At 40.5% G+C, this 71602-nt stretch overlaps 4 protein-coding genes across 7 annotated transcripts in view; 3 read left to right on the forward strand and 1 right to left on the reverse strand.

Annotated features, from left to right (window-relative positions):
- Positions 1–34606: 34606 nt before the first annotated feature.
- On the forward strand, positions 34607–42091 carry krr1 (KRR1, small subunit processome component homolog). Its single transcript, XM_022748987.1, has 10 exons — positions 34607–34686; positions 35198–35373; positions 35919–36053; positions 36277–36402; positions 36850–36933; positions 38080–38136; positions 39541–39711; positions 39999–40076; positions 41623–41719; positions 41814–42091. The coding sequence occupies exons 1-10, from the start codon at positions 34611–34613 to the stop codon at positions 41957–41959; spliced, it is 1146 nt and encodes a 381-aa protein (XP_022604708.1). The 5' UTR covers positions 34607–34610; the 3' UTR covers positions 41960–42091.
- Positions 42092–42517: 426 nt separating this feature from the next.
- glipr1 (GLI pathogenesis related 1) lies at positions 42518–46527 on the reverse strand. Of its 3 annotated transcripts, XM_022748989.1 has the most exons (6): positions 46259–46526; positions 45064–45312; positions 44795–44907; positions 43951–44036; positions 43608–43634; positions 42518–43496 (listed from the first exon to the last, which is right to left on the reverse strand). In XM_022748989.1, exons 1-6 carry the CDS (start codon positions 46427–46429, stop codon positions 43336–43338), a joined length of 807 nt encoding a protein of 268 aa, XP_022604710.1. In that variant the 5' UTR covers positions 46430–46526; the 3' UTR covers positions 42518–43335. The 3 variants fall into 3 exon arrangements, with proteins under 3 accessions (XP_022604710.1, XP_022604712.1, XP_022604711.1); XM_022748991.1 differs by lacking the exon at positions 45064–45312 and having other exon boundaries at positions 46259–46527; XM_022748990.1 differs by lacking the exon at positions 43608–43634 and having other exon boundaries at positions 46259–46527.
- Positions 46528–48623: 2096 nt separating this feature from the next.
- Positions 48624–58786, forward strand: LOC111224492 (acidic leucine-rich nuclear phosphoprotein 32 family member A-like). Of its 2 annotated transcripts, none has more exons than XM_022748993.1 (6): positions 48624–49135; positions 50854–51068; positions 51270–51339; positions 51480–51570; positions 52979–53088; positions 54505–58786. In XM_022748993.1, the coding sequence occupies exons 1-6, from the start codon at positions 48994–48996 to the stop codon at positions 54888–54890; spliced, it is 1014 nt and encodes a 337-aa protein (XP_022604714.1). In that variant the 5' UTR covers positions 48624–48993; the 3' UTR covers positions 54891–58786. The 2 variants fall into 2 exon arrangements, with proteins under 2 accessions (XP_022604714.1, XP_022604713.1); XM_022748992.1 differs by having other exon boundaries at positions 48628–49135; positions 50851–51068.
- A 9903-nt stretch (positions 58787–68689) lies between these two features.
- kcnc2 (potassium voltage-gated channel subfamily C member 2) overlaps positions 68690–71602 on the forward strand; it is an 88882-nt gene continuing 85969 nt past the window's right edge. The window contains exon 1 of the mRNA XM_022749169.1: positions 68690–69519. Coding sequence (XP_022604890.1) covers positions 68965–69519 — 555 coding nt within the window. The 5' untranslated portion in view covers positions 68690–68964. The remainder of the gene's footprint in view (positions 69520–71602) is intronic.

The following is a 71602-nucleotide window of genomic DNA, read 5'->3' on the forward strand; positions in this document are numbered from 1 at the left end:
CTACATAGCCAATGTTAGCATTAACAGCTGTTTCCTCACCAGTGAGGAAATGTGAGTTCAGCATCAAACTTCATTCCTTTCCTCAGCAACAGCTGTCTCCAGAGGTGGAAAGCAACGCCAATGTTCACTCTTGTCTCTACCACGTCTTTTCTTCTACTGAAGTTAGCATGCTACAGAGCTAGCCTCAGCCCATCTCTAGGGTTGCCACCTTCTATGTGAAGAAGTAAGGGACCCCTCGTAGACAGACACTCTTTCATGTGCTAATAATCCAAAATAACTACAATATCAAGGGTAACAAAAAAATGGAGCCTAATGTTGATTTTCAATTAGTATCAGAGAGGAAAGTAAGTCTGGGATAGAGAGATGCAGCAAAGGGCCACGGGTCAGATCTGAACCCAGGCCACTGTGGTTGGGACTAAGCCTGTATGGTATGCGTTCTACCAGGTGAGCCATGGGGGCACCATACTACTGTCTTTATCTGTAGAAGGCAGCCATACATGTATTTTCTCACAGCACACAGAGCTCGTCAGTCTATTGCTCACTGATAAACTTCTCCAATCCACTTGTAGTTGATAACTGGTTTCGTTTTACATTATTCGCAGCACTTTGAGAACGTAGTTTATAAATGAAATGATGTATATGAAAATATGGGACAAATTTTATTTTCAAATGTGGGATGATTCCGTATTATATAGGACAGGTGGCAAACCTACTTGTCACTTTCCGATAGGATCTCACTGCAGCCTCCAATCTGCCCTGAAGACGTAGCTGCTCAGAGGACGTATTATAACCTTGTCTTACAAAGATGATGGCCAAAGCTCTTGCCAAGTGACAATCACCACCAACTGCTCACAGCAAGAAAACTTAAAAATGACCCCTTTAAGAGGTCACAAGCTAAAAGGGTAGATATACAGATCCTTATCTATATCTGCCCAACAACAAGTATGCCCCAAACTCCATCCTCACCCTGTTTGTTACAAATGTTATCCTCCCACAAATGTTATCCTCTAGACCCAAACCTGTTCAGCATCGGATTTACCAGTAAAACATGTTTGGTCCAGTGTCCGGTTTTGGTGCGTGTGTATACTGGTCAAGACACTTTAACATTGCATTTGTTTGTATTGTTAAATGTAAAACAAATTGTTTTATTATAAATTATAACATCAGTTTAACAACTTCAGTGAAAAGTTAAAAAATGTGCATGAATTTCAAAATCTTAGTATTTGGTTTGTCGGCCTGTTACTTTAATGTCAGCAACACAGCTGGCACTGACTCCACCAGTATAAAACCTGATGACCTTTATTAACCCAGGATGATCTGACAATGCTGCAGAGAAAGCTTCTTGTGATGTCACAGACTGCTTGACTCTCTCAGTCTTTAAGAACCCCCATAAATGTTCATTGGGGCTGAGGTCAGGTGACTGCGGGGGACTCCTCGGTCGTCTTTGGTCTTCAACTAGTTCTTAAAAAGCTTTGAGGTGTGTTTGGGTCATTGTCCTGCTGCAGTGTGAATCCTTCTCCACAAAGATGCAAACCAGAGCGTGTAGCATGTCTCTGGAGAGTGTAGTGGTACTTCTCCTTGATCGGGGTGTAGTCAGTATCATGCAGGTGTCCAACTCCACCCCAGACTTGAATATTCCCACCACCATGTTTCACTGTTGGTTAGATACACTACAGTTTTTCTCACTCTCCTGTTCCTCTCCTTACATACACCCATCTGTTACTACCATGAATCTCAAACTTGGGATTCGTCAGTAAATGTTGGTATTTGTTAGCCCACCACAAACATTTGACCTTGTTTCCTCCCCTGAGAAGTGGTTTACAGTCTGCTCCCCGTCCTCTGAGACCACGACAACGCAGCCTTCTTTTGCTAATTGGAGTCTTGCGTTCTTTATTTAGTGAATTCTACGTCTGTGATGAAGTTGCTTTTCTATCTCTCAGGGAACTGTGCTTAATTTATTGATCTTCTGATGGCATGGTCACTTTTGCTCTGCCTGATCATGCTTTAGATACTACTGATTCAGTTTCTGCAAAGTGTATTACTGCCCCCTTAGAAACCTTTATTCCAGCCACGATCTGACGCTGAGAAAGCCCCTCTTTGCTTAGAGTAAGTGTTTGACTTCTTCACATCTTGTTACAGAGTATTCAAGTGAGTTTTAACACTATTAATGGTTCATTTAGTGTCCACTAGTTAGTTTGGCAACGTATAAAAGACGAGTAGGCAGGAGACAGTGAAAGCTTTAGTTAATGTCAGAGTTTAGGTGCAGGTATATGGACACCAGTAAAAACTGGACTTGTTTTGAAAAATACCAGATGAGCAAGAAGTAGTTGCAGACAAAAAGATCACTTAGAGCTTAATGATAGTTGTCATATGTGTGACTAAAACACATTTTTTAAGGGAAAATTTTTATGCATAATAAGTGTCTCTGAGTGTCTGGTGCGCACCAGAAAGTTTCGCGTACGCACGCGAAGGTTTCGTGTGCTCATCTTAACACAGCCATAGGCAGCTTGTTTGTGTTGATGTACTTACTGACTTCTGGATACATATTCGCTCATTGTGCTGGCACAGAGGGCTATGCGTGTAAAAAATTAAAATAATATTCTAGAGGTCAGGACACGATGCGGTAGTTTCTAGTTCCATGAACTTGACGCATTTGTCTCTACGGTTTTCAGGAGCTTAGCATAATTGCAGATGCGCCACCTCCACCTGTAGACACCGACGGGCGGTGGCACAGTGGACCATCAGCTCCTCAGAGAAAGTAAAAACTTCATGGAGAGTAGCAATGGCAGGCAGCCATTCGGAGGAGGCTATCGGTAGTGTGAGGAGGTTCCCTGGTTCACAAGACCTCATGACCAGTCTTATAATACATCCATGGTTACATGCCCACACAAAACACGGCGCTCCATGCCAGCGCAATGAGCGCATATGTATCAAGCTGTGTTAAGATGGTGGTGTGTAAATGCGAAGTGTGTATATGCATGTTCACTGTGTATGTGGTCAATTTGATATGTATGTGCATAGTTTCATGGTGATTCACCCTAATTGGCCTCCCATAAATAACCCTGCTTTCTTGTGAGCACGCAAAAGTTTCTGTTGCACAACAGCCCCCCCCTCCCCCCCAGGGGCTCCGTAGATTAGAACTAATTGTTTGTTTTTGGCTTCTTACACCACACATAGCTCTGAAGAAATAGATGAACGGAGCTGATGAGTACTGAACTCTTTCAACATTATCTATAAGGATGTTTTCAGCAGTACTTTTTAGTTTTTTTTTTTTTTACCATTAATATTTATTATCATTAAAAACTATTTTAGGGTCCTAAAGGCAGACAATGGAGAGCAACTGCAGACATATTTGTTTTTTAATATTTCAACACACAGACATCAATTAAACCCTGCTCAAGGAGCCAGGGACTTTTTTCCCCCCTTCATTTCACTTGTCAGGTAGAGCTTTGTCTCAGGTTGGGACAGCACCAGCAGGAGGGATGTGTGTGCAGCCTCAGACACTCAACAGTCACTGTGTCAGTCATTGTGCTGGTTACAGGTTTGTCTGTGGCACCAACTCTCCAAGCTGAGTTACAGAGAAGGGGAAAACCAACTCTCCCTCCACTCTATGTCCCTTCTGTCACTGAGCCATCTCTCTTCCTGTCTCCTCTCTCTAGGGCCTCTCTCTCTCTCTCTCTCTTCTCCTCCCTTTCTTCCGCTCTTTTCTCCCTCTCCTCTCTCTCCCGGAGCTCCCTGAGGAATGTGAGCCACTCGCACTCGCACTTACTCTTAGCTGGAGACTTAACTACTTGCTCTGAATGAGAGTCCACTGCTGCAGGAGTTTGATATTTCATGGGTTATGAATGGTCTCTGCCCCATCACATCATCCATGGCATCAAACCACTTCCAGTTTACAGCAGTGCGTCCGCCTCATAGTCTGCCATTGCGCAGTCTGTATGTCTAGTAAGCTCATTGTGCACACACATATTTCTTGCATACACAAAATCCACATACTATGTAATTGGAATGCTTTAGATACAAATTTTTCAGCTACATTTACTTGTAATTGATCAAATTTCAAAATTTTAAATTTCATGGGAAACTCTTGGGAGTGTTCCTGAGATATCGCATTCATGCGAAGGGGACGTATCTCTACCTACAATCTGTACATACGGACAGAGCACCTGAAAACATGATGTCTCCAGCCACAACTGTCACCAGCGGCTTAATAAACAAACAAACAAATAAAAAAAAAGGACATCAGGATAGAGGGTCTACCACAGGACTAATCTTCAAACACCGAACCAACAACTGATTAAAACCAACTATCTAGCAGATAAATAACAGTAATTTAACACAACTGAGTCAAAACGATGTGCATGCGAATCAAGTTCATCTGGCTGCTACGTACAAACGAAGTTGCATCCTTTCGAAGGTTGTGTCACGGCAGCGTGGAAAGGCATTTTGACCAAGCGGCAACCTCCGAGGCTGAAAAATGAAGCCAACACCTACGTACCAAAAAAAACTGCACTTCTTCGAATCGCCATTTTAGGCCGGCTCCAAAAGTGAGTCAATCCCCATAGATTCATGTTAAAATGTCAAACTTTACAGCAGAAACAAAAATGTTTACAGCCTGGTACAAAAAAACAGTTTTGGTCTCTCTCTAAATTCCTCCATCATGACAACTGTACAGGTGTTGAATCTTTACATAACTCACTCTTTTAAATTTTATTAAGGCTGAAAGTTCTGCATAATTTAGGGGGTGCCACTTTGAGTGACAATTGTTTTAACGTTAGTTGCCACAAGCCAGGCACCTTTTTAAATGTTGGCATGTTTAAATGGCAGTGTGGATCCTTCGCAGCAACTATCCTAAGGTTGATTGTGCTGGTGATAAATCACTATTCAAAAGAGAAGATGGCAGGCTCCACAAATAGAACAGCATCCTTGGATAAATAACAAATCCTCCATTGACCAGACTGTTTCATTGCAGTTTGGCCTTTGCAGTCCATGATGACTGTGAAGGCCACGCTTACATTAGACCACAGACTCGAAAAGAACTGAGACACAGTTTACCTCCATTTTCATGTACAATCTAAATGGCACATTCTACACCAGAGAGGTTAGGAACTGAAATGAATGAGGTCAGATATATTTTGCAAAGCCTGCATTACTGGTGGTAAGTTCAAAACGACAGGTATATCATCCACTATGCTGCTTTTCTCTAGCTAGCCTTGCTAGATTGTCAATTATAACTGTGAGAAGTGTCCTTCTTTTTTACTTGAAATAAACAAATCAAATATTTTGGAAGACTTACACTCAGCACAAATATCTTGAATTAAGCTAACTTACGAGGCTACATAGAAATGGACCTTGATAATAAAATGCTTTTTAAAAGCTTTTAACAAAAACAGAGCAGCCCGGTTCTGGAAGCCTGCAGGCACTCGGTGAATCGCCTTTTCCTGAAGGGGAGCGTGTCTACGTTCCCACAGCTCTATGTTCCCACAGCTCTATATTCCCCTTTTATACCCTTTCAGAACGCTTTGCATCCACGTTCCACGGCGTCTTCACATTTATCCACCTCAGCGATCGTTTTTGCAAAGCATCGTTTTCAGTTACGGAATTCACCGTTCTGATGTGGATAAACTAACCGGATAAATATTACCCAGGTTAGTGTGGACATGGGCTTATGGGAACATATAAGACTGTGGGAAAATAGTGCCTAACTTTCAAAACATTCTTAGAAATGTGGGAACATAGGGCTGACCCCTCCTGAAGCTGCTAGCTGTCTCAGGTAACCGCAAAGCATCGCCTCCCTCGATGGTCGCGGATTGTCATCACTAATGGTAGATGAGCTCTCCACGTAAGCTGAGCTGTCCAAGTCAGCTGTTGCGACAGTTGGCGAAGAAATGTCGTCACTAGCTGAGCTGTCCTCCTTACTAGAAGCTGCCTTAGCAGAGCAGTTGGTAACGGATGTGACGAAACATGTTCTAAACTCTCTTTTTTAACTCGCGCTTAGCTGTCCTCCGTGCTTCTACATTTTTCGAATGCTTCAGCTACCAGTTGAAAACGTCACTATGTTAATGTCAACACGTTGATTGGCATCACCTTTGAGCCAGTTGGACTGTGTGTGAAAAACTACAGCGGCACCAGCGTACAGGTTAATGTAAAGAGTTTAACTAGATATTTTGCATGTGCCCTCACTGCCCCTGCTTGTTTTCTACACAACACGTGCATTGGTGCTTCAGAGATCTGTCAGGAACACTCAAATGGATGCCCAAGACAGGCAGATGAAAATGAGTGACTGCAAATGTCATGAGGCCATGCCATGAAATGATCCTACCCATCCTTAAATTGTAAATATTGTAAATAGGTACCAATAAGATACTGCTGTCGTAAGTGTTTTTAAATGTGTTTTAAAATGTCTATCCTGCCAATAAATAAGTGTTTTCCACAATTGACTGTTCCTTCCCTTTAATTATGATTATTACTTATTAGTATTATTTACTACAATGACATCAACAACATGCCAGGCAGAAATTTAATACAATTGAATACATTTAATACAATATTCAACACAAATTACAAATTCAATAAAATATTCAAATGTTCAAAATGTTCCCTTTTGATTCAAGAAAAAACACTTAGATACAAGGTAGTGCAAAAAATATAGTGCAATGAACATAGTGCAAATAACTTGACACCCCAGGCAGAAATTTGATACTACATATATTAATAAAATATTCAAAATATTCCCTTTTATATATTATAAGTAACAAAAGATTCAACAATAACAGCAATGCTAACAAGAAGAACAGCTGTTTATGCTAACGTTAGCCATGTAGCAATAGCAAAATTTACTTTAAACAAAGCAGCAACTCCCACTGCGAGGCACAGTGTTGCGCCACTTCACACTTAAAAAGAACTAGTTCAAAGTTGAGTTCATATAGATGGAAATGAACAAGACATTCATAGTTAATTTTTTGAAATTTTGAACTAGTTCACGTTCATTTGTTCCATTCTTTTTTTTGTTTTGTTTTTTTTCACTCCCAAGCTAAATGAATTATTGTATACAACTGAAGAATCACAGACAGGAGTCACATTTAAAATCCGTAAATGATTATAATCCGTCTGAGTCTTCACTTGTTTGTTCATAAAACTGCTAAAACAAAGTGGCTTCAGCAGTAGCAGATGCATCTGTACCATCTGTACCGCTAACACCAGCCATGCTGGGCTGTGTTTACGGAGGCGTCACGCGGCGTGCCATAAAACTGTCATAAAACATGAGCAGCATTCAGTCTCGCTAGAGTGAACGCTGCTCACGTTCACGTTCATCATTTGCAAACTGATTCGTTCAGTTCAGTGTTCACAATAAATATGAACGTGTTCATTGAACAGCATTCATTGAGCGCATTCATGCACAACATTGTGAATCACTAGGGTTGCCACCTTTTATGTAAAAAAAAAAAAATAAGGGACACATTTAAAATGACAACACACATTCTTTTATGTGCTTATAACCCAAAATTACAGAAATATCAAGGGTAACAAAATTTTTTGCCAAATGCTGATTTACAATTAGTATTAGAGAAGAGAGGCAGGAAGAGAAAATGACATGCAGCAAAGGGCCAGGGGTTGGACACGAACTCACACCGCTGCGGTTTGGATTATGCCTTAATGACATGCGCTCTACCAGGTAAACCACCAGAGCTGCTGTCTTCTGCATTTTTTCACAGCACACAGATCTTGTCAGTCTATTGCTAATTGATAAACTTCTCTAATCCACTTGTAAGCTACAACTGGTTTGGTTTTAATGAAATTTCATTATTCACAGCACTTTGAGGACATAACATGAACAAAAAGACGGCACCAAAAAAAAAAAGCATTATATTTTTTTACACCAAAGTTTATCTGCAGGGGATTATGAATTTCTGTTCCATATTTCATTGCAATCCGTCCAACAGATATTTTACTGTTGATGAAAGTGGTGGACCGACCTACAGACTGATGCACTGAGTTACACAGCCATCACCGGAACCACGCCAGTCGTTAAAGATTAAAAAGTATCAATGGTTCTTAAAAATCATATTCTTATGTGAGTTTTTATTTAGTAAATATTTATTCAACTAATCTATTATATTCTTGAACATGAGTAAACTTAACTATGTCAAATTGAATTCAACAGTTGCAACTCTGTCAGTAAATCATAAAATTAAAAAGTAATAAATGTGGACAGTATTTAGTAATGAATTACTGTGCATGAGCAATTATCTCATGAATTGACATGTATTTCTATTTCTTTACGGAGGCGTACCTATATGTATTTTTTTGTGTGTGTGTGTGTGTGTCTGTATATGTATTTTTGTGTGTGTGTGTATGGATTTATTTATGTTTGTAGATTTATAGATATATATGTAGATAGATATACGGTATATAGATAGATATGTAGATAGATAGATATGATGTGTGTGTTTGTGTGTATACGCAAACGCATGTTACGCCCATGAAGTTGCTTACTCCAAGGGTGACACATTTTTAAAAAAAAAAATGAGTGCCTGTGAGGACAAATAACAAAGGCACTGTGGGTGAGCTGGTCTTCAGTTGCTTTATGTGAACTGCCAATTAAATCAATACAATCATCACAATAATCACAATATCAAAATTGCTCTATTTCAAAAATGCAATAAAACTATTCACATATTTACAATGTTAATTCTATATAATTTTACTATTTATAATTATAATCTTTCCCTATATAAACAATTATCTTATTCCCCTTTATATATTAAATCACAAAACAATGATATTTACAAAGCATCTATGAAAAAATCTCCCTTTTCCTATTTCTGCAGCACCGCAGCCTGAGTGCTTTCTGGTTGCATAGCAACGGTAAAGTGCGCTGTGCTGTTAATCAACTGCGGCTCGAGCTGTAGCTGTTATATAACGTTATATACCATTTACTAACTGCCCAGTCAGAAAATAACAAATTAACAAAACTATTGGGACCTAATTACAAAATATACAAAATATAAACCACAAAACACTGTAACATTAACTTTCACACACACACACACATCTACCACCAGAGGAGAGCAAACTTCATCTCTCACTCGCTTCCGTTAGCTTAACACGAAGCTAACACCGATAGTTACACATTTATCATATAAGCAAAATTATCAAAAGTACATAACAATATACAAAACAGAAAGCACACAATATTTACAAAATGTTTGACTCTTTTACACTTAATTTACCCACCTGTGAGGACAAACAATAAAGGCACTGTGGGTGAGCTGGTCTTCAGTTGCTTTACTTAAAAACATTAACTGCCAACTGAAGATTGCAGCTCGCCCACAGCTCACACAGCCTCACAGGTGGTCTCGTGCCTGGAATGCAAATGTTTAAAATTTTAACGGGGGGAGGGGTCTGTAAAAATATAAAACATATACATATAAACAACATACATTAATGAATGGGCAGTTAAATTAATAAATAATATTAAATAACTATCCTTTGTGCAACACATACATATATAAATACATTTTTGATGGGGCTTAGATTGGTCTTTCGTCAGACACGTGTTGCAGGAGGTTATCTGTGCTCACACCTTTTTTTTTCTCGTCCTTGGCTTGATTTTCATCGGCTCTAACTTCCTTGTTTCGGAGCTTGTGGTTGAGTTTCCTAATTGTTCTTCTCAGGGCAGACCTTTCTTCACAGGCCTTGTCTTTCTCTGTTTTGATGGCTCTGTGTCTGCCCTCCACACCTTCCAAATTCTGCAGCTCTTTCCAGAGCTGCAGAATTTGGTTGCGGAGAACAGAGATCTCATGGCTAACGCTGTCTTTAGCTAATTTAATTTCATCATATAGACTACTTAAATCCTTTTGTCGTCTAAGCTTATTCTGAAGCTGCTGGATTTCCCGCGTGAGGGTGGCCTTCTCGTAGTTATTGGCCTCCATCTGAGCTCTCATGTCATAGTATTTGTTGAGCCAAGGTTTCAAGTTTTCATATTTTTCCTTTAGTTCTTGGACTTTGCACTGCAGATTGTAATTTAATTCCATCTTTGCCCATTTCTCAGCCTTCATTGTTTTATATTGGGCCCTCATCCTGTCTTCATCTTTTAGTTTTTGGGTCAGTTCCTGAACCTGCCGTTGAAGACTAACGGTGCTCCTAGCTAAGGCGTGGTTCTGCTCCTGCTTTGTTCTGTGTTTCTCTTCCAGGTGATCTTGCCTGGAGATTTTCTGCAGGAGGTCCTGAACCTTCTGTTGCAGCACATTATTTTGCTGGCTCAGGGTTTTGTTATCAGCTTTCACTGTGTTATATTCATCCTCCAGTGTCTTCTGATCCTTAAGTTTCTTATTTATCGCCACAATTTCCTGTTGGAGAATCCAATTGTTTTCGATCAGGTTTTCCTGCTCTTCTTGTGCAGCCCTCCACTTTTCCTCCAAAGCTATTTGAGTCTGGAGTTGGTTACGATACGTGCTCACTTCCTTTTGAAGGTATCTGTTAAACTCACTGGCTGCTTTTCTTTCAGCTTTCAGCTTTTTGTATTGAACTTGCAAGTCTTGGCTATTTGCAAGTTTACTTTTGAGCTCATCTATCTGGACATTTAAGATGCCATTTTGTTGTTTAATGGCTTCTGTTTCTCCACTCTCCTCGCAAAACTTGTACAGAAGACCTGTGTGTCCTTCCTCCCTCTTCTGGAGGAGGGCGTCGTCTCCCTCAAACTCCCGCGGAATCGCATGTTTACGTCGAAACATTTTGTGTTTATTTATTGTTTATGTCTGTATATCACTGTAAACAAAATAGTCTACATAGCAAACTGTGCTATTAGTATTAAGGAGATAATACACTGCAGTGAATCGTGCTCTCAACCTAAAATGTGTAGAACAGAAATTAACTGTGTATTTATATAAACTGAAATGTGTCACCTGTGACATCGTGTTCTGTTGTTGGAAGGACGGGAGGTGAGATCATACATTTTTGCTGCGTCCATATATTGAAGCTCAGAACGTGATGTCATACTGACATCACACACCGGCCACTATCGACTCCAAAGGTCTTTTAAAGTACAATTCCACTTATTTTACTCGAGGTAACAGTTATATGTTTTCTGTTTGGTAAAAAAAAAAACTGTGATGATGTCATAGTTACTAACTTGGGGCATAGAAAACAGGCAGTTTTTTTTTTCTTTTTTTCCTGTCTTTATTATGAACATCATACCACAGCGTGAACACAGTTTTATTCCCCTCTATACTGTGCACTGTTCATGGAGAAAATGATGATTAAAAAGTTGACAAACACACAAAATAAAGTTTTCATCTGTAGCTCCTTAAAAGTAAATGTGAATATTCCTCTAGTGTAAACGGTTCATCAGTTATGCTGGGAATCAGAATAACTTGAATTGACTCGGCCGTCCTGTGTGTCCACAGAGCAATCAGCATAGTTTTGGTAACATGAGGAACCCAGTGACATTTCAACAATTTCCCTCTCACAGTGAAGGCCTACAACTGTCATTAAATTACAACATATTCATTCAGGCGCATGCATAACATATTAGTGTGATCCTGCTGTGACAATACAAAATGAAGCACAGTGTGGTTAGAGGTTCTGCTGTGGCAGGCGACTGAATGAATGAAAGAAGTGAGAGACACTGATATGTTACTGAGACTGAATGTGTTACATTGTGTTTGAGTGTCTACCAGTAAACTTCACAGATAACATTTTTCAGATGGCATGCAGTGACATTCAACTCACTCTTCTGAAGTCTTTGCTCTCATGGAGCTTCTTGAGATTCTCTGTAAACAGTGATGGACCTCAGAATTAGATTTTTAGGTTTTTCCTCCAACTCCTCTAAACTTCCTCATTTTAAGAGCAGAGTAAAATAAACAGAGCTGTTAAAAGATGAAACTCTCATACGTACTCCTGCCTGTACCAGAGATGAGAAACAACATCGGCTGTGTGGCATTTAACATTTTATATGTTTTAAAGTACTGTTTATTTGTGTCTAGTGATAATAAAAGTTGTGGGCATCGTTTATCTTTTATTACACTTAATAAGACGCTTAAAGCAGTCTTTGTATCTGCACATGCTTCCATGTTTTTACGGGGCATTTACCCCAAACGTGTCTCTTAAACTATGTATTTTCATAATAACTAGCCTAAAGTAAATGTAAACATAGTAAAAAGCAGTCAATGACTTATTCATTTTATCCTTTCTCCACTTTGATTTGATCCAAAGAGGAGACTTGGATCTGAGCGATAAGCCTGGTTGGTCTGTTATTGCTCATGTTTTTCATTGTATGCTAAATTATTTAAATCAGGATACATTTTAAAGGCATTTTGGCTCAATGTTTTCCATCTAGAATAAATAAGATAATATATTGAGCCTTGCACACTGTAATGCAATATACAATAATAACAGGATTATTTCAGTTAACACCACAACAGTGTAGGTTTAATTCCTGCTGTTTTATTTATGCTGAAAAATGCACCTGTAGGCATCGGACGTCCACAGAAAAGGCCGGAGTAGGAGATGATAATATTAAAGCTGAATGAGAGGGAGAGCCTGTTGTGTTAGAGTTTAAGCATGTGGCCCCTGGACCTCTTGAGTCTGAGTGTCAAAAATGTTGATGACTGATCAGCCACATTAATGGACAGGAAGGATCACAGTGACATGCAGAGATGCGGCGTGTAGTGTTACAAAGAGTCATAGACGTGTCAGCCGGTGACTGTCAGCCAGTCGATCACAGGTACACAGAAGGCAAAGGGAGAAAATAAATTACACGCCAAGCTATAAATCATGAAAATTGAATGAAGTGTGAATCGTCAGCAGACGTCAGTGAATTTGCCAACATGTCAGCGGCCCGTTGTTGTCAGTGTGACTTGTAGACAGAGGCCTCCTGACGGGATGCAGCCTTGGTGTCGAGGACAGGAGGCTCCAACTGCACTCACCTGCATATAACCAGGAGCTCACCTGTTCACAGCAGAGCACCACCGACAAACAGTTCAGTGCTCAGGGATTCAGTTAGAACTCAAACAGGTCCAGTGAGAGAAAAGATCTATGACATCATCATAACGCCTAACTTGTGTTATGATTCAGTGCCATATGTATACTACAAGTAGCCTTGTAGCTGTATCAACATCTGTATGTAGTCAACAACTGACTGTCAAATCAAATGAAGTAGACTTCAATAATGTTGACAAACAACATTATAGCAATGTTTGTAAACAACAAACAATATCATTTTTTTCAGTTTTCAACATTGAACTGGAGGGATTATAAATAATTAGTACTTTAAAAAGAAATAAAGGTTCTTTTCTCATTTAAAGTAATGAGGGCTGCATTTAAAAAATAATCATAAATCTTACATCTTAAAATAAACAGTAAATAAAAGTGTAGCTTCAGTTTCCCCATATCAATGACATCATATCCTCTTTGTGTGCGTCAGTGTTGTTTGTCTGACAGAAGCATCAAAATCAACTTTCATCCAGTTTTAAGTCACATTTTTAAGATATACTTTTTACACTTTGGTCTTTTTCAACGATATATTTGAACCATATGAAGGATCGTGGTCATCGGATGTCTGGATCTGAAGTTATCAGAGATAAGAGTTGAGAAAATGTGAGACAGCTCAGCTCCTAGCTCCCAGCTGCTCTGAGATGTCCTGTGTCCACCGAACTGTGTCGGTGAATCACTGATTTTTAAAGTGAAATTGCTTTATATTGTGTTTTTACTGGTTTTGATCCCCTGATCCGTTTGTTGTGGACAAAAAACTTCCCTGGAGTTCATTTGGCTGCTGTTAAAAACCTCCTGTGGGGACTTAGCTGTAACTTCTACAAAACATTTTCATCTCGCTCGTGCTAGTAATTTTCTCTTTTAAAATCAACTTCCTGGATTTTACGACACTTATTTCTGGCACTGGTAAGTCTTTTCAAAACGTGACTGACACCTATTGAAATGTATTGGTCACTGTTCACAAATTGTAACTCCTTATACAACAAATTATTTCACATTTATAACAATCAAATCAAGTAAAACACTGACTTTCCAAGTGAAACTGCTTTATTCAGTGTTTTTACTGGTTATAATCACCTGGCCTTTTTTTTTTTTTGAATAGGAGGAGATCTCTGGATAATTCAGCTCCTGGTAAAAAAAACCTCCTGAACAACTATCACCTGGAGAAGTTGCAGCAATTGTCATGATCCCCCTCCCTTGGGTTATCTAGCACCCAAACTCCTCCAGCCTCCCTTTCTTTTTCAGGAGGGCCTGACACAGGTTCAACCAGGACCAGTTCCATCTGCACCTGACTCCAGCCTCTAGTTCAGCCACAGTAAGGGCATCCTCCTCCTCAAATTCCCTCATGCTCTCATTCTGAAAACAAATAGAAGCAGGTGAGTGGTAAAGTTACCTGGATTGGTCAAATGCTAACGTATCTAAAGGTGAAGCAAGATTAAACGAGCACATTTCATACACAATTTACTGTAATATTAGGCCTATAAGGCATTAAGGGTATTAAAAGGCATTCAAAGAGAAATGACTCATGAGGCGTTATATTGGCACAATTTCTCTACTTGTTGCCGTACTGGTGTTTCAGATTACTGGTGTATGTTAACATTAGACCTACACTTTGCTACGATTTACCGCCATCTCCGCTCGAGCTGAGTCTTCATTATATACTGCGCAATAAACGGCATGCTTTACTGGTTGAACAGTTCTCAAATCGACAGAGTAGTAATGTTATGTGAGAAGCAATACCAAGAGCATTTAACACGGACGCAGTTAACTTATCTACAATCTTCATCGCCAACAGCAGCCTCACACAGGGCAGTAATGTTAGGCCATCACCAGTAAAACCAACACCTGTTAAGCTGAAACACCCCTTCCCAACATTTTTTTTTTTTTGCAGATCAACACGATTCATGTGGGTGACCTATTTTGATGTAAAAACGCTGAATTTCGCCAAAAGGTTACAAGTGTGCACCTATGGCATTTAACAATCTCAACACATTTTAACGATTGAACATCAGCACCTCCCTCTCATATCCCACTCCCACACTTTCTCTTGTTCAGTGAGAGACGAGCTCTGACTTGTCCTGTCAGGATTTTTTAAATTTTTGGGCTGCAATGGTGTCAGAATGAATGAACGTGGTGAGCTGCTGTCGAAGGCCGAGGCTGCCGACACGTTTGCTTAAGTTTATAATCAGCTTGTCGACAAGAAAGCATACATCTCTCTCACCCTGTGCCTGCTGCTGCTCTGTTGGGAAATGTGCAGTCTTTCTGCAGCTCCTGCTTGAGCACCTCAGGTTTCCTCTGGAGGGAGCGGACATCTGTCATCAGGTCAAGAACTCAATTGTCTTTGCCTGTAGCTTTAAATTCAGTTCATTCAGGTGTGAAGTGGTATCAACCATATAAACCCACAAATATCCATCTTCTTCTCATTTTCTAAAAGGAGTGACTCTCAGCGTAGGAGAAGAGGTCTCTTGCTGTGCTTTTTGGGTGGAGAGCTTGGGTTCCCCTCATGATTTTACAGTTTTGGTTCAGAGAAACGTCTTTGCAGTTCACCAGTCATTGAGTCGAGCACTCGATGGAATACATGTCTTTGAAAGCTCTCACTGTCATCTTTGTCAACTCCAAACACTCAGTGCTTGAAACATTCAGTGAGAGCTCTGGTAGACATGAGATTTCCCTGCTCAGCAAAACAAAACCATTAAACCTCATCCTCATAAGGGACTGTGTTAGGGTATTTGCTTAAATCATACCTCACTCATCCGTGTGTCCATTTGTGAACATCAGTGTCATTTTATATAAAATGCAGTTATCTTTACCTGTTTTCATTACCTTGCTGTGCCTAAATGTTTTCTGACCAGGTGAAGAGGAGTTGGAGCTGCCAGGTCTTGACCTTGGACCTACCTAGCAATTGTATGTGAGACAAAGCTAATGCTAAGCAGCTAGCTGTCATTCCAACAGTAGAGCAGTTAACTAACTAGTGATGTAATAACTTGCTGCTATCTATTGTTCCTATCTAAAGGTTACTGTCGAAACCTGAAGAAATGAAATGTTAAAACTTATTTTCATAACAGAGTTAAAACTTATCTATAAATTAAGGAGGAATAAAAGACTTAAAACGCACATACAAACTAAGAGAAAGTAAAAGTTATCTACCAACTAAAATATATATATTTTTGTTTTTAAAAAAGGAAGGTTATCAACCAACTAATAATAAATGAAAAAGTTTAAAATTATTTTTTTTAAAGAAGAAATCTTATCAACCAGCTAATAACAAATAAGCTAATAAGAACTAATCTACAAAATGAGAAGAAATGAAATGTTAAAACCTATCTACATAACAAAAAGAGGTACAATATTTCTACCAACTAAGAGGAAATGAATGTTATCTACCAATTTTTTTAAAAAGGAAACTTAATTAATAAGAAATGAAAGAGTTAAAACTTATCTACATATCTAAAACTTACCTTTCTACAAACTAAAAGGAAATGAAATGTTAAAACTGATCTACATTAGGGTTAAAACTTATCTATAAATGAATGAGGAATAATGTAACACTTATCAGAGAAAGTGAAAGTTATCTACCAACTACAAGATTAAGATTTTTAAAAAAAATAAATAAAAAAAAGGAAATTTATCAACTAATAAGAAATGAAAGAGTTAAAACTTCTACAGAATATGAGAAGATGGAGTTAAAAACTATCTACAAACTAAAAAAGGTTAAAACGTATCTACATAACAACAAATTAAAACTAAGAAGAAAGAAGGAAATGAAAGTTATCTACCAACTAAAGGATTTTTTATATAAAAAAAGGAAACTAATCAACAACTAATAACAAATGAAAGAGTTCAAACTTAATTACAAACTGAAGAAACTAAAAAAAACAACTTAAACTTATCACAAACTAAAAAAGGTTTAAACTTATACACAATATGAAACTATGAAAAGTTCAAACTTAAACTAAGAGAAAATAGAAGATTTTTTTTTTCTTTTTAAGAAGAAGAAGAAGGAAACTTATCTACAAGCTAAAAAAGAGGTAAAACTTATCTACAAAATATATACAGTGTGTGTGTGTGTGTGTGTGTGTGTGTTACTGTTACTGGCTGGCCCAGCCATGAAGCGCTGCACCTCACATCTCCCGGTTGAATGGAGACTCGGTCAACCAGGCCATCAACATGTCCGACACTACACTGAAAGCAGTGGGTGGGAGAGCATCGAGCTGGGGGCCGTAGGGGGCTGGCCAGAGGGAGCAAGGACATGACGTCGTCATACTCAATGTCGTCCACAGGCTCCTGGGGGGGGTCTGGGCTGGATCTCCTGCTGCCCCTTCTCCTGCTGCTCTTTCCTGAACATTAGAGAGAGACAGACAGTGGAGGAGGAGGGAGGTCAGACTGGTTCAGCTACAGCCTTCAGACTGACGCAGCAGAGACCGAAGGTTCTGACCAATAGCAAAGCAGGGGGCAGGTGAAAACCAACAGCTGTAGTACTCACCTCCAGGTCTGGCCTGTGGGGTTGAGGTGGAGGGCCGGGGCTCCGGTGTGACGGAGCAGCAGCCTGAGGGAGTCTTCTCTCTGGAGGCTCCTCCAGGGCTCTGGAGCTGCTCTCCTGCTCCCTCTGCCTCTTCCTGCTCTCTGCAGCCTGTTGGAGAGATGGACAGAGGGAGGAGGTGAAGGACCAGGTCAGAACAGAACTCTACTCCTGCTGCTGTAACATCAGTGGATTCAGTCCATTTCCTGTCTTTCCTGTCTATTTCATCCTAAATGGCTTCTGTTGCTTCTTTAACAGTGCCATCGAAGTGTGAACACTGGTTACAGTAGTTACTCAGTGTTTACTATACACAACATTATTACAGGAACACTGTAACTCTATAATATATATTACATTTAATATAGAAGAAATAAACTTTAAATGAGTTGTAGTTAGCAAAAGTAGGAGCCACTGCAGTACATCCCATAATAACCTAATAAATGACTTGGTGCCACCTGGTGGACGTTTAAGAGCTGCAGGGTTTCCCACAGTGTTTTATAGAAGTGGTGGTCCACATTATCAATGAAAGACCGTCTCTGTTACAACATAAAAATGAAAACATTAACTTATAAAATATGAAGCTTTGAGGAAAAACAAAAAGCAGAGACGCCACATACAGTGTTTAATGATTGGATACAGTTCAGGATGTCAGATACTGGCTCTAACTTACTAACAGTGACCTGCTACAGCCCACTCCACAGAGCCCCCACAGTGATAAAGGAAATCATACATGTAACACTCCAGCACACACCTCCACTCCTCACTTTAACCACACCCACCGGTTTCTGAACGGCAGCAACACAACGTCAAATTCACTGATCAGACGGAGCGGGCTGAGGTGGAACCAAACGCACAGTCGGTACAACAACACACCGCCATCCGGGCAGCGCATGAAGACCTGCGAGAAGACAAACAGTCAGTGGGTCAGCTGTCTGCAGCACATGCAACCAGAGAGACGGAAGACAGATGTTACAGCTGCTTCCAACAGGATGTGAGGGGGAGCAGCTGGATCCCCTCTGGGCAGATGTTGTCTTGTCTCGTGTAATGCTTGGACTGCGGGACGACATACAGGATGATCCTTTATCTTGGTCCGCTGGTCACTGATAATGAAACTCTTACCTTACCTTATATCATCTCTCTGCTAGGATACACTTACACAGAGACTTCAGTCTTCAGGGGTGTAGACTTCCTGGGAGGAGCTGTTGGATTGGACAGAGACGATCTGCCTCCCACCATGTCTCCAGCAAAAGGGCTCTTCATCTAATCCTCACATGATGAAGCGTGACAGACCAGCGGAGCCTCCTCCAGTGGGATGGAGGTCGGAGGCTTTGCCAGATATCTAATATCTCCACTGCCCTTCACAGTAAAACTACTGCTCATGCCCTTCAGGCTAAAGGTACATAAACTGTTGTTTTGTGTAACAAAGTAAAGAGTTCACAGTTCTCCCTCTGTAGTGACCATTTGTTCATGATTAAAATCAAACTTGCAACAAACTTGAAATCAAAAGGCCACTGATGCACCATAGTTAAACAAATCCACTGTCCAAACCTTGTCTTGATCTGTTCTTGAGGGTTATTTAGTAGAAAGAAGTCATGGCTCCAGCTGCTGGTAAAACACCTCTGTAATCTGTCTGTGAATGTTCTCATTCGTCCAGGTCATTGTTATCTCTCTCTCAAATTAAATCAAAGGCAACTGGACTTGTATTTGTCTGTGGAAGACGTTTCGCCTCTTATCCAAGCGGCTTCATCAGTTCTTATGTATTGGTCTCTCTAGTCCGCACTAGTCTGACGAGTGCGGAAATCGTCGAGTGAAAGATTTTTGATTTTTTCCTGTCCAGAGTCTCAGTGAAACTTTGGAACGATTTTCTTGAATATATACACTCTCCATAGCAACCAGCTGCTAATCCTAATGGCACTGCCAGTTTGACTATTCAAGTATTTGATTAATGTTTACTTCCTAAAAGAATTTATTTAAGGACGTATTATTTCATTTGTACAATCGAAAATAAAGTATTCAGCAATTATTCCCTCCAACATTCCTTCAGTAATACTAATTACTATTGTAAAAAAGAAAAAAAAGAATGNCACCTCTGTAATAGATCCTCCCAGGTGCATGCTGGCCCATCTATGTTATTTCAGTTTATTACTTTTTATAATTATTTACATTACACTCTGTGATTCAAGGAATTCAGACTTAGGATCTCTTTTTCCCTGCGTCACAAACATGACACCACAGTTTTCTACCACATGTGGTTATGAGTTGTAAGTTATGTATGTTGATTTTCTTTCAATTCTGCATGAACATTTTATAATATGCAGCTGCTGTATAAATAAAACTGAAGATAATGTTTCAAATAATATTTTAGATCACTGCAAACTCATTATAAATGTACGAGGACGAAAACTTTTACTGTCTGCACCCCAGGCCAGCAAAGTAAAGGTGTTTTACCCTGTTGGTGTGGGTGCTGCTCTGGCTCCTGCTGGGCTCTCTCCAGTAGTTGTGGTCGTGGAGGCGAAGCAGCACAACACACATCTGTAACATCTGTAACCATTAACACATAGTTTAGGGTGAGACTCTGCTATATTTGACTGGTTAATCCCTTCAACCTGCTGAACTCACTGATGTTTCCCTTAATTAAACAAGTCTGTCTCTACTCTGTATGTAAACTCATTAAGCTAGTTATTTATGTATTCATTGCTCTAATTTCACATTAAACTTGACAGTAGAAGCAACAATAACAAAAAAAGGACCACTTATTCAGTGGTAAATAAAGTAATGAATGTATCTTTAAAAAGAGCAAGTAAACACTTAATCAGTGGTTAGAAAATTGTGCAGAGTTACTTCTGTTTTCACATTTCAGTTGCTTGAACCAAAGACTTTAATATTTCATATTTAATATTTTTACATCATGTTACTCAACAAACATGGAGCTGCATGAAAGTCAGTCTCGCGATATCTTGATTATTCGAAGGCTCATAACCGTCGAGGCGTCGAATAAAAGAGGTTGAAAAAAGTGGTTTAAATGATCTTAAACTCGTTAGATTCTCACATTTACCATGACAAAGATGTGACAGAGGTCAACTGTCGTCCGCGTGGCTACTTTTTCCGTGGATATCTTCTCAGGTTTTCCAGAAATCGTCGAGTGAAAGATTTTTGAATTTTTCCTGTCCAGAGTCTCAGAGTGAAACTTTGGAACGATTTTCTTGAATATATACACTCTCCATAGCAACCAGCTGCTAATCCTAATGGCACTGCCAGTTTGACTATTCAAGTATTTGATTAATGTTTACTTCCTAAAAGAATTTATTTAAGGACGTATTATTTCATTTGTACAATCGAAAATAAAGTATTCAGCAATTATTCCCTCCAACATTCCTTCAGTAATACTAATTACTATTGTAAAAAAGAAAAAAAAGAATGCAGAATTCAATTTGATCTATTAGTAACTTCTGGTTTAGTCTCTTTGATAAATTGTAACTTTAACATGCAATAATCACAGCAAATTAATAAATAACAATAATAATAATAATAACGAATACAATAATAATAATTATTATTATTATTATAATGATACTTTTTCTTATTCACACACACCACAAATAAAGTAAGACTGTAAATCTTCTCTGTTCTCTATTTCATAATCCCGGCTTCTGGACTTGGCTTTGACCAACACGCCAAACACTGTTTACAATTCTTGATATTTGAACATTTTCCTCACTGAATATCGGAGCTGAATCCTAGTTTTTAATGGCTTTTAAGTCTTTTCAAGTGATCTACAAATCCGTTTCAAATCGGCAATACTTGAACTTGCTGGGCTTGATTCCGGCCCCTGATTCCGGATTCAGTTCAGTTCACCCAGGTGAGTGACGGCATCGCACACCTGTCACTTATTAGGAGTGTCACTTCCAGCCAAGCCTTGACTGTAATAAACACAGCATGCTTTCCTTTGCTGGGAGGAAGAAGAAAATGTAAGAAAAGAAATATTCACTTCCAATCTCTTTTTTTAAAAATCATTTATCTCAGTGAAATTCAGCGGATTAATCAGTTTCTAATATTTTCAGGAACTCTTTACAGTTTTCGTTCATCTTTTTCATCCTGGTGCCTCATACCATATCATTTGGTGAGTAGCACATTGTATCCGGCATGTTACTGAGGAAAGATAAACCAACATGTTTTATATTTGGAGAGATTCCCATTGATTTTTCTTCCAGGACGCTGCGACGATATTTCCTTCTCTGTATGTTGGATGAGCAAGGACAATGCTCTGGAAAGGTAAACACACGAGAAACACGTTTGATCGTGTAACTTTAAGTGCTTTAGTTAATGCTGAAGTAATGCCTGACAAAGTGAGTTTTGTGCTTTATGAAGAGAAATTCACGCCAAACTTAATTTACAAAAACACAGTTTAATGTTTCTCTGCTAATTGGCAAAAGCTGTACCAACGATTAAACATTCCTGTGGAGTTTCACGAATCATTATATTGTCCTCTTATATTCGGCATATATAATTTCAATTTCATGCCATTTTTTCTATCTCTTCTTAACTCTAAAAATTTAGTAATTCAAATGTAGGACCAGACCAAAGCCGACTCCCTGACCTTCTATGAAATGAAATATTTTCATTTGTTTGGAGTTCCCCTGTGGCCTAAAGTAAACGGATATTAACATAAAACCTGTGTGTGATTGTTGAACATCTCTCTGTAAAACCATGGGCATTAATCCTCCACTCTTCTGGGAAGGCCACCAAACGTATTTACCTGGCTGCAGGGATTTGCTCCCATTCAGGAACACAGGAATATTAGCGAAGTCCAGCACTGATATTGGATGATGAGGCCTGGCTCTCACTCAGCGTTTCAGCTCATCCCAAGCGTGTTTGATGGGGTTGAGATCAGGGCTGTGTGCTGAGCACAGTCAGCATCTGCCACACCAAACTGTTGAACTGTGAAAAATCAAAAGTACTTAATAGTATGTGTCTTACTTTTGTGCATATACTGCACCTTGTACTGGCTGACTTAATGTATGAGATGGCTACTGAATAGAGGTTTAGTTTTGCTGCGTGTGTTCATGTCCAGGTTGACAGACAGATTTTCAGACATGATTTTACTTTCACTATTACTTTCCATTCTTTCAGGAAAAATGGAAACATATGGCTCAATGACACGGCACTAAAATCCATCAGGAAGGTGGGTAAAGTGACCTCGCTGACTGTGTACCCAGTTGTAGAAAACAAGCTAACACTTCAGTATGGGGGCTCCGTTCAGGCGTGGACTTTAACAGTCACTCCACGTAAGCATGCTAGCTTTATCCTTTTTTCATCTTTCACTTGATAGTCATAAAATATTTAATGAACTATGTTCATCTCACTCTAAGGTACAAAGTTCACTAAAATCCGAGGCCAGAAGAAACCTCTGGGGCATCCAACAAATGCCACTAAGGTACGTCTGACATAACATGCATCAAACTGCAGTTTTATACAGATGGATGGTCATGCTACACATTTGTATTCATCCATCTTGCTGCGTGTTTTGACTGCTGTCCCTCGTCCTCTCTTCAGGGCCTCCTGGACTCGCTGAGTAACACTGAGGTGTTTGCATGTGAAAACGGCACGTTGTTCTTCCACCAGGATGAGAACTTCTTTCTTGCTTTTGGTGAGATCATTTGGTTGTGTGTATTTAGTGCACACACTAAAAACTAATAACCTTTGTGCTTGCCTGCCAGCAGTGTTTTTTTTAAAAGGCATAATTTGGTTTGGGTTTTAGTTGGGGGTTAACGCTGCCTGCTTTTACTGTAGACGTGGGTCTGAGGTAAGGTTAGGGGTGATGTTTGAATCACTTCTTAAGCTTAATATGTTGAACATCTTAACTGTGGAATGCCATTTAGTCCCATTAAAATTCAGACTTAAGTCATTCTGAAATGATTTGTTAATGAAACCTGAACTTAGTGAAGTCAGCAGCCAAACTGGTCCAGATTCATCCAGTGATGGTGAAAAGATGTTAAACGCAGACAGAGATAACTCCGTTAGTCCGCACAATTTATCCCTAAGAGATTTCACCAGCTGTTGACCAGACTGATATTAAATTGCAGTGGATATTCATGGTTCCCAAAGGGTGAATCCCGATGTGTCTGGTGACCTTTGACCTTTTGTTTTAGCACCATCATCAGCCCTAAATGCCAAGAAATCTCAATCTAAACGCGCATTAGGTTCATTTACTCGTGTCATTATCCTTGTCAAAAGCACAGCCATCCCAGTAAATGTGTTAATTGTTGTTTTAATTAATGTCTCTGACTCAGTGCAGCTCTGCATCCATGAACACTTTGTAAGACATGAAACGCCGTTTTCTCTCATCCTAGGCCACACCATGCATCCCCGTATCAAGCTCGAGTCCAGGAGTCCCTCTATGCTGCTGGTCTCCTGGGTGGAGAAGAGTCCAGCTATCAGTGACAGCCACACAGTCACCCTGTACCACACTGAACTGGACTCCTATAACACACTCAGCATGGACTCCACCATCCTTAACCACTACCGCTTCACAGCTCTGGACTCCTGCAGCCCCTATGTCGCCTGTGTGGAGATTGCAGGCACTCACTCCTTCACCTGCCTCTCGGCTCTTACTGGTATGGACTGATGGGTGGATGAATTAGACATGCTCAAAGGGCCAGTTCACACAGATGACAACAAATGTATTTCTCACATATGTACTGTGTGGTAAACCTCATCACAAAAACAAGACAAACAGAACTGAATAGGATTTAGTGAAATACCATTTATGTATATAGTATTTTGTTGTGATGATGATATTGATAACTATAAATTCAATATGCGTGTTCAGGATGACTCCTAAGTGGATTTTACAGAGAAGAGAATCTGTATTTATGGATTTAAGCTTCAGTTGATCAGACAAGGATTTCCAAGGATTTGTTTTTGATTGCATCTCAAACATAAAACATCTGTTCTGTTGTATCCGCATTTACATGGGTCTGCTGTGGCGAAACTACAATGTTGCATCGTTTTAAATGCTGTTGCAGCAAGGAATTGTGGGACGGCCTTAACTCCTCTCCTTTCATTCAGAGAATTCGACCAGCTTCCAAGCCACAGTAGTCGGGTTAAATTGAATAGTTTGTGGTGCTAAGAGCTTGGAAAATAATCTTTTTAAAGATCAGTTTTCTTGTTTTGTAATATGGGTGAACTGAAGCTTAAGTTAAATGTTTCTACAATTTATTTTTCATATCATAGTAAAAGGGAACTGGCTGCGTGGAAGGTAAAAAAAAACAAAACAAAAACTTTTGTTTAGAATGTAGTTAACCGGGATTGAGATTCAGCCGCTCTTGTCCTCTTGCGTATTGTTGTCATAAGTGAGAGTTTTCAGCATAGGCAAATTCTTTATCGTTTTTTTGACCAGACCCAGACGTTCCCAAGGACTTTGAGGTGACGTCATGGAACAGCAGCAGCATCTCGTTGGTCTGGGACTGCCCTGAGAACCGCAAGTTCTCTCACTTCCTCCTGACCACCTTCTACCTCAACGGCACAGACCACATCACGGAGGAGGTGCCCCTCTGGTACAAGGAGGACGGCTTTGAGTTCACCCTGTCTGACCTGCAGCCCTGCAGCAGGGTGAAGTTTGGCCTGCAGACTGTCTGCCAGGCCGGGACAGAGCCTCGCTACAGCAAGATGGTCCTGAATGATGGAAACTCAGGTAAGTCCTGCACAGGTTGATGAACTGATTGAATGAACCATCTTCTTTGTAGTCACTGATTGACAGTGCTCATGTTTCCTTCATGACCACAGCTACTGTACAGTGAAATCTGATATCATTCCATCTTCTTTACACATTTTATTTTTCAGATCTCACCTACAGTCGTTCTCTTTTTTGAGCGACTGTCCCACAAACTTAATATTCTTTCCCAGGACACAGATTGTCCTGGTTTTTGTGAAAATGCACTTCTAATTAAGAAACTATAACTTAACTATTTCATAGTTTCAAATAAAACCTTATTTGTTTCCTTCCATTGCTTTTCTGTTTTCTTCCTGGTTATGTCCAATCCTGTGTCCGTAAACATATGAAAACAGGTACAACAGTGCCCAATTTACCTTATTACCTAGCAACTGCCACCCAGTGAGTTCCTGCCTGGGACTTCCAGCTGGATGGACTCTTTGCTGCATGTCATTCCCCTGGTCTTGTTTCAATCTCTACTGTCCTGTCAAATAAAGGCAAAAAAGAGATTGAAATTATCAGTGTCTGAATTTGAAGATTTCCACATTTGTAATCATGAGTCGTTCAGAGAAGACTGTGGAAGTTCACAGATGCTGTCCCTGCTCCTCAGTCCACTCCAGGATCTCGGCCTTGCATCAGACATCGTTTGGCCCCGACAACTACACCTTGAGGTGGGAGGTGAGGAACACCTCGTCCATCTCCATGTTCAGAGTTTACCATGACGGGGCGCTGCAGGGCACCACGCTCGTGACCGACTACACTGTCGGGGGGCTGCAGTCCTGCCAACAGTACCAGGCCAAGGTGGAGGCGCTTTGTGGAGACGGCGTGGTCATGAGTGCCGAGACAGTCACAGCAAACACAGGTGATGTAGAAACTCATGACAACACAGGGGAGACTGGTCGAGTAAATATGAAAACTAAACCTGACTGAGACTCTGCAGCGTCTCCATCTGAGCAGCTCTGTGAGGCTTTAGTTCAGCACGATGCTGCCTTGAGTTGAATGGTGTTGCTGTCATGGCAACACGCTAGCAATGACAGTACTCTACATTGCTGCTAGAGCATGTCCACTGTCTTAGTTTAGCGTGTTAGCGTGTTAGCTTGCTAACAGTCGATAATTGTAGGTCTTGGAGAAATCAGAGTTTTTTTCATTATGACGACGACATGTCAATCCATCCTGTAGTTATGGAGATATTTTCTCAGAACTCAAGTGTCAACCTCACTGGATAAATCTATGTCCTAAAAGATGTCAAATAGAAACATGGATTTAAGAAAGACGCAGCTGAAAACGTACTTAAACGGAGCAAAAGGATCCAACCTCATAGAGATAGATGTAGGAAATGAGGAGAGGGCTGATAAATGAAAGCACCGGTGTGATAGTCAGTCAGAAAGCCCACCTGCTTCTGTGCAGGTCAGAGCCTTTAAGTCGCTTATGTCCAAACTGATGCTCCAAATTCAGAGACAGGCCCTTTTCTAAACTAATTCCTGCTCATTCTGAGGGTCTGAAATCACAGGTAACACATAGGTCACACTTGCAACTGTCCACCAGAACCAGGAAACATCCATCACCATGGATACTAATACTGCATACTCCTTCTTTGTTCTGCTGAGTTACATTCTGTTCAGCATCAAAGGTACTAAGAAGGAAGTTGTGATATGTTTTCTGCAGTATCCAGCCCCTTCCTGTCAAAGGTAGAGGAGAGTGACAAGTATCGGCATCAGTCCAGAGCCTTTTTAGTGTCCACTTCAGCTCTACACTAGCTGGTTTGCATCTGCATAATATAGATAAATAGATTAAATTATCTGTTGCTTTGTGAGTTATAGGTTTTTGTTGTCAGTATTTGTATACGTCTGTGTGTACAGTTTATATAAATCTGTAATCTGTATGTATCCAGGACCTCACGGTGTGTCTGAGCTCAGCTACCGCTCGAACGACTCCACCGCCCTGTGGACAACCCGCAGCATGCAGCAGTCAGCCGTGGCCTTCCTGTACGAGCTGTCCTTGGAGAACGGCACCTCCGTCCAGAGCAGCCACGTGACAGACCCCGCGCTGCGTCTCCTGGGGCTGGAGGAAGGGAAGACCTACATCTTGGACGTGTGGGCGCAATGTGACGGACCGTGGGAGTCTGAACGTTCTCATCTGTGGTTTGAGGGAGCTAATTCATCTTCAGGGCTCCATGTGAGGGCTGCAGGACCTCAGGACCTAGGTCAGTCTCAGGGTCTCTAGTTTCATCACAATCCAATGAATACTTCATGAAAGTTGTAAACAGAAGTCTTTCATGATGAAACCGAACCTTCGTTTCCATTCTGTGGCTACTGTAGAGCTGCAGTTAGATTTTTCCAGCATGGGTCTCACTATGGTTGTGCCCTGGTCACTGCCTGAGGATCTGCTGGATGGCGTGTCTGAACCAAGAGCCAGAATGGGGAAGATTTTCAAAGATAAGGTGGGAGAACGTTCAGACTCAGACCCGGATCCAGTTTTAAACCTGTATACAAGTTTGTGCAGTTTATACAGAATAGTCCTGAGTTTTTGTGGGATTCGTGTAGCGACAAAATTATCTTAAAATTAAAATATTTTAATTAGTTTTTGACTGAAATCTAGCCAATGTCAAGTTTTGATTTTGTTGATACGTTGAGTGGAAGTCACAAAGGATGAGAGGAAATTCTGTTAGCTTCATCATATGACAAGATAGTATTACAATTAAACTCTCTACAATCCTCATAAGGTAATTACAATTAAACTAAGTGTGGCTCTGTGGAGTCAGTACCGCTTTGACCTGGACTGAAATATCTCAACAGCTATTGGATGGATTGCCATAAAAATATGTCTAAACATTCACTGGCCCCATAGGATCATAGCAACATCAGTGATCTCTAGACTTTTCATCAGTACTTTGGTTTGTGACGGAATATCTGCAAATCAAATTACATTCCCATCAGCCTCAGCTCTACTTTGTATTTAGTGCTAATAAGCTGCAAACACACTAAACTAAAATTTTGAACATTGCAAACATTATTCCTGCTAAACATCAGCATGTCAATATTGTCATTTTTAGCATATTAGCATGCTAACATTAGCATTTAGCCAGTAGGCTACCGCCTCACAGAGCTGCTAGCACAGCTGTTTTGTTAGGGTGTAGGAGAAATTGAAATTAGTAAAACAAAATGTGACAGTATGTGAGGTTCACTCCCTTTACTTCATTCTAGAAATGCAGAGCTGTATGTGGGCACTTTCATTGAAGTTCTTTATTTAATCTGTTTGTTCAGAACCGTTTAATTTCCGATTTTCGTCTTAGTAAGATAAAGATCATTTGTACATTTCAGCCCAGCAATTCTTCCCCAAAATTAGTTTATTTTAGTTGTTCTTGAATCCTCATATCTTTGTGTGTTTGTGTCTTTCAGCTGCAGGAGCTGCTGAAAGATTTTGATCAGCCGGCCCGCATCGAGCTGGCGGCCTTTGAGCCTGCAGACGAGCCGGACAAAACAGAGATTCTCTTTATGTCTTTTGATGCTTCCAAAACTGAGGAGGACGTGCCCCTGACTGCTGAAGATCTGCTGGATTACATCGGCTCCCTGAATGCAACCAACGTCACAGTTACAGATGGGGTCATTCACTGGGACGGTAGGTGATGGTGAAAAGCAGCTCAGCAGTTATGTCCTTGTCAGTCTAACCAATAATACTTTTAGTCCATTCATAATCTTCTGTTTTGTGGGGTTGTATTTGCTTCGGCTGTTTGTTATGTTAGGTCACGACCTGTGTGCTTCCTCAAAACACACTCTGTGTCCCCGCAATTCTCTGTGCATCAACACACTGGGCTCCTTTATGTGTGTGTGCCAACACGGCTACTATGATGTGAGTCCTGTCATCCAGCCTGCAGGGGCTTCACATCCAGTCTGCAACGGTACAGTGACACCTTTTTGTAAGCTCCATTTCACAACACATCTATCTATCTATCTATCTATCTATCTATCTATCTATCTATCTATCTATCTATCTATCTATCTATCTATCTATCTATCTATCTATCATCTGCAACTTTCATTGCATGAATTCACAGTCTGATTTGCAGATGTGCAAATTTTGTCCATGACTTCACATTGTTTGATACGAGTGTGACTGCTTTGTTGTGACATCACAGGTCCTGATGGCTGGTTTTACAGGCTGTGTGCATTTCTCTGTGGACTGAGGCTTTGATACTTTCACAGTATTAATATAGAACCTAGACCTGCTTTATAATCAAACTACACATGGACACCTACCTGTATACTCTAAGAGAACTTTAAAGCCTGAATTAAATGAGCTGTAATTGGAAATTTGGTATCTTGGGAAACAGCTCTCCTGAAATCTTGAAATGTTTTGTTTTCTGTTGGGAGAAAGATGGTTGGTAATTTTTCCATTTCACACAATACAGATTGGGTTTCTGTATTATGAGCTTCAAAGTAGAACTGCCAAGGCCAAACAACCCTACACGTCTGTCAGATGCGGATTATTATCTGGATCTGCACCAGATTGTCCAAACATTATTTCCTGAGAAATTAACAAAAGTGTTGAAAAATACCCAATCTCGCAATGTTCAGGAATGTTCCTGGATCTGTCCCTTTAGCTGGATTGGCACCAAAATGTAACGAGTTCGTCCCTGACCGCTGCCCCCTCCCTCCACCAAGTTTGGTGTGACTCAGTTCACTACTTTTTGCGTAATCCTGTTGACACCAACAAACAAACCAACAAATGAACAGACATGAGTGACAACAGGTGATAATACATCCACTGCACTAACTGTATCTGCACTGAGTGAGATCCTGGCCTCTCTAACCCTAAGCCTTGTTTTCAAACAGAGAAAGGCCTTTACAGCCAGTGTCTGGACAGACTGATGACTGGTGGAATAGCTAAACCCTACCTGAGCTCTTACATCGGTGGGAAGGTTGACGTGAAGTTGAATGACGGACGGTGCGCCGTGGATGAGAGTGAGATGTTCTATTACTTTCGCACGACACGAAAATCATCTGAATGTGGAACAGAGAGGCGGGTGAGTGACTGCGCTTTGCTAACGGTTATAAAAGGTCAGTTTATGTGATGGACAGATTCTGAGAAGCGCCATTCACGAGTGGAAATGAAAGTTACAGCTGCCAATGAGTGAGTCATTCAGAGAAAGTTGGATTTGAATCAATTTTTAAACCGATTTTTACATTTTTTTTTTATTCTTCACAATCCTACAAGTAGGAAATAAAAATACATCAATCTGTAACTTACTGGAGAAGAATTGTTAAACCTCCTTGTCCAGTGTTTGAAAAACTACTAATTCATTACAATATAATTCACAGGAATCACTGGATCGTATGCTCGGGGTCACATAGTATGTAATGTAGTTTTTTTTTTTTTTTGTATTTCATATGAACAAATGAGTCAATGTGCCAATCAGTGCTTTGAGCTAAATGCTAATATCTGCATGCTAATACACTCACAGTGACAATGCTAACTTGCCTATGTTAAGCAGGTCTAATGTTTACCATGTTTACTATCTCAGTTTACAATGTTAGCATGCTAACATCTGCTTATTGGCACTAAACAGAAAGTACAGCTGAGGCTGCAGGATGAAATGTTTGCAAATCCTCAAAGTCAGTAGGGGTCATGCTTTGGGCACCATTAATACCTGCACTAAACTCACCCATCAGACTGGCATTTCCATTTCTACAGCCACACCACTAGGCATGGCTAAAACTATTATTATACTGCTAATGTCAGAAATCTGAAATGTTACCGTTTGTGTTTATATTGCAGAAGAGACTGAAATCATTTTTCTCAAATGCCATATGATGAACTCAAGCCATTTCTCTTTGAAGGAGGAAAGTTATCAACAGGCTACTTACTCATTTTCCCTTCCAGGGTCAGAGTATCAGAGTATTGTGTGTTTTGGTGCAATTATATTAACAAGACTTGTGGATAATCAAATTCTTCATCCTCTCTGAACAGTTCCAGAGAACTGTGGAGTCTGCTGCCACCAGGAGCTGACAAGGTCCAATGCAGCATCTGACGTGTGTGTGTGTGTGTCTTGTTTTCTAGGTAAACAAAACCCACATCGAATTCCAAAACACTTTGATTGTGACCTTGACCAAAGAGCATACCATCAGCCGGCGGGATCTAAAAGTCATCTGGAAGTGCGTCTACCCTCGGCATTATGTTCGCAACGCTCAAGTTAGCATGGACATGGAGTGGTGAGACAAATCATGTTACATATTCCAGGACATACATCAGAACCAGAGATTTGTTTGAGGACCAGCATGTGAGAAATGAGGATTCACTGTGATTCTTTTACAACACAAATTCTTCCCGTCTTGTGTTGCAGGCTCTCCTCCCTCTCCCTGGTGGAGTTCAACTCATCCCTGCAGCTGGTCCTGACCATGGGCCTGTACAGTGACGCGTCGTACACCCACAGTTACAGGGATGCCATAACCCTAAGTCTTGAAGACGCGCTGTTCCTCCAGGTGGACCTGCAGACTGACAACTCTTTTGCTTCAGACGTGCTGCTGCAGGTGGAGTCATGCTGGGCCACTGAGAGCACCGACCCACAGGACACTGTCCAGGGTGTTCTTCTGCAGGATGGGTATTCTTAAAATGTGACTCTGATGGACTGACTCGTCAGTTCAGTGTGAAGAGTGTTTGCTTTTGTAAACTGTAAGGTGGTGACCCAAAGCTCAAGTTAAACCTTTTTAAGTTGCTTTATAGTGAGTATTATATTTTAACAGCTTTAGCTGCGATGGTTGACAGTGATAATGAATGTGACCCTCTCTTTGCCCAAGCTGTCCTGTTGACAACACGTTCCACTGGCTCTCTGTTAACGGCCGGGCGCAGAGGAGCAGGTTTTCCATTCAGATGTTCACCATGCCCAAAGGGATGCCCCTCTATATTCACTGCCTGGCCAACATATGTGGGCATGATCAAGACTGTACCAAGGTAAACTTGAGGGGTCATTAGATCCAGTAATGATGTGCAATTGTCTCATTAACATATTGGCACCTGGTATTAATATGTGACGTGTAACATCTGTATTTGGGTATCCAATCCACAAGTCTTTGCATTTACACCTTGTATTAAAGAAGCTATTTTTAAGATTTGCTATCTCTATATAGCTAACGTTAGCGTTAACAGCTGTTTACTTACAGTCTAGAAGAAAATGCCACCACCTCCTAGATGTGGTGTGAACTATCTTATTACTTTTCAGTCACAATGCATTCTGGGTGCATTTACACCTACATTAACGCACGTCTTTATCAAGACAGGATGTCCTGGTACAGATCACATGTGAATGCCAGGTGTAAGTGAGGTCAAGCTGAACAGTTCCAGTATCATTACCTGGAGACAGCAACGTGACTTCTCGTGACCGTGACTTTTCGGATTAACTCCAGCAAATCTCTCAAAGATCTGTAGCTGTTATCTTCTTTTGTTATCCAAAGACAAAAATCATGTTATTGTCACATAATTTAGATGAAATTTGTTGGTGTTTTGCATGTTCTGACAGGCTAAGCAATCTTTGCTCAGAAGGGGAGAAACATTACACTGCCTCAATTCTTGTCAGAGTTCCTGGTCATATGATAGGATTATGTGATACTGTGTGGTTTAGTCCATTTTGTGTTTTAATGTCCTCCTGCCAACCCGTTCCCTGCTTTAAATATCCTAAGTTCCTCCTTTTTGCTTGTTGGTTGTGTTGCAGAATTGCAGCAGCCAGCAGCGCCCCAAGAGGTCAGTGAACCCTGTGGACAGAGAGGGGAAACGTGCTGCTGTAGTGTCTGCTGGACCCCTGGTGGTCAACACGAGAGTGAAGTCAGGAGTCCAACCGTCTTACTGTGAGTCTGTGTGTCCAGAACACTTTGTTTTTGGGTTATGAATGTCCACACAATTTATTGTGGTTTGTGAGAATTTTTTCCACTCAGCAAAAGTTGGAACAAGAGTAACTTCCTTTGCTTTTTCTCTTATTATATATTTCGATCATTGTATGTTTTAGTTTGATTCAAATAATGCTTTTTTTAAATAAAAAAAAAAAAAAAAAATCATTTTAAGTTAAGAATAATATTTCTTGATGCAATCTATCACTGATTTTTGTATCTTTAGATGATCATTATTATTTGATTTAAATTAGTGTATCGTATCCTGATAAAAACCCAAATCTCTCTCATACAGTTTGGTTATTATTATAATTCCTAACAAACATCTCACTGTCAGGTATCTATGTGCAATCTGAATACAGACTTGGTTAAATCACTTGTCTCCATCTCTTTCGCAGGGGCAGAGCACATGACAATGATCTGCATTGTGGCCGGATCAATAGGCTTCTTGGGAGTGACCGTACTCTCAGTGAGTGCAGCCAAAGCAATCATGACTTACTATGAACGGCTGCAATAAAATGCTTCAAACATCATTTATAAATGTCTTATGTCAGTACTTCAGACAGTTCACTGCTATACAAGGCAGAAATGACAGAATTCTTATGAAAATTATATTTATTTAACTTTTTTTTTTTTTTTTTTCTTCTCATGAATAACCTCCAGTAGGTGGATGCAGTCGTAGCACTCCACATGAAACAGTAAAGCTCAACGAGAGAAGAGCAGTAAGCTCGCAGCAATTTGAAAATTACACAACAGGATCATGCAGATGGCACCGCAATTATTATTTTGATGGAGATGATTCTTTTTGTTAGGATTTTTTATTTATTAATTTCCTTTTTTGTTTTTATATATGTATATTTATCGATCATTAGGGGAAATGTACAAGTAGTGGTAAAGGACTATTTCATAGGCATAGAATAGCAAGACTGAAATCATGGAATATACACTAAAGATCAAAAAGAGCACCTCTGTTTTTCCAGTAGTTACTGAAATGTACATGTTGTTTCTGAAATTAAAGCATAGAACAAATAAATGATAAAAAATGTAGGTCTATATAGCTCACTGCAGTGCTGTCAAAGACTGAAATGTATATTATCATTGGTGTTGGGCTGTGCTGACCATCATAACGGGAATAAAATATAACATTTTATTGAATAAATATCAATAAAGTGACAAATACTTATAATTATTGTATCTGAAGTATCAGGTTAACACGTTTGTGTTGAGTATTTTGTGGAAAACTCACAACCTTTAAAATCCTACTTTCATTAGCATCTGTACATGTTCCTAAAAGAAATCTTGTTATAATGAAATCCTGAGCAATTGTTTGTATTATAATGTATTATAATACATTAGAATGTATTATAACTCATGATGATAATACATATTATAGTGTTTTATAATTATAATACATCAATAGGTGGCAGCAATGCGGTGCAGTAGTTGAGTACCAACCATGCAACGCAAAGTCACACGAAGAAGAACGTCTGTGCGTCACTTCCGGGCAATAATGGCGTCCTCCACGACGGGAGACGGCGTGAGTGAAGCACAAACAGGGAAAAAATCGAAAAAGACTAAAAACCAAGGTGAGTTATTGATTCTTCTGAGGTGGAGGCACTTAACTGACACCGAGACATATATTCTCTGTGAGACGTGGCTGAATATTGTCGGCTAATTTGTTTGTTGTCATGTGGGTTGGAAAGCACGCAGGAGTGCACGTTAAGCTAACAAACGAGCGAGCTGTCTAAACATCTGCTGCATGTTTTTATCAATTAATCCCGAAAGTAAACGACAGGAAATAAACAGTTTAGACTCTCCAGGTTGTTCGGCTTTGTGGTTATTGTTGGTGTTAGCATTTCAAAAAGTAAACATGGACCATGTGCACAATAACTGCTTTAAATCAATCACCTCCAAATCTTCTCAAGTCTTTGTCTGAAAGCTGCAGTGCTCTGTACTGAATGACCGCAGTGCAGTATAACAAGGTGCTGGATTCTCAGGACCTACAATCTAGTGTATTGATTAATGCTGCTGACATTATTATGGAGGACACAGTGTCTGAGTCACAGGGAGGATGGTTCTGATGTCTGTGTCTTACAGTGGATGAATCTGATCTCCTGACTGTTCCCGATGGATGGAAGGAGCCGGGGTTCACCAGAGACGACAACCCCCGTGGTCTCCTGGAGGAGAGCAGCTTCGCCACCCTCTTCCCCAAGTACAGAGAAGCCTACCTGAAAGAGTGCTGGCCGCTAGTGGAGAAGGCTTGTGGAGAGGCAGTAAGTTCACTGAGTCTGAGTTTTCCCTCAACCACTATGAGATGAAGACAGACCACAAACCTTCAGAAACGAAATCAGTTGTATTGGACAAAATGCCTTTACATGCACTAAGAATTTGATTTCTTTGGTCGCTTATGCCGATCGATGAATAATATTTTAGTCTGATCTAAGTCATGTGATTATTGTTGACTTAAGTTTTACTCAACAAAAGTTAAAGATATTTAAATTCTAGTTTTTGAGCCATGCGGGATGAAGGAGGACTCAGACAAATGTTTCAAAAGTCTTTGAAATCAATTTAGTTAAGATATTGAAATTAAGTCTGAAAAGTAACATTTAACCTTTAATAATGTTTATATTTTAATCCTGACCTCACCACGTGTGGGTGTGGAAATAAAAACAGACCTGAACCTGGGAGGATTATGTCAGTACCCTCTGTCCTCCTCAGAGTCCGTTGCAGGCCTGTACTGTGTGTAGTTCAGGTATTGGTTGTGTGTTTGTTTCATGTTGTTTCAGTCCTGTGTGATGTTGATTTATGTTTCTCTCAGAACATAAAAGCCTCTCTGGACCTGATAGAGGGCAGCATTACGGTCTGCACCACTAAGAAAACCTTTGACCCGTACGCCATCGTCAGAGCCAGAGATCTCATCAAGCTGCTGGCCAGGAGTGTCCCATTTGAACAGGTACTGATCTCTGTGCTCACATACAGGAGGACACTGCTGTCGGTTGACTCTCTTGTTCATACTTCCCCTGGATATTACGCAGCGCATGGCATGTATAGATTTGGTTTTGTGCTGCTTTTCTTTGACAGATTCTTGGTGCTTGACGACCGCAGTAGCATCAGTGGTGGTTTCTGATTATCAGGTTATCTAACTGCCTGTTCATACTGTGTTTTTTTTCTTCCAGGCTGTGCGGATATTACAGGATGACATGGCGTGTGACATCATCAAAATCGGGACCCTGGTTAGGAACAGAGAGCGATTTGTGAAGAGAAGACAGCGGCTGATCGGCCCCAAGGGCTCCACCCTAAAGGTGAGCTTTCTGAATCATCATAAATTTTAAACCCAAATAAATTGAGAGAAATGAATCTGAACTGAACTGTGCAGACCTCCAGTAATGTCAAACAACATACACCAGAAAATTCATAGAAAGAAAGAAGATTGTTGGTAAATGATGCAGATCTGCTGCAGCCCGTCCCTCCACCAGGGTCAGTGCGACTTCCTTCAGCACTCTTTGTGTAATCCTGCTGACAAACAAACAGACCCAGTAAAAACATAATGTCCTTGGTGGAGGGAACAAAGCCTCAGTGTTGTGTTTACTGGGTTTGTTCACCGGACCGTGTCGGTGTCTGTCGTCGTGATGCTGCATTTTGTTGTAAATGCCTCCGGGTGGCAGCATTGCCTCTGATCAGCCACGGTATCCGAGTGCTTGTGGAACAATGTAACACTGTTAATGGACCGTCCTGTCTCTTCTCTCCAGGCGTTAGAGCTGTTAACCAACTGCTATGTGATGGTGCAGGGCAACACGGTGTCGGCCCTGGGGCCCTACAACGGCCTGAAGGAGGTAAGAACTTCAGAGACACAGAGGCAGCAGGTGATCATGAACCAAGAGTGACCACAAGTTGAAAAATGAACTTATGAAAATATTTCATTAACATCTCAGAACACTGTGTGTGTGTGTGTGTGTGTGTGTGTGTGTGTGTGTGTGTGTGTGTGTGTGTGTGTGTGTGTGTGTGTTACAAACTCCCCTCAGGTTTAATTAGGCTCTGTTGAGCTCAGATAGAGGTGAGGCCAAACCCTAATGAGCCCTGTTGGGACATGTGGGTGTTTGCAGCAGCAAATAGCAACAGGAGCCGGCAGCAAAGAGAGAAGAGCTCGTGGGTACAGAGGCCCAAAAAGTCCAGAACGAAATAAATAAATGATTATGAACTAATTCATAAATTATGTAAAATGTATGAATTAAACAATAATAAGAAATGATTAAAACTCAGTTCATTATTATTATACAACAACTGGTTAGCTCCTGTTAGCTACAACAGTGGTTCTCAAACTTTTTCACATCAAGAAACTGAGACAAATTAGACCACAGACCCCATCTGCTAAGATTTTTGCTTTGAGATGTTTTATTACAGAAGGTGTTTGACCGAAATAGTCACACATTCTGTCACTGTGTTATTTATGGATGGAACTGTAGAGAAAGTAAATGATTCCCCTTTTTTCTGGGGACACCCACGAACGCCCTCAAGGGCCCCTCGGCGTCCCCGGACCTCACTTTGAGAACCACTCAGCTAGAACAAAAATGTTGTTAAAATCAAATTTATGAATCAACTATCGAGCCACTGCTTTAAATGTCAGACACAGATTATGTTTTTATTGTGTTGTCAGAGACATTTTAAGTCTTATCTTATATTAACTTATCTTTATTTAGCTAACAAAGCTACACATGCTATCTGGCTAACTGGCTATCTCACCAGGCGAGGTTGCGCGCTTGTTGTATTACTCAGCGTCAAAGTGCACAGCCTGCAGGTCGGAGTCCATCCACATGTTTTTATGCACATTCTCAAAGAAACACTGGAAGCACCTCTGTTGTCGTCTGTGCTACTTGCAGCACGTTTCTGTATTTGGTTGTTTTTCTTCTCGTTCTCATGTGTTGAGCTCTCAGGGCCACCGTAAGCATTTGATTTTTTTTTATGTCTCCTCTGTTGTGCAGGTACGCAAAGTGGTGATGGACACAATGAAGAACATCCACCCCATCTACAACATTAAGGTACGTTGGAAATGACAGAAACCTGGCTGGTTGGAGGTTTGTGTCAGTCCACAGCTGTAGTACTGGACAGAATGCTTCTTGCCCAATGAAGATGTTTTCCATCCTTGTTCTCGATCTCCTGACTGAACTGAATCTCTCTGGGTTTGGACGCCAAGGTTGGCTCAACCTGGAGCTGAGGGCATGACAGAGGCACTTGTTCTGTTTCAGGTCCTAGTTTAATGACTAACAATCTGAGCCAGACACAATCTTTTTAAATCTGTTTCAGCAACACTGTGGAGCAGCCATAGTGTCTGACATGTTTGATAAATGACACAGGTTAGGATCATCAGTCTGAGGTACAGTTAGTGAACAGTCTCTACAAACAGCACTGAGCTGCTAGAGAATAGAGTCTTGCTGCAGGTAGACTGCATGATGCACAGAGACACTGTTCATCTTCAGTATTTTACATTAAGTCTAACCTCTTCACTCTTGATCTTTATGCTCACAAACAAACTACTGAATTATAAAGCATCAACTGAGTTTTTTTTTTTTTTAAACTTCAGAAACAAATGAATTAATGTTTTCAGGCCTGTTTTCCTGTCGGATTAAAGAATATCTGTTCAATTAAAATGAAGCTCTAATAGTTGTTTATTTATTTAGTGTGATAAACCCATTTTTTAGAAGCTTTGTTTTAAAACCAGAGTGGACACATGGAAAGACTCAAACAGCAAAACTATTCCACTGCTTTTTTTTATAATTTTCTATATCTGGTGCTGGTTATTATTGATCACTTTATTGTAAACTCTTTTGTCCCTGTCAGGATCTTGTAGGAAAGCTGACTCTGTTCCTCCAGTGATCTGATTGGTCAGTAGTTTGGCTCTTGACAGGTTTCGATCTGATCCTCTTAGTAAACCTGCACCGGAGCAGGTTAGGAGTTCAGCATAAGTTACCATGGTAATTTACCCTGGTCACAAGTGAACCACCGTCGTACGACTGAAAACCCAGAGTTAAACCTGAAGTGACCTCGATAACCTCAAATCCTGCTTCGTAGTGCAGACTTCTGGAGAGCCTGGTACCAACTGTTTCCCTGCTGCTTTTTACTGTCAGAGGAAATGGTTGTAAATGTCTCCCGGCACCAGTTTTATCAGTTGACAGTTTAAGAGGTTGAGAAACAGTTTAAGATGATAAGTTGATAAATGAATGCAGAGTTGGTTATACTTAAAGTGTCAAAGCTCCCAATAATAATCTTACTATTCACACTAAATGAAAGCACTTCAGTAGTGAGAGCCAGCAGTAAAGAAACTACTTTTCAGTGCAGACGGGGTCTTTAGTGTGACAGTGCATCACCATCAATGTGTCATATTTTTCCTGCTTTTATTTCCCCCGCTCCACCCCCACCTGTTTCTACATCCTCTGACTGTTCAGACGCTGATGATCAAACGGGAGCTGTCCAAAGACCCCGACCTGCGGGTGCAGAGCTGGGAACGCTTCCTGCCCAAGTTCCGCCACAAGAACCTGGCCAAGCGCAAAGAGCCCAAGAAGAAGAGCGTGAAGAAGGAGTACACGCCGTTCCCGCCAGCACAGCCAGAGAGCAAGGTCGGCAGAAGTTTGTTTCAAACTAAATGTCTGTGTAACTGCCTCAACATTGTCTATGGACAGTTTTAGTGATGCACACTTGGTCAGAGAAACTTTGTGTTGTATTATAAAAAAAAACCACATCAGGTATTTTAAAGGTCGTTATGATTAAAAGATGGAATTTAATGTAACTAACTAATAACGCAACCTAAAGGAAAGTTCCTTGTTATTGAGGCTGAGGACGAATCTGTATATCGAGACATTTAAAACAAACTTATTTTAACACTGATTGTAACTGATGTTTGCAGGTTGACAAAGAGCTGGCCACAGGAGAATTCTTCCTGCGTGAAAGTGTGAAAAGGAGGAAGAAGATGGAGGAGATTAAGGTGAGTCTGATTCAGTCACAGCGACGGTTCACATGACCGATACTACAGCAGCCAAGTCCAGCTGTCCTCAGACCAGGGGCCTGGTCCAGAAAATGGGTTTGACAGACTTTGATCTTAATCAGGTGATCAGAGTTATTATGCTACAGTTCCCCATGACAGTGAGTAAATAAAGAGCAGAGCCTCCAGTGGAGCCAGAAACATCAGTGTGGGACAATTCTCATTTATTAGTAACAAAACAGAAACAGTGACAGTTGGAGGAAAGAGTCGATAAGTGAACATGATTACATTTTATTCATTATTCAGCTGACTTGATTAGTGTTAATGGATGATTGACTGCTGGAATCCAACTGTTTGATCCATTAAATGCTTAAATACAGTTATTCAGCTTCACTGTCACAAGTCTGTAGATCTATGATAGATCATAGTCTGACTCAGTAACAGCCTCATGATCTTGGTGGTTGAAAAGCACCAGCAACATCAGGACTATATGCAGCCGTCATTCACAAACTCGCTTTTAAACTACATTTAGTCCAGTTTTTAAATGTTAGTCTGTTTTAACTATGACGGGAACATATCATCAGTGCGACCAATCACAACATGAGAAATGTTTCTAAAGCTTTTGACTTTGCAGTGATTAATGTTTCAGTGCAGACCAACTGACAGACACGGAGTCTGTTATAAAAACACAGTGTAGAGATTTTACTCTCTGATCTTCTCCTGACATAAACTTCTACAAACACTTCTGATAGTTGGAGTTATTCGACGTGGGGGCGTGTGATGTAGTTATCTCTGGTCAGTGTGTTACCTGCAGTAGATTCTGTTTAGAGAAGCAGCAGGAACACCGGTCCTGAAGCTGAGTGATGAGCTGCTGTGGACGGGGACATCTGCAAAACTGTGTTTTAGACTCTTCAATAAGATGTACACAGAAAAAAAGCTAATGTCAGTTGTCAGTCTATGATATATGTTGAATGTTTTCACCACTTTATCTGCCGTCAAACAGCCCTTTCCTTTGGAACTACATTTTCTCGACTGCTGAACTAACATACTCCTACGTACAAGCAAAGCTACGCTTAGCTCTGTCCGGCTCAAACAGCTGATCTGCGGAGTAATACGGTGTGTACCGTAGGTGCACATGTGTGTAGGAATACAGTAGTTTAATGGTTGAGAGAATATAGTTCTAAAGGAAAGGGCTGGTGAGGATATTCAAAATAAAGGGTACACTTCAACTTTAGATTAGTTTTTTTTCTGTGGCCATTTTTTAAAGTGGCTAAAATACGTTTTTGAGGTTGGGCCCCGTCCACAGCAGCTCATCACTCAGCTTCTGATCCGCACTGATCTGAATCTACTGCAAAAATGAACCAAACTATCACTTTAAAGTGATCTCTGTTTCTTTGCCTTCTTTTCTCTTTGAAGCTAGCAGATAGTTGATGATCTAATTCCAGGGAGCATTATAAAAATCTGACATTTCCAAAATCTGCAGAGTAAATACTAAAAGAGTTGCATCATATTCTGAGCAGTGATGACTGTGACTCTTCCTCTTTCTCAGGTCAAACAAGGAGAGGCTCTGACCAAGAAGCAGGAAGAGCGGAACAAAGCTTTCATTCCTCCTAAAGAGAAGCCTTTGATGAAGAAGACCAGTAAAGGTAATGACGTGACAAAACAAAGTAAATACGTCTGAAGCTGTGCTCTGTAATAACACAACTAACCCACATCCCACCCGTGTTGACTTTGTCACAGCTCCTGCAGACGGAAAGCTGGACATCAACGCCATCAAGGACAAAGTGAGAAAAGCCAAAACCAAGAAACTGGGGGCTCCACCAGTGAACCCAGCTCCTCCCACCAGCACCACAGACAAGAAGAAGAAGAACAAAACCAAAGGCTAACCACAGACTGACGCCTCCGCTGTTGTAATGTGACAGTAAAGACTCTGTAAGCGCGCGGGAAGACGGGACGTCGGACTGTGGATCAAAACCAATTCCAATACAAGCTGCCCCGGATGTTTTTATTGAACTACTCCTTTGAACAAACTCCTGTTTGTTTTCTGCTGTATATTCTGCTCTATCTGGAGACCAAGCGTGTTGAGCAGCAGTAGATTTCCCTCCCGTCTGTCGCTTTCTATGGATTCAGATCGTCCGGATTTTGTATGATCAGTATTTATATATTGAAAAATATATTTTTCTCCCTCAAAAAACACTGATGTGTGACTGAATCAGATGCAGAATACAACCTTATATTTGTAGCGTTGGCCCACATCACATGTAGTTGCAACATTTTGCCCAGCACCTTCATTGTAGAGGTACATAGTAATTGCATTGCAGAGCTGTACCTTTGTGTTGGTACCACGGTTATGATAGTTTTGGATTTTCATTCGTTTTTATTTTTATTTCGTTTTGACTTTTTGTTTTCAATTTCAGTTTAGTTTTAATTTGTTTTTAAAGCAGCTTTGTTTAGTTTTTGTTGTTTGAAAATGCTCAGTTTTAGTTTAGCTTTATTAGCTTCAGTTAGTTTTTTTTGTAATATGGGGGATTTTTCGGGGGCGAGATTCAGACAGGTCAGAAAAAAGTATTCACTGAGGACAAATGAACAACCATACTCAAAAGACGGTGATATAAGATTTGTGTCAGTCAGTGTGTTAGTGTCATTAACCAGAAGAATGCAACTACAACAGAACATAAAATGAATGTAAATATGGGCACAAACATGCAAAAAGTCAACACAAGGTGCAGCTTTAAATGCTAAATGTGTGTAACTCTGCTTCTGTGTGAGATCCAGGTCGAGACAGTGTGAGGGAAAAACGTGAAAAAACACTCAAAATGAACTCCTCAGTGAACTGGACTGGCACAATGTTGCAGTTAATTAACAATAAATTACTAGACATCATTAATACAGTGAATGTTTTGGACCTTTAAAGTGCACATGTACTGGTGGTACAGTGAGAGGAGTGACGCAGCTATAAAACTGGAAGATAGATTTCATATCAACCCAAAATATCAGGCTGATGTATGAAATAAAGTGACAAAGACAAAAACTAAAGACATTTTCTATATAAATTTAGTTTATTTTAGTTTGGGTTAGTTATTGTTTTTAATAAAGCCTAAATCTTACTGCCGTGCAGTAAAATCAAAAATCATTCAGTCATTTGTTTTTAAAAAAATGTCGCTGGAGCTGAGAGGAACTGAATAATCGAAGATGATCTGATCTCATCTTCATCTTAACGCTGGCTGAACAGGTCCATGTTGTTCAGGTCCAAACAGAGGATCTACTCATAGCAGAAGACATCAGGGTAATAGTGGCGGACTGCATATGCTGTGATGAAGGTGAAGATGAGGCCGATGGGCCGCACAACCAGAATGGTCACATAGTTGGAACCAGTATATGTGGCAGCCAGGGATGGGTCCCAGTCTGGGGTCCAGCTGTAGCCTGGAAACACAATAGAAGTTGGAACAATTTTATTTCCATTTATTTTCAAACTGTGCTGGATTATATCTCTGCTTCAAACTGTGTTTTCTGGTTTAAATGCGTCACACTTACTTTGCTGTGAATCTCGTTTTTGGTCACCTGCAAGAACATTAACACGGTAGAAATGAATGAAATACCACAAGTTGTGCTTTTCTTGTTTTGCCCTCCACTTGAGCAGATAACTCATGATTTTTAGGGAAAAAATGTCTCAGTCTTTTCTCAGGCTTTTGTAAAGTGACTTGTTAAAAACCAGTGTAGGTAACAATGCGAATGCAATGCAACCACAACTTTTTTTTTTTTTAGGTGAAAAATGACAAAAGTAGTCCAGAGTTTTAGTGTTTTCTTTTTTTTAAAGACTGAATCTAAAGGAAAGGAAGGATTGTTTGCATCAGCAGAAATGGGACTGAATACTCACGGCAGAGACTGTCCCCACAGGTGCCTTCACATCCAGAGCAGGCTGCCCCTTTAGTTTCATATGGTCTCCTGTTGTTGAAGTTACCCCTGCACAAGAAACCACCAGTTGAATCACTCTCCCATGTGGCAGGTAGCAGATGTTTGTTCATTCTGGGCTCATCTTTGCCCTGAACCTTTCAGCTTCTTATCTCCTTACTGTTGGTGTTACATCATTTTTCCAACATAGAAATTTCAGGTACCTGTGGTGTGTTTGCTTTGAGATGTAGTGATCTAAAAAATGAAGCTTAAAGGAAAAGATTTGCATCATTCTATGTTTCTTAGTGTCAATAAAGTCAGTGAAAAGACCAAAACTAACAATGTTTGGGGCCCCCAAGGGTGTAAATCCTACGTTTGTTGGACTATTTTCAACAGTGGATTATTAGATATTTAGTGCTGTACTATTTACAGCAGCAGGATGGTGTGTGTGGGACTGAGTCACAATAAAGGACAGCACTGGAGCTCTGTGATACAGCTGATTAAGATATATCAGGTTTTATAAAGCAATTGTTAGTAGGACACAGTCATTGTTGGGTTTAGTATGTGTATGTGATTGGTTGAGCCAGACTCACTGAATGGTTGACTGAACCTTGTTGGGGGATGTGGTGGATACATATGGTTTTATACCACTTCCTGTTTTTCACATCATGACTTAAAGTGACCTGAAATATCGAAGCATCACTTTTGGAGATCTTCGGGCCTCCCCTTGTGACACCTTTGTATATCATCAGTTTTATCATCAGTTCACCGACAACTCTGAGTCATAAACTCAGAGCCGTAGGTCTTATTTGTTGATGTGTTCAACTTACGCTGTAGCATAGTTGCAGACAAAAACGACGCCCTCTCTGTCACTGAAGTCTTTGACACCATTTGGGCACAGCTCAGCGGCACAGCCAACCTTGTAGCTGCTTCCCCAAACGACCTGGAAACAACAAAAGTGTTAAACTGTGCAAGTTTAAAGGTTCCTCTTTTTTTATTGACCCTCCGCTCTTAAAGCTTTTGCGATTTCAAAACAAAGAGGGAAAAGCGGAGAATAAGCACATTTTCATTAACAGTAAAAAAAAAAAAGTGCACATGCCTGCGTGTAGTGGCCACAGACTTTACTGCAATTGTTCCTTTCATAGTTGTAGTATGCTTTTTCATCCACCCATCTTTTTATGGCTTTTGTGGCATCAAATGATGATGGTGGGCTGCCCGTCCATATGTTCTCTCCCACCGACGAGAAAGTGGGGTGCACTCTGCCGACATCTTTGAGGCGAGGGTTGTGGTCAAACACACAGTGCTTTGCCCACGCTCTTGCAGTAATGGCCAAGGCCTCGTCCCACGTCTGGAGCAGCAGAGACAGAAAATATGAAGCAACAGCCCTTTATAACGAGCCCATCTTTTTTTTTTTTAATTGAGGTTTTTAAAATGATTGCTTCACCCACATTAAAAAAAAAAAGAACTGGTTTTCATTCACAGGACAAATATATTATCTCACTTACTCCTTTTGGCATCCAGCCGTGCAAAGAGTTTTGGTTTTGTTTGTCCAGGTTTTGAAATTTCGTCCAGTCTCTACCATACCAATATGATGGAAGCGAATGGGATTTACTTTGGGATGCTCACAAAAGTGTAAATAACAAAGGAAAGTTGAACAGCAGAGTGTATTTCCAAAAACGAGTCCACAGGCCTCTCTGTGAACAGGTTAGTGTTGATTTTTATGCTTCTGTGCCGGCGACAGCCAGGGCCAAAGGCGTATTGTTTTCAGGTTGTCTGTCCTATTCTCATGGATGCGATATTTCAGTAGTCCTTGACAGAACTTCTTCACATTTGACACAAACACTCACTTGGACTCAAGGACGAACTAATTAGATTTTGGTGGTCAAAGGTCAAAGGTCACTGTGAGCTCATGTTCTTGTGAATGCAATATAGCAGGAACACTAAGAGGACATTTCATTTCATTCTGTCACACTGTGACCTCACAAAACAATAACTTACAAATTCATTCACTAATTATGACACAATTAAACTCAAATGTCTATAAGGATACAATGAAGTGATGACTTTGATTTTTTTATCCAAAAGGTCAAAGGTCAACTTTACTGTGACAATGTCAAAATGTTCTGCAAAAACACTTCTGTCCATTATTCAGTGCTGTAGCTGAGGAAGGGGAGATTGTGATGATGTTTAATGCAAGTTGGGTTGTCGGCGGGAGGATACACGGTGGTGGTAATTCTCGTTTAAGATGGTAAGAAGAATAAATAGTGAGAAATCAAAGGGGTTGTTCTGCCTACCATGTGCAGCATGTCACTTGCAGGTGGATTGACAGATGACCGTGCCCTGTTGTGTTCCCTCACACATTCATCAATGAACTTCCCATCTGTGATTTCTGGCAGTACGACTGAGCACACCCCCGAGTCCAGGACGATCCAGGCCCACAGTAACAAGTCCACCCTGCTCCCCATGCTTCAAAGGATAAAACTCCACAAGAGAAGACGCAGAGTTTATGGCTCCGTGAAATACACTTACATCTGTCAAACTGACACAGGAAATAACACACCCAAGAGGAACAGGATGTATGTGCTGTATTTGGAAATTTAAAGACATATTCTGACAAAGAAACACATGCTATTTCTTATGCTTAACCCAGTGTTCATTGAAAATAAAGAGAACGTGATAACAATGTGGGCAGTGGCATCTGTGCAAAATGAAGTTGCTAAATTGAGAGCAGTGTGATGTGGTGAAGAGGAAATGGAAAATAATGTGATGAACAGGGTCAAATATCAATTGCATGCAAAATGATTCTGTCAGGCTGTTTACCAGTTGACTGATTGATTTTTTTTTTTTTTAATTTAGCACGCCAGAAAAGCGTGCAGGCCTAACTTTTTGTGCTCAGATTAATTATGATTAATTAATTAAAAATATTTTTTTTGGTTTTTTTTTTGTTTCAGTGTACCGTCATTTTACCTGTTTGTTTTTCTATTCTAACCACATGGCTCGAGGGACGGCAATGCCAGTTATTCCTTGTATTGCCATGAAACTTTAGGCTCTTCAGATGTTTGGATTCTTATCCATCACTCAGTTCCATCTGATGGATTCTAAATTCATTCTGCAGCAGAACAGAGTCCCCAGACGTACAGTCAGAGTCACAAAGCACCATCTTCAGCAACGAGATCGAACAAGGAGTCTTGGAGCAGATGGTCTGTCTCCCACAGAGACCAGATATCAACATCAGTGAGTGAGTCTGGGAATTCCTGAAGTGAAAGAACTGAGGCAGTGTAAATCCACAGAGGAGCTATAAGACGTTCTCCAACATGTTTGGAACAACTTATTGGCCAAATTGTGCTCATATTTAAAATGTAAGAAATATTCATGGCATTATTTTTGAAAGCATCTCCGTCTTACTTTTTGAGCCTAAAACCTTTGCACAGTATTGTATTTACATAAAAATCATTCTTTTGTTCATTCATTTCTTGGCCAAGTGCAGTGATCTTCTGAAGTCTCCACTGGTCGTCTGCACTCGTCGTGTTGGAGACGAGGCCGAGCAACGCAGAGCTGACATCATGTCCACTTCCAGGTTAGCCTCTGTTCCACTAGCTCCTGTAACTCAGTGCGATCTCTCATTTAGCGTTTCTGTCATCTGCCTTTTTGAAAACACTGAAGCGTGTTCCTGGGGTTTTCTTTCCATATTCTAAGACAAAACTGACATCCATTATAGCAGTTGCTATAAAAAATTGAAACCTTCTTGACCTTCATAACAAACAACGTTTATTTTGTGACCACAGAAAAGACTACAGCTCACATGGAAGTATTGAGTGAAAGTTATGATCACTCAACCAACAACCACAACTTCCAGCATTAGAGGCCATTAACAGAACCCACTGCTTCCGGAAAACCCTCGAGGGTCCAGCTCACTTCAGCAATTGCAATGTTTGTTCCTCTGCCCTTTGCAAAGCAATGCAGGATACACACTTTGTTTTGATCCACCTAAATCATCTACAATAGTAAAATGCTGCTTATACATTGATGCATCAATGTTAACAACCTAATAATGTCATATATAATAATAAATCAGTCACAGGAGCCACTTTTATGCAGAATTAATATGTTTACTCTTGATAAATACATTTTACTGATAAAATTTATGTACATAAGTAGGATTGGATGGAGAATTTTTACCTGTAACTACTTTACTGTTTTTACATTAATGTATTGGTTAAGACAGTGGTTCTCAAACCTTTTATATCAAGAACTCCTAAACTGATTCAATTTAGACCACGGACCCCAATTTGATAAGATTTTGTCCCAGGGTCTCCCATCTGACATCATTTTTACTTTTACATGTTTTATTACAGAAACTGTTTGAAACCCTTGACAAAGAGTAATACATTCTGTCATTGTGTTACTTATGAATGGAATTATAGTAAAACTAAATTATTCATCTTTTTGCTGGGAACCTCCAGGAACTTCCTCAACAACCCCTGGGTGTCCCGGGACACCATATGAAGAACCAGTGACTTAAGAGATACGTTTTCTACCACTGTCTATATGATTTTTTTCCCAATGCTTTCCTCCAAATTGTTATTTATTTATTTATTTATTTATTGGTATTTCAAAATACTTCTACCACAGCTTGTTTCTTATTGTATGAAATGTTTGCAAATATGAAATGTATAAAACACAATAAATATAAAATACGATATTAATTAATAACCCTGTTACTACAACATTTTCTGTCACAGACTAGTTTTATTTTTACGTCAACAAAGCCTTTTCAGTCAACGCTTTTATTGTGAAACGCTTGTCCCGGAAGTGTTGTTCTTGTGTGGCAGCAGAGTGGAGCACAGCTGTTTTGGGCCGAACAGCCTGGTGTCAGACCTCAAATGTCACGTTATTTTTCATTGTATATTGGCAGCTAACAGCTTGACGCTTCCTCCTCGTCTCCAGCGTCTCCAGCCTCGTCTTTCAGCGGCTTGCTTTGATCGTTTTCCGGCCGGTGTCTCGTACCGTTAGTGTGTTTCGCGGTAGGATGGTTTTGTCAACATCACAACAAGTCGCCCTGGCTTTCACGGCCGTGCTCTTCACGTTTGTCGTCCTGCCGAGGTTGTTTGGCGTAGGCATCGGGACCGGAGCGAAGGAAACCAGATTTGACCCTCGGTACACCAGAAAAGGTAGGAAATGTTCCCACAGACAACATGGTTCCTACGAGCCTCCTCTCATATGTGTCGTTTTGCCTCGAGCGCACTCGTCTCTTCAGTTTGCATTAGCCACCGTGTGCACCAACAAGTTTTCCCAAAATAAAAGTCATGACAAAAGACTGTATGTTCACTTTATTGTCACGGAAGAAGGATTTCAGTGTGCGATGGTGCACCAACACTGAAGTCTGTTAAAGATACAATTTATTGTAAAACACAAGCTAAATCGCACAGTTCAAGTGATGTAGGACAATAAAGTCAGAATCCACGAACACTCACATCTGTCTCCTTAAAGTGTACAACAGCATCAACATTAGATGGTGGCATTGTCCTTGTTTTGACCTTTCACAGTGATGTAATCTAACTTCGTCTTTTCAGAAAGGAAGCATGCATGTGTAGGGTTAGTTTCTTCAGGATTTGTACATTTCAGTCTCACAGTGGGAGTGCAGGCACAGAGGGAGCCATTCTCAGGGTAGAGGAGTGATCTTCTCTGGCGTGGCTTTGGTCGCCTTTGCCAGGTGCGCTCCAACAGCTGTGGGACATCTGTTGCCTGATGTCAGACTATCAGGGACCTCCTGGCATGAAAGTGGACATACCAGCTGCCCTATAGAAGTGAAACTTGAACTCCCTGGTTCTGTTCCAGAAGTAATGGTGCATTTATGTGCTCCTTAGATTGTTCCTAATTTCCCCCCCTCCTCAGAGTTGGGAAGTCATTCTTCTGACTTCAGTGTGTTCATGTGCTTTTAAGTCAGAATGTGGAAACAACATGGACGCTACAAAGAAGACGTGTAGTAAAACACATTGATAGCTGTTTCCAGTATGTGTGTTACTTATTAGGGTTGCTGCTAATAAATAAGTTTTGTGCCTACTCTTGGTCACTCTGTGTAGACAGCAGCTAACAATTAAAACCCAAAACCATATTAAAAATCACATGTTGATAAAAAAAATTGATATGCAATATGTGAATTTGCACCATTAATCAAAAGTTTCTTCCCATCAGCCAAACATTTACTTTTGTCCGCCTTGTTTCTGCATATGGACCCCAACAATTCGGCAAGTCGAGTACCAAAATTTTATGTTAAGTTTATGTTAAGTTTCCCAGTCGGAAACTCTATTTTTCTGATTATTCCAACACCACATGAATACAGGTTATAGAGAATAGTCTGCAGAATAAAAAAATGATCCAATTTCATCAGAAAAGTGAAAAATAAGACATAATAAGAAATACATTCTTTGTGGTATATCTACTGATGTATGATATAATCACTCTGCAAGCGAATGATGACTTGCTCCCTCAAAAATAAAGAATTGTAGTCTGCAACCATATTGTTATTTATTTGATAGTTTTTAAGTTCTCTTTAATGAACACCATTTCCCATAAGCCCAAGTTGGTTAAATGCCACCAACTTGACGGACTGAGGTCAGTGGAGTGGTAAGATATGAGAGTGACATGGCTCGAACATCGTATGCGTTTTATAGACAGCTGGTAAGTTGATCATGTGAAACTGGTTGATGGGATTCACCATGTCACACTGCAAAAATGCCACGGGAGCTTTGTGTTTTTTGAACGCTGACAAACAAGTCCTAGTTCAACTTCTGTCGAAGTTACAGAGGCTAATTCTGACTTTCCTTAGACACTCGCACTCAGGCTGAAAAATGAATGAAAAACTCTGTCGTTTTAACTGCGGCAGCAGGTCCAGGCCCGGGCGCAGTCAGAGGCCAGCCCATCAGCGTGAACGCCCCCGGCTCCTCTCAGACCCCTGAGAACATGCAACAGATGAAGAAGCTGATGGAGCAAGAGCTGAAGAATGACAAGTACAAATCCAACAGCAACAAGGGCTACGTGTTCACACTGATGCCACTCTACGCCATCGGGGTGGGAGTGTTCGCTGCCTACAAGTTTTTGAAGGTAAGATAGAGAAACACTTCAGTGTGAACTCACAGACAGCAGAGATGTAACAAACTTAAAAATTAAATGTAAAATATTAAATACAATTACAACCCACTAAATAGTATATGGTACCTGTAGTATCTAATTACATGAAGAGAATTTACACCTTTGAATGACAATCATCAGTAATTGTATAATCACATTGTTTTCAACACGCAGATCAAGTCTGCAGACGACCAGGCACAAAGGGACAAATTTGCAAAAGGGGCCAAAAAATCAGTGGAGGCAGGTGTGTATTGTGTGTACTGGGATTACTGTTTGCATATCTGTATATCTACGTGTGTGTGTTTTTTTTTTTTGTTTTTTTTTGGTCACACATATTTGGTTACCATGAGAAATTTAAATGTAGAGTTGTTTGTTTTTGTGCAGAAAACCAGTTGAATGAGCTGGAACAAAGACTCGCACAGACAGAGAGGATGCTCAACTCCATCCTCACCCAGCTGGACCCGCTCACTAACTGGTGAGTGTCAGCTTTCACATGCTTCGGTCTCCAGGTGTGCACGCAGCGCCTCGTCGCCATACTTTGTGTACATATCTGAAACATGATCCCCACTTTACTGTCTGCATCGTTTCTCATTTACACATGTAATATAAATACTGTCATTTTAACTGGAAATGGAGCAGAGAGTGTAGGAAAAAATGAATTATTTCCAGTTCTATAAAAGTTTGGATTTCATGAGAAGTAATTAGTTAAAGCAGTTCATTAACCTTAAAGGAATAGTTCAAGGGGGAATACGCAAAACATGCTTCTCATCTAACTCTCAGCAAGAAATGGTTCAGTCTAATTCCTTGAGGGGAAAAAAAGAGACCAGAAATAAAGAAAAGGGAGAAAGTGAGGAGCAGGTAAATGACAGAGAGGCAGGTGGGTTTGGTGTGTATTTATGGAGGTGGCAGCCACTTAGGTACGCAGAGCAGAGGTGTGATTTGTCTCCTGAACACCAGTCAGTAATTCTGCACTAAACCACGGCTGCACCTCGTCTTGACTTTCAATGAACCTGCAGATTATTTTCTTCTCATGTCCCTGAGGTGGGCTAGTGATGGCGGAGTCAGTAACATGACAAATAGAAACTGAGACCAGGAAGTGGTGAACAGAGGAATACACAGCTTATTTAGTAACAACAAAACAAAACCTGGCCAAAGGGGGCACCAGCACATAAATGCCCTTAACCTCCCACCATGCACCTCTTACAGTTTACAACAGAACCCAGTTCACAACTGTGCATACATATAATGAAAAACAAAGAGGTTAGATAGACTACATTGAACATTCGCACCCTAAAGTACAACCGCAATGCAACGAAGAAGTGAGTACACCTGTGATTTCTAATTCGGGCTAACTGCATGAACGCACTGCAGGTGTACACGCACAGGTGCTGGGCTCAGAAAGCAACCAACCCGCCCTTGCTACAAGGATAAACCATATTGAGTGTGTGAGTGTGTGAGTGTGTGAGTGTGTGAGAGTGTGAGAGTGTGAGAGTGTGAGAGTGTGAGAGACCTGCTCATTAGATGGTTGGGTTCGCTCCAAGTCACTGTTGTTTGAAAAATGAACCTACAATTTCTTATTAAAAACATTTCTAGCACTGTACCTATATGACGTTGGTTGCTAGGCGGCGAGACCAACAGCGTGTTATATCTTTTAGGATGTGCGTGTGAACCTGGTTTGATTACATATGTGACTTGTTATTTACATTCCACTAATATCACTGTTTTCCACTGTCACGTCATTATATTTTCCCACATTCACCCTGTTGTTAATAATGTTATACTTGATTGATTCCTGTAACATTATCTGTCTGCACCAATTAAAGGGCGTAGTTCTTCCTACATGCTCAGAGTGGCTCCTCTTTTCACTTGTCATCTCTCTGCAGTGTGAAGTCAGTGGCCCAGGACCAGAAGAATGAGATTATGTCTCAGCTACAAACCATCCGGTACCTGATGAAGAAGAGAGGGATGGACTGCCCCCCCCTGAACATCAACGGTGGGCTGATCTGCTGTTTCTGACTGTGTTCACACTGCAGACTCATCCAGTGTTCAGTGATCAGGCACATGCAGCATGCTAACTTCACTGCAGCCTGTATAATAAAATATTTATAACGCAGCCGTGCTTCATGCTGCAGTCGCAGCTTGCTGTCAGTGTGTCATCAGTGTTGCATGTCTTGTTATGATGAACCACTATTTGAAATTCAACTTTGAGCTGCCACACTGATTCGCATCTCTAGAAAAGTGTTTTGCATCCAAGTTTACACTCATGAATGTGGTTTAAGTCAAATCTGCAAACAGATCAGATCAGAACACAACCTGCAGCACAGGTGTAACAAAAAGTAAAACGGGCCGATCATGAGTCTGTGAAGTCTCACTTGTCTTCAGAGCAGCTGGACTGACGTGTTTTGCATGAAGCCTGTGGTTTGGTGACCTGAGGTTGTGTATTAAAATCATGTTGGTTGATCACAGAAACCAGCAGGACGAGTCTCACCTGATGTGTGTGCAGAGGGAGGAGACCAGACCTCTGTCACTAACTGTATAAACATTTGCACACTGTGTAGTGCATGCACTTTCCCATTAACCTTCCTTTTACTGCAAACAAGCTTTAGTTTGTTGAAGTTTGTGTTACATAGTTTAGTAAGAAGCCTGATCTCCATCTGTTGGCTGTTGATGCTGTTTAATGTAAAGTCCATTTAACTGTTTTGATCATTTCATTTTATTCATATAATATTCCACTGTAGTCATGTCACACTCGCCACTCTGATGCTTTACAGTTTACTGAGGGATTGTTTCCTGCTGCTTCCATTTTGCTGTTTTTTTTTTTTTTTTTAAACTCAACACTTCCTGCAGTGTTTCATGTTTCCCATGCAGGAGCACGGGCACAGAAGCCGAGTGATGTGGTGCTGTGGACGGGCTCAGCAAAAACATGTGTTTGAGCCACTTAAAAAAATACCCACAGAAAAAGTTTGTGTATGATTTTATTTTGAATATTTTCACCTCTTTATCTTGCCGTCAATCAGCCCTTTCCTTTGGAGCTCCGGTATTCCTACACACATATACACCTACAGCGCACACTGTATTACTCCGCAGATCAGTTTCATTGATCGTCACTTAAAGGAGCTTGAAAAATGGCAGCGTAGGAGCGACCGGATTGAATCAGTGAATGAAAACAGTGTTTCTGATTAAAGAGAGACTCAGAGCAGCAGAGTATGACCTGTATGTTTCACTGTTGTTTCACTGATTAGTGATGTGGAAATGTGCATTAAACAGAATTTATTGTGTGAGCTGTGAGAAAAAAGGTAACCTTTTAGCAACTGGCCTTATGGGACATTAATGTCTTATAGTAGAGAATTTATGACGTATTGATTATCAGTAGAATATAATCATTTACTTACTTGTTGGACTCTTTCAGAGGCGTCCTGCGAACGTAATCTGGACCACCTCATCGAGTCCCTCGGGGTCAGCGACTCCTCGGCAGCTGAAGCTTCTCCGGTGGAAGGGCAGAGCCGCGGAGCGGCAGAGGCCTCTGATAAAGTCTATGAGAAGCATTCAGAAGCTAAAGATGAGGCTGCGACAGAAGGTGAAGAGATGAAGGAACTCATACCAGAGGAGTCTGACGGGGAGGTGGAGAAAGAAGGAGATGTGCTGGAGGAGGAAGAGGAGGAGGATAGAGCAGAAGAGGAGGAAGAACAAGTGGAGGACTGTGAGCTCATGCCTTCACTAGAGGACTCTCATGAGCCAAACACTGAGGAGGTGTTGCCTGTGTCCGGCCTCAGGCGACGCAACAGGCCTGAATGACCGTACTGCAGGACTTCTGCTCTGTATAGAAAAGTGATAGATTATTCTGAATATTTATTATCTGAAAGGCTTTCCCTCCATGCTGTGTACTTATTCACCAGAGAATAAGAGTGTGTGTCCATATAGTGTTTTCCTCTGGCAGAGAAGTGCTGGCAGCGAGCTGGGGAGCACCTCATCACAGAAACACTGTATGTGTGTTTTGTTTCTATGACAACAATATCTTGACGACATATCACCACTGCTGTTGTATGATAGACGAGCATCGCCACTTTGCTTTTCGGTACTATTAGTTTGACATTGTTTTTTTCACCATGAGCACCAACCGGAGGATCGTTGCGCTCGTAGCTTGTGTGGATGAGCTCGTGGCCGCTCAGTGTGAGGAGGATGCTGGTGCATGACACGACCCGGTGGAGACAACAACGCGGTGATTATCATCGTCTCGTCCACGCCTGTTTTAGGCATAACATTTTGTTCTGATAGTTTCTGTCTGACATATGATACAGTCAGAACAAGCTTCTCCTACATTTTCTTGGTGACTTCCACGGTGATGAGTCCCGCCCCATCTCATTGGTTGCCTGAAAAGGAGCTACAGTGATGACACCAGGTCGGAGATCTTCAACTTGAAGCGCTCGGAGGAGCCGCACGAAGAAGGACGAGCGCTCTGAGAAGGTGGCAGCATGCAGCAGAGGATGCGCTCTCTCCTCACTGGGAACAACTGAAAAGAAAAGAAAAAAAAACACTATATGGACACTCGCCCTGATGCATTAATAAGCAACAATAACTTCATAAGGAAATGCGTCTAATTAAACACACAGGGCTGTATTTTCCTGTTTCCAGTCACAAAGATCAGCACAAACTGTAGATCATGTACACGAGGTCATATATGAGCAGAGAGCAGAAGGGCTGGTTGAAATGGATTGGGTGGTTGGTCATCATGTCTCCTTCCTATTTAACAGTTCTGCTAATCACAGTTTGAAGTTGAATTTTTCATTTGTAGTGACTTACAGGAAAATAATGTGGTGCAGTCCACAAAGTAACTTGATTTGTAGCAGTGATGGATGACGGATATTAGGAAAAATCACCCATTAATCTACAACCATTAATGTCAATAATCTAGCCATGCTCAGTACACACTGTGTCCATGACATTCCTGCTGCAGTTGCATTAAGGTTGTATTTTTTAAATGCTGTAACTCAGGTTTACAAACTGTGCAGCTCGGGTCCACAGGGGTGAAGCGGAGGAGTTGAAGGGGAGGTGACAGAGACAGAGGCAAAGATACTGTGTGAAATGAAAGGGACTGGTGCATGCTGGACTTCTGAAAACAACAGGAAGTTAGTTGTTAGCTGACTTCTGATTGGGCCTGCTTATCATCACAGTCAGCAATGGCTGCTACACACTCATGGAGAGGATTAAAAAACAGTGCCTGAGCAGCTGTTTACTGCAATTTGAAACTGGAAATCTAAACACACACGATGCACATTTTTAGATATAGTGTGAGGTAAGCTTCCTGAGAATATCGTTTGCAATGTCCATCATTCATCACTAATAAACATCCATAAATATACTTAGAAATCAGAGTGAAGACTCTCCTTGTAACTACAGCACTGGCCCGGGTATGATCATGTTAAAGTTTCCTCAGTGTCAGGTTAATCCAGTGATAATTGTCTGTACATCCATGAGTACACTGCAAACAGAAAATACAGGCTGAAAACTGACTCCACTGCGACATACTTCCTGTTTACATTCCCCCGAAATATGGGAACTATAGTTCCAAAACGACACAAGAGCATGATTATCCCCCATATTGAAGTAAGATGGAGAATAATAATAATAAGAGAAATAAAATTTGTTAGAATTAATGTTTCTCATGTTGGTCAGATGGGGTGGTGTGTTTTTTGGGGGTGCAGCTGTCTCAGTCTGTCCCAGTTGCCTACAGAGACGTCTGTAAAAGATCACTCTTTGAAACGTGCGCATGTTTAATGTGCACGCATTCTTACCACACAGTCTGATTTTCGAAATCCCAGTTCATGTGAGGGAAACACATCGGTCCCCGGGTCCTCAGACATATAATCTTTTTGTTTTTTGCCTTATCTGCATGGGACTCCTGCTGCTCCTCTCACTTTAGCACTGGGCACCAAAATACAGACGAGACATGCAAACCACAGGGTATCTTCAGTCTTTGTGCTGACAGGAGAATAGAGCCCTGATGTCCTGTACTTTCATGTTGTCAGTCATTTTGTAACACTAGTTATCACCTTTTTAAACTTCCCTGATTTTGGAATGAAACTACTTTATGTACAGTTTTGGTTACAAACACTGTCACTGTCATGAGTTTAGGTTTGCACCTGTTAGAAAATGCCAAACATTTAATGCATATATAATCCAATGGAATCTGTTACTACTAGTTTGCCTTTACTGTTCCTTTCTCATGGTCAGACACAGATGCAATTCCTAACATGGCTGCATTCCATCCAGGTCCAGATGTTGATGTGAATGCATGATCACTGACATGTCTTACTGAAACAAAACATTATTAATGTTTGTTTCCTGCTATAACAAGTGAAATGTCTGCTGTGAGAAAGGTCTGTTGACATCATGATTTCACCATGATAAATGCCACATACACTTTCCTGTCTTGTTAGTCTACAGGAAATGTGCTGTCATTGTTGCATCTTCACCCTGCACCGTCCTGTGCTCTCACCCTCAGGTTGCTATGGGAATAACAGCAATCCAACTAGTGTCAATCAAATTCACGACAAAATGCATAAAAGTTTTACCATAAAAATGTTGATTATCTTTTTTATTTTTAATATATACTCAATTCTTTTTTTTCTTTTTTTTATCATAAAGGGATTGACATTAATGCTGCTGGATGTGATGAACCTACTTAGACTGTAGGATATTATAACATACATTTTAGAAGTGTGGCATGTTGTTGATACATCAAATCATATTTGTGCATTTTTTTTTCTGTAACTCTTTTGCCTGCACAATGTGTGACTGCATGATGACTCATTTATTCATTCACACGGAGAATGACAATCATCTGATCAGCCAGAAACGTGAATTCACAGTCAGGATTTACTACAGCTTCAATGTTACATTGGTTTTGTTAATAAGAATTCTTTTGGATGTGTTTGTTTGTTTGTTAGATATTTATTGGATACCACTACCATAGAACCGAATCAGTCGTCACTTTTGCCTTATATTTCTATCTTTCTTTTGAAAATGTGATTTAAAATCCATGTGGGAAGTTACTGTGGTGAGGCTTTAAGGTTGTTCACTACTATCAGGGTGTGTCTCAAAATTTCCAAATGTAATTAACAAATTTAGGTCGTTGTAATATGTGCTAAGATCAGTTAACACCCAACAGTACATTCATGACTGTTAATACAGATAAAATAGCACCAGAGTAACATTATTCATTAATCATACGTTCCTGTCTGTTACAGATTAACAAAGCACAATTGCGAATAATTCATCATTTCAACTTTGCAGTATATGATAGTAGCCCAAATGCTTATGTAGTAAAATGTGGTAAAAATCACAATTAAATAGTTGTAGTTATCATTTTTGACAAAATTAGATTTCCCTGTATTGTAGACTTTAGTGTATAATAATATACTACCCAGTCTTATCATTGTGCGGCCCACAAATCATTGCCTTATTTGGGATGAAATATTTGATCTGGTACACTGCAGAGGATGTTTTCCTCTGCCTCATATTTTCACTGTCTTCACCTGACACTAAGTTTTACACATTGAAATTATAGCCAATGTATCCATACCACAAACCTTTGCCTTAAATTATTTTGGAAATGTTTTTGTTAGATTTCTTTCCCTTTAAGCGTAGTTAGCTTTCTGTGTTCAATGTTGTATGTTTCATGTGCGAGTTGAGTGGAAAAAAAAACTCAGCTTGCCTTAGTAGAAAATAAAGTTTAAAAAAAAGTGATGCTGTTGGTCTGGATGACATTTAAAAGCAGGAGGTTATTAAGCTTTAACCACAATAGATTTATAAAACTGAGTTTACTAATACAAGAGATGTTGTTTGCCAATAGTTTTAAATATGACCACCGTCCCCCAGTGTTTCCTAATAATTTGTATTGAGTGGTCAGAAAGGTCATATTAATTAAAATTAAGATTTCAATTTCATAAATATGTTAGAGACTTAATGCAATTTAGAATTTTCAAGGTTGAGGAAATCCACACAGGTGTTTTTAGTTATTCTGATTAATATAAATTAATGCTGCGTTCAAGACATTACGGAATCTTCATAATTAAGTATTTCCAACATGTCAGTGTCCAAGAAGCCTAGTTGGGTGATTTTCTGACATATATCAAAGTTATAATACAGAAGTTCATACGCTTTTTAAGGCCCGTAAACCTAAATTTAATCTTTCTAATCGCTAACATTAAGCAGCATTAAGCAGACAGACAATGGAAATCGCGTGAGGTCAGTAAACTCATACCAATAAACGTTAAATTAGCTGCACCTGGCCGCCTTCTTAAGAGGTACGGCGTGTTAGCACACACTTAGCTACGTACACGTCCTGCAGACAGAGAGCAACATTAGCATTCATGTGAGGTCGTGTTTCCAGCCACCTGATGAATGTAAGTTCAATATTCTGTTAGCAATTAGCTCCGCTTCGCTCTCTACCAACTCTGACGTAGTAAATATTTTAATATGTTGACTAGCTAGTCGGTGCGGTGCAGTGCTGTGCTGTGGTTGAAAAGTCAATATAATCTCCTACCCTAACCACTTCTCCTTGAGGCAACGCCTTGAGGTCAAGGAAAGATGTGAAGGAGACTTCATAAGTACTTAGGAAAGGACAACCGCGCTGCTTAGATAATCTGACTGCACCTGCACTGGACTATTTTTTTTTTTTTTTGACCAATTTATTTATAACATATGATAAATACTCCATTCCTAACCACAAACGCAAAACAAATAGAATTGAAATGTTGAAATAATATGACTTGAAAGAAGTATACAAGTAGAAAGAGTTGAACCATTAAAATAAACATTTATTTATATAGTATATTGTTGTGATGATGATATTGTCATTTATAAATTCAATATGCTTGTTCTTCAAAATGACTCCTGGATTTGAAGGAGAAGAAATCTATATTTATGGATTTGGAGCTCAGACAATCATGCAAGGATATCCAAAAGTGTCACATACATAAAACATGGGTCTGCTGTGGTGGAACTACAATGGTGCATGGTCTTAATGTTGCTGCAGCAAAGAGGGACAGCATTATCTCCTTTCCTTTCGTAGGAAGATGGGAAGTATCGAAGCTCCTTTTTCAAATGATCCAAAAGTATCTCAGTGGCAGCCATGATAAGAGCTGGTCCAGTTCTCTAAATGAGCGCTCCCTTCCTTATCTCCTTTAGCATAGGAAACACTGGATCTTCCTTTATGAAAGGATTGGAGAAAATGCTGCCACTCAATGCCTTGCTGTGCCAGCATTTAAAACCATTGTTTGAACAATTGTAGTTTTCATCACGGCAGAGCTATGTAAATGTAGAAACAACAGAGAAACAGTTTTATGTTTGTGACATGAACCAAATGGAAATCCTTGTATGATCCAGTTAGGAGTCATCATGAAAAGCAGGTATATCATCTTTATCATAGTCATAACAATCGACACATAATGCCATTTCAAAACCGCTCACTGCACTGAAAATACATTTTCTTTACTTAACAAATGTATAAAAAAAGTCAAAACTCTCTAAAGCCTGCTTATGTCTGGATTAATTAATTCTGGCCTCTACTGGGCTCAACTCTTTCTAATTGTATATTTCTTTCATATTATCATTTAACATTTCAGTCCTGTTTGTTTTATGTTTGTTGTAAAGAAAGGAGTAGGTAGGCTATATATGATCCTTGTGTTATGAATAAAGGTGGTTTTTAAAAAAAAAAAAAAAAAAATTCCAGAAAGTGTAGTTGGATTCTCTCTGCAGCGCAGTCGTCCATTCCAAAGTCATTATGAATTTTCCCTGACATCAAGGAAAAGTGGTTAGGAAATGAGATATTTTGAATTTGATCACAGCTCTTGAGTACAGTTTTACACCCATGCTGCTTTCTGTAGCTGAGATAAGCAAGGGCCATCCATAAAGGCAAGCATCAGAAGATTTAATAAAAGTCAATAAATGGGTCTATTATTAAGGCTCAGATTACTCAGCCATCATCAGTTCAGTCATCCTACTCCATCTGGAAGCTCTCAGTCCTCTTGTTTGCATCAACAGAGCCAGAGTCAGCATGTGGTCCCTGATGTGGATTCAAGCTACAGGCAGTGCTGAAGCTCCCCCCTGTTACCTGCAGATGGCGCCACAGGAACACAGTAAGTTCAAATCTTATCTCTGGGTATCTCTGTTTGCCGGGTGGCTAAGGCTTACTATTTCTGTAGCATACGTCAGCATAAGAAATACTCAGACTTAATTTATTTCATTTGGAAAATAGATTCATTTAAAGGCAGGCAAACTCAGAAAATCATTGAGCACTGAACGTCAGTGAGCAATAAATATCAAACTGTAATACATGCTCCCTTCTGCATTAATTCCAACAAACCTTAAGTATTTTCAAAATGTGTCCTGGTGAAATAAACCACCCTCCTCTAATCAAAACTTATAATTAGACATACAGACTTTATAAATGACTTCCTCTCATGCAGCGCAGGAAAAAGATCTGGGATTCATCACAAATTAGCTCAGCTCTCTCAACATTTAATCAGCTCAATTTTCTTCCACTGGGATTTCTGCCTAATTCCATCCATGGGCCTGTGGTTAGCAGGATAATTTGTTTTTTATTGTACTGCATGGTTATGAATGGAGTTGAAAGTGTTGGTAGCAGAGCCTGCATGCGCTACAAAAAAAAACTTAATTCCTTCCACTACTCCCTTCAGGGCTACAGTGGACTTCCAATCTCACCAAAAACATCCTCAAGGGTATTTAAAATGTTTTATGTGTAAGGACTCAAATGTTTAAAAGCACATTTAGCAGAGCGTAATGTGTTTTTTGAGGCAGTTTACATGCTTTTTGATCAGTCTGACGAGATGGCAGTAATTGTTGGCTGCAGTAAGTGCTTCAGTGATGGGCTACTATCATACTTTAGTCCCCAAATATTGTCAGCTGTCTTCACCTGAGCAACATAAATCTAAATATGTGGAGAACAAAATGAGAAATGTTGTGCTTAATTAGAACAGACTTGTATTGAAACTGGTCTGCACCCCGCTGTGCTTTGTGTTCTCAAAATGTAAAATCTATGATAGCTCGCTCTTACAGGAGATGATCACTTTATTGTCCATTTTTCTTGAAGCTCCCATATAGTATAAAGGTAGATGTCCATGTGTTGTTTGATTATAAAGCAGGTCTAGGTTCTATATTAATACTGTGAAAGTATCAAAGCCTCAGTCCACAGAGAAATGCACACAGCCTGTATTCAGAAACTGAGCCTTAAAACCAGCCGTCAGGACTTCTTGAACTTAATGATGTCATAACTAAGCAGTCACCTGCTCTCAGCCAAGCCTCAAGCTACTTTCACAGAAGAGAGACACTGACCTGTTGTTACTAGAGCTCCAGAGGGAAGCCTGAGAGGAGATATAAAACTACATTGACATGATTTTTGGTTCTTAAAACCACAAATATATCTTCTGATGGATCAGCACTTCAAATAAAACACAGCAGAAATATGGGACCTTTTTTAAAGACATAAAAAATGCAGATTATTTCATTAAAGGTACCCTGTGGAGTTTTTAATGGGTCTCCATTCTCGCTTGCTTGGAATACAAACAAGCAGTTGATGCGATAATGTTCTCTCCTACAGTTTCAGTTGGTGGCACCAAGAAAGGCAAAGCAATAGGCCGGGAAGAAGACTGTTACAGGTGTAACCTTTAAACACAGACTTTGATACCGTTTATGGTAGGCAATATATATTCCGTGTATGTACATTATGTAATCACTTCTCTACATAGTAGCATTCATTGTTAGAGTCTGCCATTCCCTTGTGAGAAGTTTACCTACCAGATTACCTACCAACACATGACTAATTCACTGGAAACCATTCAGCATGTAATCCAGTGTAAATTTATCTCTCATTTACTCTCTTATCAGAGGTGTATTAACTTACTCCTAATGCTAACCCACTATAACTACTGCTGCAGCTTTGTTATTGGACAGACTGTTTTGGCTTCAGCCCATAAGTAATAATGAAGTTTTTCTATATACTTTAAGTGTTTTTGGAGTTTTGAACTCTTAGGACTGCACTTTTAGGTTGGAAGCAGGTGAAGTTGTGAGAAACCTGTACTGTGCTTCTTCTGCTGCAGCTTCACAGAAGCAACTGGTGAAACTGGAGGTAAAGTTTTGGAAAAAATAGACTTTGCAAATGATTATTGAGGAAGGGCAGCTTCAAAGATTTCACACACGTATTTTACACCTGATAATGTGATCAGGATTATTGTCGTTTTAATAGTCTAGTTTCTACAGATTTATGGCAGAGAGGCTATGATAAAAGATGTGGAAGTTTAACAAGCAGGGAGGCTCTAGAGAAAAGACACCCATCATGGGAAATATAGTACTGAGTATTTTTGGAGGATTAAAAGTGAGGATATTTCAACCTCTGCTGCATCGATTTTGACCTTTTCTTTGTTTCATCTGAGTTTTCCAACTTTACAGAAATGCAATACGATACTGGAATATCTCTTTAAACAAATGTCTAGTTATATGATAAGAATGTGGTCATAACTGAAGGTGATCAATCTATTTTTTATTTATTTGTTTGGAAAAATGTTAAAGACAGTTCACTGGGCCTTCCTATAGCGCCATGTTTCCCTCTTACTGTCACAGAATAAGATCTTGGCATGTAAGCATTTCATTTGTCATTATTTGAAGGGACATTTGAGAGAGCAGAGTTTTTATTTCAGCCCTCAGACGAAGATCTGTCCTTTTGCTCCCAAGTTGTCTTCAAAGTCAGCAGGATTGTGTTGTCAGACTTCTGGGAGGCAGGCGGAGGTATTGTGCTTCATCAGATATAAACCCAGTAGACAATCTGTGCAGGACGGTGCAGAAAGTTCAGACTGAAAAATCTCCTTGCCTCCGTCTGCCAAGGGCACTGCTCTGTAGTTCAGTGCAAGGGATTCATTTCAGTAGTATTAATAATCATCCAGTCAATTTCTCTGAAACTCGCACTATGATACAATCATTTACTCGTTGTCTTTTTTTTTCTGTTGACCAAAACTTTTGTCTCATTTTCCATATCAGTTCCAGCTTCTTGTAATGAATATGAAGAATCTGCCCTCTGCTGTGGCCTAGATTATGTTTTTATTTTACTGAGCATCGCTTCTCCTATTTTATATAGTTTGAAATAAGACACTGGAACTGGCTTTTCTTTTCACTCTGTCCTCTGCTTAGAAAACATTGAACATTATCGTATCATACTCCATTCCTGCATTTCTGATTGATATAGTGAACCTGAATTGGAACCAGCCAAGGCCACTTGTCTAGCCTCCAGCCCCCTCTGGGACTGATACTGTGGCTCTACTTGGGGAAAATGGACTAGCCAAGGACCTTGGCTTTCCAATAGACTTTTATTTTTTTTACTCTCCAGTTCCCGATAAAGATCAGCAATCCGCCTGCTCTATTTTTAGTGAAGATATTAAAGGGAGGGAGAAGGGGGAGAAGTGTCTGGATGCTATTTTCTTCCTGTATTGGTCAGTACAAGGATAGCTGTTTTTAGGCAAGGACCGTCTTGACCCACTATAGTCCCCAATACTTCATCCTCTGTGATGAATAGCCTCATTAGTAAAACATTAAAGGGACTTAGCATCCCAACCATCTGAATCCACCAGCCGGTTCATTTTAAATCAAAGTGGGAAGCAGCAGGTCGTGGAAGATGAGTAATGTTACCACAGTAGAGGTTTTTCCAAAGAGTTCATGCTCTGTGTGACCTGAATTGACCTCTGCTGGTGATCTGTAAGTATTCAATAAAGTCAAGCTCATTGTAAACCTGCAGTGAAAAATTATGATAGAAACAAAATGTTAAAGTTTCTCAGGGGATCAGTAGCAGTTCCCTCAGGGAACAGAGCACACTACCAGGTGCATAGGCAATCATGCTTCTGCTGCTGCTTTTATTTTTTTGCATCACTCTTATAGTGTGAGGCTTTGGCTTTAACTGTGGAAATGCTTTTCCTCCAAGAAAGAAGAAGAAAATGGATGAAAAAGTATGCATGCTCAAAATTCTCATGCTAAGTCAAAATTCTGTGAAAGCTCTGACTTAGTATTTTAGTATTTTGATATAATAAGCCATAACTGACTCAATAAATCAAATTCTTGACTTGCAAATTGTTTTATTTTTACCATAACATGGAAATTTATGTTAGGGTAAAAATAAAACAATTTTCATTTTTTCATCGTTGTTGTTTCATACTTAACTGCACTGAAAATATTGAGATTTTAATTTAGAAAAAAACCCACCAGGTTTGATGCTGTTGTACCAAGATATAATTTGTTTCAGCAGATTGTAGTCGATGCTCCATGAGCTCATCTTTCGCATATCCCTCACTGTTTTAATAATAGCTTGTAATTCAATACTAATTCAGCTCTTAACAGCCACCCCTCCCCTTCTCTTGAACTATGCTAGACCTGCAGTCGACCCGACTAAGTCACAAATTTACAGAAAAGATATTTAAATAATTGACAAAGGAAGACGAAACAGAAATGTCTACAGATTGCAAAGATAATACATCTTGGGAAATTATAATCCTACTTTGTGTTTTGCATTTTATGACATAAATGTCTTTTCATGACAAGCACATATTGGGTGCTGAAAATCGTGAAACAAATAGTGTTGTATACACTTAAGTCCATCTATTGAGCATATTTCCTTTTTTGTTGGTTTGTTTATTTTTCCATTAGGTAATTGCTTTTGCTGTAACACAATAGCCTACATAGGGCGTTGTGCTGTGCAGCCACTGGCAACTACTGTTTTAGAGCAGAAGAAGTGATTTCTGGTAAAGAGTGTAACGGCAATCAGTAATTTGGCAACATTTTTACGCTGGAAAGTCCCACCAGTGTAAAAAAAACAAAACAAACTGTGTAATGTATTTAAAGCTTTTATTTTATTTTTTTGAGTGATGGTCAAATTAGATAAAGAGATTCTGTGGCATTCAGGTATGTGTTCATGTTTTACAAAGGGTTTAACCTGAGCCATGCCAGACAACAGTGATGGTAATCACACCACATCTATGCGGGGTCAGTCAGTTTTGGCCAACACACATGTTCAGGTAACGGGAAGTAAAAAATGGCATCGGAATCTATTTATTGGTGAGTGTGTTTTCAAGTCCTTTATCAAGATTTCAAGACAGAACCATGAATATTCTTATAGTTTCAAACCCATGCTCTCCAAAAGTATAATTGTCACAGCTGGACAGTGCTGAGGAAGTTGGGTGTGTAAGATGTAAAAGTGAGTTAATAGGTTGTTGTTGTTCATTTACCAATTGTAAAACTCAAAAAAAAAAAAAAAACTTAAAAAAAAAATGCCGCCTTTTAACAAATTTGATCAAGACGGGAAATGAGTAATTAGGTTACTCAGAGGTTGCAGTTTTACAAAGCAGCCTTAAATCGAGGAATAATGATGCATGTAATTATAAGCGGGCTGCCTGCCGTGTCTCCTCTCTGATTGAGCTGTGCTTAGATTCCCTAAAGATGTCACTCTCTCCTCCTCGTACGCTGTGGAGAGTGGAGACTGTCAGATGACGTGCCTGCTGGTAGACAGCTGCATCTCTGCTCGTAGTTTCTCTTCAGCGCTGTTGAGAATGAACCGTGGTTGTGTCACTGATGTAGACCACTCGATGCAAACACTCCATGAATACATTATGTAAACAGCATTATTCTAAAGGAGTAGAGAAGAACATAAACACAGGTATAGTCTGCTCCATCAATGCTTTAACAACTTCTCATCAGTGTTAACTCATGATAATTATCCTCCCGCCACTGACACGATAACCAGGCCTCCACTAATGCTGCTACTAACACTATGGCCTCTACATCTAATTCTACTACAACTGTCTCTGCTACTATTTTGAGCACTGACTTTACCACTTATGCCACTGGCTTTACAATTACCTCTACACATGCTACTATTACTGGTAATGCTACTGCCTCTATTACCTGCACTACTACTTCTACTGGTACTAATACTGCCTGCCTTTATTCCTAAGAAAGTCCGTGAGTATTCAGGGATGGATAAAAGCAAGAGATTTTGGGCGTGCTTGAGAAGTGGGATGAGGAGATCAGGAATGTAACAGCGGGCGAGGTCATGCAGCACCTTTAGGTCTCCTACTGCACTGAAGCTGTAGTGTTGTCCCTCACTAGTAAGTCACTGTGGATAAAAGCATCTACCACAGGAGTAAATGTAAATATGTAATCAACAGGATCTTGTAGTGTATTCATAATTTTACAGGAAGCCAATGGAGGGATGCAAGAACAAAGAGCATGGTTAATGTGGGACTGATGGCTTTTAGTTAACAGCCTGGCAGTGTAATTGATGTACCTGTTACTATGGCCTCTATTATTCTTTGCACTACTGAGTATTTATGAAGCACTGCATTAATTCAGGCAGAGCGCTGAAGTTGTGCTTGCATCAGCTGGCTGGCACCAACAACTTCATTCATGTTTCACCTCCAGTGGCTCAGGCACAATCTGTTTGGCCACCAGCTGACTGGAACATTCATTTTCATGCAGCTGTATAGCATTGTCTTTATAACCCGCCACTTCTCTCTCTATTACTCTACTGAAATCAACATGCCAGCTGTTGTTTCACTAGTGCAGCTCCCTAATGTCAAATCCAGTTAATGTGAGCCTATACCACAACTTGTGCAACTCTATTAACACCACTAATACTACTGTTGCCCAGTAAAATCAGAGGGTCAGACACACACACACACGTTTATACTGCATATATGTGTGTATGTCTGGTTAAGTGTCCTGTTTAAGGTCACCTCAACAGCGTAGAATTATTATAGCAAAGAATTACTGGAGTTCATTTGTGGTGCTTTGGATAGGATAAAAGCTTCTGCCAAATGAGTCACTGTAATTAAGCCTCGGTTTTAGTCATGTATACACATAATTCATGTTATTGCGCAGGAGGAAGGAGGATGTTCAGGCTCAAAACTCATTCCATAGATAAGAATAAATTAATCAAATTAAACCTGTAATTTCATAATGATGTAAACAGACGGAGGGTGCTGGAAGCTACTTGACCTGTTGAAGGATGGAAGGCTTATATCCCAATAAGAGAGAATTGTTTTTGTTGGTGTCACTGCTTTTAATTTCTAGAGTTGTTAAATTATTTGTTCAATTCTGCAGCACTTAAATCGGTTATTGTAGTGTTTGTGATTGTTGTAGTTAATTAAATCGGGTTAAAACGAGATAACGTCCTTATTCCGGATGGAAATTTCCCCGCCAGTTTGTTTTATCGTGACAGCAGCACTAGAGAAGAGCGCTGGTTAATTTCCCTGAAGATAACTTCCTCTGATTTTTTTTTATTTTTTATTTATTTTTTTCCCCCTAAAGCAAAGAAACGACAAAGCAGCATCCATGTAATGTCTGACTCTTCCCAGCTAGTGATGGTCAGAGAGCCGACATTACTTTTTGTTTGAGAGGAATCGCGATGGTTGCATATTGTGAGTAACGAGCCCGACGAGCTGACGAGCGGTTGTGCGTCTTGGAGAGGGCAGGGACGCCGGAGACGCGCAACGGCAGCAGCAGCGCAGTCTATTTGGAGCCACCGGTTGAGATCATTCAACACTCCGAGAGCACTGAGTGTCTGAGCGGATTGAGGGATACAGATCGACGACCCAAAAATCTTCCCAAACAAACGATGGACATCCTCCTCGGCCCCCCACAAAACCACGAAAGCGACGGATGAGTGAAATCGAAGATGCTGCGCACTACGGCCAAAATCCTGGAGCTTTTTTGAACAGGACTGTGGGTGTGTGCGCGTCGGGCTCGCCGTTACCTCCGGACTGCACTCGCCAACTTCCCCCGCTTTCCATCAAGTCATGTCTGATACAGAGCAATGGGCAAGTTTGACGACAACGAGAGGATAATCCTCAACGTCGGGGGCACCAGGCACGAAACCTACAAAACCACCCTGAAGACCCTGCCGGGGACGCGACTGGCGCTGCTCGCCTCCGACTCGGACATCGACTCCGTGCTGGATCAGCTGCAACAAGTCCCCGGCTTCATCGAGTACAACGCGCGAACCAACGAGTACTTCTTCGACCGCCACCCGGGTGTGTTCGCCTATGTGCTCAACTACTACCGGACCGGGAAGCTCCACTGCCCGGCCGATGTGTGCGGACCGCTGTTCGAGGAGGAGCTCTCCTTCTGGGGAATCGATGAGACGGACGTGGAGCCCTGCTGCTGGATGACATACCGGCAGCACCGGGACGCGGAGGAGGCTCTGGACGTGTTCGAGCTCAACGTGGACAACGGGGAGGAGGACGACGAGATCGGGAAGAGGCTCGGCATTGAGGATGTGGCTGCCGACGGTAATGTGAGCCTGTGGAGGAAGTGGCAGCCGGTGATCTGGAATCTATTCGAGGATCCCTACTCCTCTAGGGCGGCGAGGGTAAGGGCGCACCGCTGCGTATGGGGCTCACCAAACGCACACAATAACCCCCACTTTACACCTTCTTTACACAGAAACGCACATCTCAACAAGTGATTTTTATCCACAAATCCTCCAGAGAGAGTAAAGTAAGTCATTTATAAGTTGGCAAAGTCTCAAGAACTTGCATTCCTCTAAAAATGTGAGAGATGGTGTGGGATCACTTCTTTTCAACAGGTCATTTTGTTTGAATTATATTGATGTCTTTTATTTCTCTTGGATGTATTTTATTTCTCTAAGTAACCAGCCTTATTTTGACTCATTTCAACTTCTTGTTTCAGAGTCTGACGTGAGAACAGGTGCGACTCTCACTTTAAAATAAGCAGAAATTTCCACTAGTCATGAGCAAACAAGGTGTTAACTCTGTCAGAATGGATATTCATAGCAGTGTTGTATTTTAGGTGTGTAGGTTTGAGCCAAACAGAGGCTGTAGCCTACATTTGTTGCAGTCTGATTTTGTTTATTTTAACCATGCATCCTATATCTGTCTTACTGTAGTTTTCCGGTTCCAGTCCACAGGCTTTGTTTATTGGGTCACAGCTCTTTTAATATGTCACTTCAGCAGTCAGTGTTTTAGTTATCCCTTCAGATCTTATTTAGTGCTTCTTTCAGCTCAAAACTGAATTGCTCAATTTCTGGTGAACACGAATGAAATGTGTGGAGGTTTGATCTTTTCCAAAAATTAGTGCTGCACAACATGCTGGGAGTAGGAGAGATGCAAACTTGCAGTGCATTCAGAAAGTCTTCACACACCCTCACTTTTTTCACATTTTTTTTTTTTTTTATGTTGCAGTCTTGTGCCAAAATAGTTTTAAATTCATTTTCCCTTATTAATCTACACTCGGTATCCCATAATGACAAAGTGAATACAAAATTTCAGATGTTGTTTTTTTTTTTTTTTTTTTGCAAATTTATAAAGGAAGCACTAATATATCACATTGACATAAGTATTCAGACACGTTGTTGTCACTTTAAATCTAGCTCAGGTTCCTCCCATTTCTCAATCATCTTTGAGATGTTTCTACACCTTGACTGGATTCCACCTGTGGTAGAATCGGCTGATTTAGACATGACGTGGAAAGACGCACACCTGTCTATACAAGGTCTCACAGCTGTCCTTGCATATTGGAGCGAAAACCAAGACATGAGGAGAAAGGAACTGCTGCAGAGCTCAGAGACAGGATTGTGGTGAGGCTCAGATCCTCCATAATTCTTACATGACTCTCTCTGCCTAGAGCAGTCAGGGAGAAGGGACTTGGTAAGAGGTGACCAAGAACCCGATGGTCACTCTGGTTGAGCTCCAGAGATCCTGTGTGGGGATGCGAGAAATGTCCAGAACGACAACCATTACTGCAGTTTGTAAAAAAGCAGCCAAAGTACTGAGACTGTGAGAAACTAGATTCTCTGGTCTGATGAAACCAATATTGAAATGTTTGACCTCATTTCTGAGTGTCATATCTGGAGGAAACTAGGCACAGCTCATCACCTGAATACTATCCCAGTTGTAAAGCATGGTGGTGGGTCTTCAGCAGCAGGGACAGGGAGACTGGTCAGGGTTGAGGGAAAAGTGAATGGAGTGAAGTACAGAGCACCCAGGACCTCAGACTGGGCTGAAGATTCACCATCCAACAGGACAATGACCCATAGTATACAGCTAAGACAATGCAGGAGTTGCTCAGGGTCAACTCTGTGAATGTCTGGCCCAGCCAGAGCCCTGACTTGAACCCAATCCAACACCTCTGGAGAGACCTGAAAATGTCTGTCCACTGTCGGTCCCATCCAGCCTCACAGAGCCTGAGAGGATCTGCAGAAAAGAATGGAAGAAAATCCCCAAATCCGGGTGAGCAAAGCTTGTTGAGGCATTCCCAAGAAGACTTGAGGCTGTAATCGCTGCCAAAGGTGCTTCAACTAAGTACTGAGGAAAAAGTCTGAATACTTATGTCAATGTGATATTTCAGTTTGTCCTATTTTTAATTATCTGTTTTCACTTTTTCATAATGGGGTATTGAGTTTATATTGATGAGGGGAATGAATGAATTTGAGT

The sequence above is a fragment of the Seriola dumerili genome, unplaced genomic scaffold (assembly GCF_002260705.1).
Source record: "Seriola dumerili isolate Sdu_G_001 unplaced genomic scaffold, Sdu_1.0 BDQW01000138.1, whole genome shotgun sequence".
In the NCBI taxonomy this organism is placed as follows: Eukaryota; Metazoa; Chordata; class Actinopteri; order Carangiformes; family Carangidae; genus Seriola; species Seriola dumerili.

What these genes read in the sequence shown, in the direction of transcription:
- krr1 (XM_022748987.1), top strand. Translation starts at nt 34,611, where the DNA reads ATGGCGTCCTCCACGACGGGAGACGGCGTGAGTGAAGCACAAACAGGG. An exon ending in GAAAAAGACTAAAAACCAAG is followed by an intron (nt 34,687 to 35,197) that starts GTGAGTTATTGA and finishes TGTGTCTTACAG; the next exon opens with TGGATGAATCTGATCTCCTG. An exon ending in AGAAGGCTTGTGGAGAGGCA is followed by an intron (nt 35,374 to 35,918) that starts GTAAGTTCACTG and finishes TGTTTCTCTCAG; the next exon opens with AACATAAAAGCCTCTCTGGA.
- LOC111224492 (XM_022748992.1), top strand. Translation starts at nt 48,994, where the DNA reads ATGGTTTTGTCAACATCACAACAAGTCGCCCTGGCTTTCACGGCCGTG. An exon ending in CCCTCGGTACACCAGAAAAG is followed by an intron (nt 49,136 to 50,850) that starts GTAGGAAATGTT and finishes TAACTGCGGCAG; the next exon opens with CAGGTCCAGGCCCGGGCGCA. An exon ending in CAAAAAATCAGTGGAGGCAG is followed by an intron (nt 51,340 to 51,479) that starts GTGTGTATTGTG and finishes GTTTTTGTGCAG; the next exon opens with AAAACCAGTTGAATGAGCTG.
- glipr1 (XM_022748989.1), bottom strand. Translation starts at nt 46,429, where the DNA reads ATGGGGAGCAGGGTGGACTTGTTACTGTGGGCCTGGATCGTCCTGGAC. An exon ending in CAAGTGACATGCTGCACATG is followed by an intron (nt 45,313 to 46,258) that starts GTAGGCAGAACA and finishes CTGCTGCTCCAG; the next exon opens with ACGTGGGACGAGGCCTTGGC. An exon ending in TCTGTGGCCACTACACGCAG is followed by an intron (nt 44,908 to 45,063) that starts GCATGTGCACTT and finishes TGTTGTTTCCAG; the next exon opens with GTCGTTTGGGGAAGCAGCTA.